The 70,623-nt window shown below is 47.2% G+C and overlaps 1 protein-coding gene across 1 annotated transcript; it reads left to right on the top strand.

The window, feature by feature from the left end:
• The first annotated feature begins 20,415 nt into the window (after positions 1-20,415).
• Positions 20,416-59,596, top strand: CLIP2 (CAP-Gly domain containing linker protein 2). Its single transcript, XM_059829499.1, has 16 exons — positions 20,416-20,419; positions 20,582-21,120; positions 31,798-31,922; positions 36,346-36,559; positions 37,549-37,746; positions 38,906-39,009; positions 41,431-41,491; positions 45,920-46,024; positions 47,617-48,561; positions 51,170-51,227; positions 52,905-52,988; positions 53,422-53,578; positions 54,088-54,247; positions 54,845-55,030; positions 58,475-58,537; positions 59,536-59,596. The coding sequence occupies exons 1-16, from the start codon at positions 20,416-20,418 to the stop codon at positions 59,545-59,547; spliced, it is 3,015 nt and encodes a 1,004-aa protein (XP_059685482.1). The 3' UTR covers positions 59,548-59,596.
• Positions 59,597-70,623: the final 11,027 nt, after the last annotated feature.

Below are 70,623 nucleotides of genomic sequence, written 5' to 3'. Positions count from 1 at the left end.
GTATATTACACTTTTGTTTGAGAATGTCACTGGGTGCTTCTTGAGGTCAACCCCTTGTCCCATAATAATTCAGGCCACTGCCCACACACCTGGTTACTTTGCTATATATTTCAGTCCCAAAGATATATAGAGTTTGGCAGAAGCAAGAAAGCTTTGTACCTGTTAGATGACATTTTCAGTATAGGGGATAATACCGGACAAAATCTGCTTGAGCATGCCATGACAAATTAGTTTGATAATGATACTGCAAAAATGAGGGTTCACCAGACAATGCTATCCCTTGTCAGAGTAATGCAGAAGTGTTAGTTATTTAAATAAAACAAACAAACCCCGCATCTCTGTGAAGTTTCTGTTATGCTGGGGCATGTGTCCTTGTCCCATGAACACCCTCCATTGAGAGGGTGGTTCAGGCACAACCTCTGCACAGGACTTCCACGCAAAGACCCTGCTTGCTGCTGAGCGACCCTGGCTCTGCTCCGTTATTACACATCAGGGGCTCTGCTTTGTTCATGGATTTCTTCAGCTGAGCTTTCTCTTCTTTCAGTGACTGATAGTGTATATATCATCTCACCCACTCTGTAAATTCTTTCCTTGAACAGTATTGTAAAAGCCACAGTTTTAACTTGTTTTTTTGCACATGTGCAAGGTCTAGTTTGAGGGGCCAGCCACTGCATGAGATCATGGGCTGAGTTCCAGATCCTTCGGCGTAATACAGCATTGTAGGGAGTGGAGCAGCTCTGCTCTGCCTCGGTTGAGGACTTGGCCCTAGATGTAGAGATAAATGTTTGAATTGCACTTTGCTGTGTTTGAGTGGGTTTTAATATTAGACTAATTTCTTAATTTAGTATCCAAATCAAAGATACTGAAGTCTCCTTATATCTGTTTGATAGAGGGAAGTGCAAATTGACAAAGGAAACTCTTAGGATAAGGTTTATAGGTTTGGCTGTTTATTTTGAAGTTATGCCCCAGCCCCATTTCTGTATTTCCCCCCTGTTTCTCCTAATGCCTGGCTATGGTTGAGAAATGAACTTGAAGGACTCCAGTGAAGTGACTGTTTAGCTACCAGTTGTGAATCTCTCAAGGTGCTTCATGCTGAGTTTATAATTGCAGTGTGGTGTGGAGTTATTTTCAGTTGTTTTTTATCACTTAAACCCCAAAACAAACTAAAAGGAGGGAAAAGATGGGAGGCCTGTTTTCCCCTCGGAGGCTTTGCACAGAGGCGTCTCGGCAAACACAGTCGGCGTGTCTGTTGCGTTAGTCAGCACCGGGGTCCGATGCAGCCTTTCAGCTGAATGCAGCGCTTGTTTGCTGGAGCTTCTTTGTGCCTTGTTCAGCTATAGCCATCTGTCCCTGTGATAGATGTGCAGCAAAGCCGGCCGAGCGCAGGCAGAACCTGCGCCAAACTGAGTTTGACCTTTGCCTGAGAAGTTCTAAAATGAGTTTTATTCCTGGAAAAATGTGCGTATGGAGACAGGGAGAAGTCTTGGGATGGTGGGTTGGTACTGTGCGACCGCTGTGCTGTGAGCTGCGCTGCTGCTCCGCTGCCTCGGGATGGTGCAGGGGGCTTTCAGGAGTCGCGAAGCTGCCGGAGCAGTCAGAGCACTGAGCCCTTCCTGCCTGGAAGGTGAGAACAGCACAATGGGGCTCTCTACCCAACGTGTGCTCGGTGGATAGCTGCGATAGGGCTCGTAGCATCATCTTTGACGTCATCCCTAGCATCACCTTCTCGCTCTGTCCCCTTTGACGTCATCCCTAGCATCACCTTCTCGCTCTGTCCCCTGCACAAGAGCTACCACCGTGTCTATGCATGGCCTGTATCTGTTCTTCCTCCTGCAAATCTCTCCAAAGGCCTGGCCAGCCCCTCACTGCCTCCAGCTCCTCTCCTTTCCAATGATAATCTGAAGTGCTGAGCAAGGTGTACATCCCAAAATCCTGTCGACTCACCTATGTGCCCCTCTCTGAGAGCAGCAGCATCTGGCTGTGGGGTCCAGCCGCAGCACAGACAGTCATGGGAGTCAGCCTTTGGTGGGGAGAAACTCCAAGAGGAAGTATGCTTTCTTCTGTAAAAGTGGTTTCATTCTATTTCAGAGCCAAGTGTCCACATCACTAAAATCCTAACCACAGCGGGCACTGACGTAAACTTTGAGGATACCTGTGGCCAAAGGATCTGGTGGTAGATGGCCACGGAGGCTGGATTTCATTGCCTTTCCGGGGATTAATCAGGTCTGGGACACAGGAGGATGACGGAGCTTTGCCCCATCCTCACTCTTCAGTCTTGCTGACCCACGTCACTCAACCTCTGGCCTCTAAGTGCGTCACTGCTAATTCATGGCAGTGCTGATAACCCAGCTTTCTCTGGAGGAGGTAACTATATGCCAGCCTGAGGGCTGTTAGATGTGGTAGTGTGCGGTCAGCTCTGAGTGCTTTCCCCAGTGTCACGGCACTGGAACCTTTCTAATGTACAGAGGGACAATGGCGGAGATGGAGAGGCTGAAAACAATTTTCTTTTGTGTGTTTAATGTGACTACGGCAAAGGGATTTTTCTGCTTTTCTTCCCTCTTCTGCCAGTGTCCAGGAAAGTGCCTTCATGTGATATATTGGGTGTCTGCTGGGATGGAAAGATCCTCCAAAGATACCAAGCTTTACATCAGGTCTTAAAAAGCTGCGTGAAGGAGGCTGTACACAAGGCATTTGAGAAGCCCTGCAGAAGCCGTGAGCTCTGCTCTATGCTGTCTTTGAACCTTTGCATGAGCTCTGTGAACTGAGTCTGTGCACTGAGAGTGCTTCTGGGAGACTGTCAGGGTTTGCCTGACTCCAGGGGGGTCTGAGTGTACTGGATTCATCTGAACTCCTGTGTTGCCTCCACGCTTACCTGCCTCTTGCCAGAAATGCCAAAAGAGACTTCTCCATTTTCTTAGGCATTTGGTGAACAACCTGAGCCCTGCAGCTTGATGGAAGAAAACCAGTGTGGTTTGGATTGCAAAATACAGAGCTGCAACATTGATCTCTGTAAATTTGCTACCTTGGGGGAAAACAGAAATCTCAAAAGCTTGAAATGTAGTTGCAAAAGAAAACCATAAATCTAATGAAGTGCAGAATTAAACTGTAACAACGTACAGTCTGTTGGCTCTGAGCTGTGTCTTGGCTCTGGTAGCCTGGGGCTGACTCAGAAAGACCCCACATCTAGGTTATATCTTCCTGATTGACTGTCAAAAGAATGTGCTCGATCTCCAGTTGTACCTGAGAGTTGTCAGAGAGCCATTAGATGGAAATGAATTTTGAAAAGCTTCCTCCTACCTTCCCATAAGCCGATCAGTCTTGTCTGCAAAAGTGCAAGTAGATGTACTTTCCTTTATTCTTAGTCTGTAATACACAAAGATGCTTTGATTTCTTTTTTCTCTTTTCCCCACCTCTCTGTTCATATTCTTTTATAGAAAGTCAAGTGTCTCTCATACATCTCTCATCTCTCTTCCTTTCCCAGGCAGTGGAGCTGTACCCTGTTAAACATGTCCATGTACTCTTGACAGTTCACATCTCATGTACCAGAACAGAGGATTGATGCAGACATAAGATGCGGTGTGTGCGTGTATATATAATTTCACAATTTGTGGCTTAAGGTTTCCATAGAGAACATATATGATGTAGTCATAGTGCGTGTGACAAGCTGGCTCAGTATATCCAAGTTATTTTTCCCGAAAACTTATTCAGACCCCATGTTTCTTACCAGCTTGTGGAGTGTCCTCTTTTTGAACTTTCCTGGAGTGGAGACTTACTTTGTCTCCTACCTGAGCTGGCACTTTCAAAGACCTGTGAGGTATAAGGGCTTTTTGTGGTGGTATTCTGGCTTGTTGTGGCTGGGTTTTTTTTTTGTTTTTTGTGAAGGAGAGCTGAAATGGTCATTTCCACTGAAAGTCATTGGGGACTGGCACCTGACATGGATTCTTGGAAAACATTAGCTTCGATGAGTGGTGTCCATGCAGACTACCCCCCTCCCTTCTTTCCCATAAAGCTGGAACAGTGGAAAAAATAAATTCTGCTGCTTTGTGGTAACTATTTTCCTTAAAACCAGACTGAAAATTCATCTGTAGCTGTCTCAGGAGAGGATTTCCCACGAATGCGTTGGCTGATTTCCCATGCTTCGAGTAAAGAAAGTTACTGCTCTCAACCCCACGTGCAAGAGAGGTTTCTGTACAAAAGGTGTGGGTCACTGGTAAAGGGCTCAATATAATGTTTGGATTTCTTGTTACTTACAAAGCTCATATGTCTTGGTTTCTTTCCCACCCTCCTCCTGGAAAAGCCTGCTTTTGCCTGGAGTTGCACGATGGAGAGGGAATGGAAGCTGTGATGAATGGGTCCACACAGCCCTCCCAGCTGGTGGAACAGGTGAAAGCCGCTGGGAAGGGAAGCGTTCGCATTTCAGAGTGGTTTTTGTCTGCTCAGAGCAGCATTAGAGTAACTTGGTTAGAGGAGGAAGTCTTGCCTTTCATACTGCATTTTGCTGTCAGCTGGCTCTGGCGTTCATTTCCAGTGCTTTTTACGGTTCTTAAATCTCTTCTTCAATTAAAGAAGTCTGGTAAAAGGCAGAGGAAAAAAAGGAAAATTAGTACTTGCAGATGGAGCTGGGCAACACTGGGACTTCAGCGCTGGCGGCAAAAAAGCCCGAACCTCTTACATTTTCTGTGAGACTTGAACTCACCCAGTCTGAATCCAGCCTAGATCTTGAATTTTACAGATGGATCCTGTCTGTCTGCATGGGCAGGTGCAAGTATCTGTGACCTGAATATTGTATTTAGGCATGGCTATGAGTATCAAAACTGTTTTTCAGTGGGTTCCCAGTTTTATTGTCAAAAACTATACTTTGATAGCTAAAGTATACAGCATTGCCAGGAGCCTGGGAACGCCTTCTCATTTTCGTATAAGTGTACGTACATTATTTTTGACAAAAAATAAATGCATGGAACTGTTAATATTTGCTAGCATAATGTCCGCCTTCGCAAACACTGTATGACGCTTTTGGTCACTAAAAATAAAGGCGAAGCGGACTGGAGTGCTCGCAGGGCCATTAAAGAGCACTAGAGGACTGGGTCCATAGGTAATTAAACTAAGTATGTTGAAATGAGGGTTTTATAAGCCTGAGCTGTGCTAGTTATTGGGGTAGTTAGTTGTGCTTCTGGTTGCTAATCGGCCGAGGCCGGTTACATCCCGGGGGATAGTTACTGCTGTGCTGAGGGAATGAGCTTCACATTGCTCAGGCGGCAGCTGGGATGGGTTTGCTGGGTGCAGTCGCTGAGTTTGCGTTAGGTGGCATGCGTGATCGGAGCTGTCACTCCAACCTGAATGTGATCCATCGCTCCTAGCATCGGAGGACAAGGAGAAGGGGCCAACAGAGGATTGGACAGGCTGGACTCCGTGGGTTACATCGCAGGTCCCTCTTTTGCAGTTAAAGGAGGTTTCCTTTGAAAATTGTGTGGCATAATCTTTTTATCAGGGTTGAATCTGGTTTTGAGTCTCTTGCGGGGGAGGGAGGGGGAGTTAACTTTTTCTGATTTGCTTTCTAGAAATGCAGTTATCTTCTGAGGGCTGCTTCTAGTTTCAGAGACTCAGCGATTCTATATGGATAAGTCTCTTTGCATACATCTAGGCCCCATCATGAATGAGCTGTACCTGCACGAATTCTGCTGCAGGAGCCTAAATCTCACCACCGCCTTAGCAGCTCGGTGGGATTAGTGCCTTGCTCTTACCTTCCTCAGGGAAAATCTTCATTCCTTTTTATTTATCTGCAACAGTGTTAACAGCAACGTCTTGGTAAATTAACTTGGAAATCAGTTGTTTGCCCCTCAGGTTTCTCGGGATTTTGTTGGAGTAAATTGGCTGGATGCATAGCAATAAGAAATTTCTGTTGCCTCTAGGATTATTTTGCAGTAAAACAGAGGGAGGGAGGGTGTCCTTGATGAGGAATTCATGCCTCGATAATAAGAGAGAGCTTGGGCAGGTTATTTTCAGGTAATCATTGATGGTTTGGCAGTGTCTTAATACAGGCTTTTTTGTAAAGCTGCAAGAAAGAGTGCTGAGGCTGTCTGATTTTGTGTCAATCTATTAATTCTCATTCCCAAACAAATATGAAAGACACTAAACTACTGTTTTGTCTGAAACAAAAGAAATGGGATTGTAGTGTCCGGAGCAGCTGATTGACTGGCACAGACATAGGGAGCTAATTCTTGTCTATTCAAAGGCTTTGTGACTCTTGATTAATATTAACTTGGGGTGTTGTGCACTGGCGAATTGAGAGAAAAGACCCCACATGGTGGGGCCAGAGGCTGCTATTACTTCTAGCAAACATTTTGGTTTTGCTGTTTTGCTTCAGGCCTCATGGAGCGATCGGTATTGTCAGCTCTCATCTGAGCGCTGTCCTCAACTAAATCCGTGCTGCAAGCGTGAATGGATATTCCTCGAGTCAGATTAGTGATCCTTGCTGGAAATGCGTCATCGGCGCCTGTGAAGTTTGATTAGGTCTTGTGTTATCTTAACGGGTCTGAGTACACAGCATCTTCAGTTCCTAGGGGAATTGGGAGGACGCGGTGCCAACAAGCATGTTTTAAGATCAAATGCCTCTGACAACTACAGTATCAGCAGATTATCTGTCAATTAGTAGTAACAGCTAGGGTATCCACGTACAGACAGGCAGTCCGAGCAGTTATCAGATCTCTGAAAGAAAACAAGAGTGTGTTTTCAAGGGCTGCACAGGAAAAACTGCTAATGAGAGTTGCTGGTTTGCTAATTTAGGGTTGACGTACGGCTCAAAAGGAGAAGTGAGGCTGGGAGAGAACCGTGGTGGCTGAGGTGTAGGAACTGCGACAACCACTGGAGAAGCTTTGCCGAGTGATCATTGGAGCTTGAGCGTGTTCATTCATCGTTACTGTGGGGTGACTGAGGTGCCCTGCGTGTAGGTCACGTCACTCCATGCAAATCCACTCACTCATGGACACTGATGCTCTCATGAGACCCTGCGTATTTGCTTCTAATCCCCATTGCATACCCAGAAGCCAAATGTTTTCTGGCATGGTTGTGGACCAACCGTTTGACTATTTGCATAGGGCTTGTATTCAGCTCACACGTCCCTTTCATGAGCCACTCTGTCTGCCGTCCTGCAGTCTGAAATACGTTTTGTACTGGGGTTTCTAGGGGGTTTTTGGAGGCGGTGGTTCCCCCACCCCTTCTGTTTCCCCTCCTGAAGAGGGAGAGGATCTTTGGCAGCATTCCTCCCCCAAGGAGAAGTGGTTTGATGCATTCCAAACAATATAAAAGAGCATTGAATCACTTGATTTAATCAGCTTTACAGGTGACATCTAGAGACAACTGAGAGTCTGATTTTTAATTGTCTTAATCATTAGATGCTCTTAGAAGGATTTGATACAGTTAATCCTTAATATTCAGCGCACTCACTGTAGAATGAGATGCGAGCACACACTGAAGGCATATGGAGGTCAGATGCCCTCCTGCTCTCTCTGTATGTAGCTCCTCACAGAACAGCAGGGGAAGAAAATCTGCTTCCCACAGATGTTCAGCTTATGGTGGTTTGAATATAATGAACCGAACCCTATTCAGCCGGGCTGGTGTAAGTCTGTAGTAATGTCAGTATGCTTGCAGTTACACCCATCGGAGTAAAGGTGCAGCTGCAGGGTAGAATCTGCTCCTGCATGTTCTGCTTTGAACGATTGAACTAACCCTGCAAGAGCAGATTTATCATTGGAGACCTGAGCCAATATTCATGGAAATCAAAGGAAAGATTTCCTTCGGCATAGATGGATTTGGGATGAGAATCCATAGGATTACAGTGGCGTCAGACTGTTGCTACGTAGTGTTGGCTGTTGGTTGGATTTAACCATCACACACTGACCCTGCATGTGAGCATCCTCCTTGCAAGCAGTTAAATAGGTGAATTGGTCTCCACAAAAGCCTTAAAATATTTAGAACACAGAGATTTCACTCTTTTCATTTTGGGTCCAGTAGGATATTTACTTACTTTTTTTTATAAAGATGCTAGAAAGTAATATCCCCTTAGAAGAAAGAAATTGTTTTTTATGTGGTAATGAGGTCTGTAAGAAAACTCCACGTACCACACTACGCACTATAAAAAGATAAGAGCTGTCAAAATTGGGCTGTCTGTGACTTAAGCAGCTCCATTCAGAACGTGGTTGATGGTGTCTCTGCTACAAAATGTGACTGTTTTGGCAATGCTGTTTCCCAGCACAGTAAATGTGTGTCCTGTGCACTATGTCTGGGTTGTGGATGGCCCAGTGGATACAACAGAGCGCTTTACTGGCATGGTCTTGTTTACAGAATTCTTTGTGAGAAAGGAAATATTTGTGCATGGGGATTTTAAATGATTGCAGAGGAAGGCAGTGATGAACTTTGGCAGGAGTACCTCTTAAAAACCAAACCTACACCGAGAATTCAGGAATTAATTTGTGCGATCTAGCGTGCTGCCAGCGCTGTAACTTGCAGGGCAGCGTTATGCAGGAGTTAACTGCCGCTACAGGAGCGTTCCCGAGCTGCTTTATGCATTCCTACCAAGCAGAAGCTGTAAGTCATTCTCACTTTCTGTAATTATAAGCCTGCTATGCACATAGGAAACCTCTCTGTTCAGACACTCCAGATGCTTCACCACCACCTCTGAATCCTGGGGCAGTATGGTAGGTCAGTATTATCTGTGTGTTACACACAAGACAGCTTAGAGAACGAGGTCTTGCTCCGTGTCACCCTGTGAGTCAGAGGGGAAAGTGGAACAGTTATCCCGGCCAGCAGGTTTTTCTGGCCTTTTGCCCTCCCGGTCCTGGCACCCGGAGCAGCAGCTTCCCTCTCTGACGCTGCTTCCCGAAGTCCTTTTCATTGACTAAAGTGCTGTGTCTGTAAACTTCAGTACGTTTGTAATTTGGCTGTGGGATACGCACATTGAGCAAGTGTCTCAGCCCTGTACTTAAGGTGTGCTTGTCTTACTTCACGCATAAACACGTACAGTTGTTTAGGAGTCACATTCCCTGAAGATGATGAGCCTTTTGTATTGCTGTGTAATTTATTTCACAGAATTGCTTATTGCAGAATGTTGTATTTGGAGGTATTTGTTCAGAAAAACCTGCCAGAAATTAGAAGGGCTTGATGCAGACCTTAGACAAAAAATTTCAAATGAGGAAGATACGATGTTGAGAAAATCCTGACCCCAAAGAAGGGCTTGGTGACTTCACCCTCAGTGACTGACTGCTGCCCTGACCAGGTGTGTTCAGAGGATAAAAGCATAAAACTGATCATCTGATGAAGTTCTGAAGAAGTGGCATAAGAGAAGAGGTATAGTTCACACGTGAGTCTTTCAAACCAGTAAGATGTACTGGGATTGGGAGCATACTGTATGCTCAAGGGTAGTCAGGGTGCCTGGTGGGGCCATGCACTGAGATTTTTGTACAGCTCAACTAGTCAGCTCCTACAGCTTTGTCCGTGATCTCTCACTTCACTTTATGGATTTCACCACCACCACCGCTTCTCACTTTGCCCACCATCACCCCTGGAAAGGGTATAATTTATAATTTCTGGTGATCACTGAGACTTATAGCTGTTGGGTTTGAAACACCTGCTGTGAGTTTCTATGTTCATATCATAGCTCAGTTTTATAGGTTTTTTTTAGATCTGGATTGTGGTCATGTTTTTTCTCAAAAATAAAGAAAAAAGAAAAATTAACATCCGCTGCAAATAGGTGATTTGGATTTTTTGCAAATAGTGCCTGTTCCTGTACAGCTCATTGCCTTTTGAATTCGATACTTAGCTGTTTAAGCCAGATATTTGGAATAAAGTAGATGACTCAGTGTTAATCTGCTCTCAAATATCCTTTTTATTAGGCAAAACAAAAACAGCCCAACAAACTCTGCATTCTGCATAGCGTGGATCTGTGTACAATCAGTCTATTGTGTGACCTTTGCAGGAGATGTATAGTCTGCGCGTTCTGCGCATAGATGTATGGCTGAAAAAATAAATGGCTGATGAAGCAATGAATGAAAGCTGTGTTTCAGCACAGTGCAGCCCTAGGGTCATGGGCAAGTTAGTTTGGCAATTAAGAGATGTTGGTCTTTACCTCTCCTAGAGTTCCCCTGGGATCCTGGGGATGCTGCAGATGGCCCCTAAAGCGTCCCTCTTTCAGGCAAGTCGGATGGGTGATTCAGAGGGATGGTATAATCATATTGCTGTCATGTTTCTATTGAGAAGGGAAGAAGCCTCCATGCAAGATAAAAAGCATGGTGCTTGCCTTTCTGCTGGTACCATCCCAGTGGTTCAATTAACAGTGGCTTAACTCTCTGCTGCCTTCCAGAATAGCTGGTTGCACTGAAAACAAGCCCCTCTTAGCACGCTGATAAGGAGCTAACCGCGTATCCTCCTTTGCTATCACACGTCAGGTGTTAAATTTTTGTACTTTTCCCTCCAGACTAGCTGCAGATAGAGCATGAGAAAGTACCTTTCACGGCTGCGGGCTGTGAGCTCTTGCAAAGAGCAGTCACTGTGAGGATTAGCCCAACTCCTGCCAGAAGGAAGCAGAGCAAAGTAATATCGGAAACTCGGAGAAAAGCTTGTGCTTGTACCTAGGAAATGTTTCTGAGATTCAGCGGGTAGAAATGAGCAGTTGTTATCAGTCAAAAGAGAGAGTAGGGAAGATCTTACTGATGTGGTCTATTGCTACATGTCTAGCCCTTCACATGGGGAAGACCTCCCAGGTGCCAGCAGAGCACTCGCTGCCTGAGCTTGTAATGCCAGCTGTGCAAATGCACCCCTGGCTTGAATTAAAGGATGCTGTAAGCTGGAGGTGGAGGCACGCGGGCCTCCAAAGTGCTGCTGGTCCTGAGCTGATAGTGCAGCAGGAGCACGGGTATGAGTGGCATGGCTCATCGGCTGTCACGCCAGGCACAATGCTGCGCTACAATAGAGCTAATCTGGCTTGAATGGGGTAACCAGATCATCTGAGCGCTGTGAGGATGTAAGAGAGGGTTATAATGCTTGTTATAAAGCTGGAGTAAATATTATGCCCAAAGGCAGTCTATGCCAAAGTCAGAGTCGAACTAGGCTCTCTCCCAGTCATTTAACCTTCCTTTCCCGTGGATTGTTAGAGGTACGGTCACTCTGCTTGCGCGTGGCTGCTCAGGTTATGTCCCATGAGTAAATACCCTGAGTTATGCACACACAGCAACTTTTTCTGCATCACATTCCCTGTACAGGCTGTTGTTCCTGGAGCTGCTGATCCCCTGGCCTGGCTCCAGTCTGATCGTAAAGTAATAATTACTCTCTTGATGGACCAAGCCAGGCTATTTTCTGGTACCGTCTCTTCTACGTTTTATTGGTAGTGAGCTAATTCCATCATTTCTGAGTGAATAAGTCAATGGCCTTTCTGTGTGCACCTGCTTGAGCAATGTACTGCTTGACTGCTCATCTCTTTCAGTTAGTACCGTAGCTGGTTAGAAATGGCACCAGAGTCCATCTGAGTGGGTTTTATGTGGGAATGATGCCTGAGCAAAATCCTGCACTTAAAAAGGCTGTGAAATCTCAAAACCCTGCTGCTTGATCGCTTTTCTGGTGGTGAGAAAGCACAATGCTTTGCTTGGCTGCTCTTTACAATGTTTGGTACTCGAGATAAATTTCTCCAGTTCAGAAGGTGTCCTGAGACTGCTCCTCTCTCTGTGCTAGTGCCAGTGTTCTGCCTGGGAAATCGTTTATAAATGTCTCATTAAAGACCTGTGTCTGCCTCCTTTTCTTTCTTTTTGTCATCGGATCAGCTCACTGAGAGCAGCTGTCTTCACTTCCGTAATAGCAGCCCCGAAACCACGCTTGTGCCTTATAAATTCCCACAGCCTGAGAAACCGTGGACAACTGTGCGCGTATGTATGTGCCGGGGTTTGCAGCCATGGCGGGTTTAGACTGAGCTCGTTCCCAAGCTTTTCCGTGCTTCTTTGAAAAGACTCTAAGAAGTTAGCTTTGTGCTAGATTTATAAAGAAGTCGAACATATGGTGTGACTACAGCTATGCAACCGGAGAGCTGGAGACGCGTGTGAGCGCGTACTGGTGATTCAAGGGGAGGTTGTGTTACGCCGTGCATCGCCTGGGCTGCTGGAAGGAAGCTCACCGTGCAGGCTAGGAGCCGTCCCTGTAAGTGTATCTCTCCCAGTTGGCGTTCTTGTTCTCGGGGCTGTCTCATGGGTTACCACTGTACTGAGCTGCCCCGGGCTGCTTTCTAATGTTACTTTCTGCCCTTAAGTCTTTTAGAAGTTGTAATGGTCTGGGCAAGGCAACCCAGTTTGGATATGGGGCTGGGGGGACAGGACCTAATGAATTTTTACAGCTGAGGGCTTGTTTAAATGGAAAACTGTAACCTCTAGTTAGAATAAGCTATGGTGAATAAAATGAATAATGCTTCCAAGTGGAATATTCTCTAGTTGAAATTATTTTATTATTTATTTAAGGAAGACTAAAGCTTGTATTATTCCATAATACACCAGGGGTTACTTTAGCATAGTCCTAGCTTTTCAAATGAGTCTGTGACTTATTTCTAGAGGTGGGGGGTGGCACAAGCTGTGGAGGAAGGCCTGGGTGCTGCGTTCTGTTTGTCAAACCTGAAACACCCTTAAAATTGTGGGATTTTTGTTTTCATTATTTTCGTTATTCAGGGTGCTGCTCCAGAGGTGTGACAGATGGGCCCTGTTTTCAGACTGGGAAATGTTGAATAGCGAATTGAAACATGACTGTTGAAAGAATATACTTACAGTTTTAAAAAATAATAATTATGTAAAAATTAAGACTGTAATCTTGAGATGAATAGATCCATCCATATGCTGCAAGTTAATTATCCCTCAGTGAAAGAAACCTTGTGCATTTTCTACTAGTTACTTGCCTCCCTAGTGCCCTGTGCTGCCAAAACCTATCTGCTTTGCATATTTTGTTGAATACCATTGTTTATTTGAAAAACTTAAAATCCTCACACATAACAAATATATATCTTTGCTGTTTGCTTCTTTTAAGAATTATACTGGATCTGATCTAGTGTAGCTGGTAAACCCCAGGGTCCTCCATCCCTCCCGTCTCCAGCGGGCACCAACTGCACGTCTCGGCTGTGGCAGAGCAGATTTCGTACCAGTCAGCCTCTTGAATGAGACCTTTATAAGAAAGCCTTTGTTCAGTACGTCTGTTTGAGGTTCAGTGCCCTTCCCAGCTGCCCTTGTGAAGACAAATATCTGCCTCAATGGGCATCTCCTTGCATTCAGTGCAAAGCAACTTTGCAGTGGTTCTCATTCAATTTTGCTTGCTCATTCATAATTCTCGTGCACTTTCTTATTGTCCTCTTTTCCTTCCTCCTCATCGCAGATTTCTTTCCAGGTACATCTCCTCTCTTCAAAGGAGCTAGAGCCAGTGATGCTGAAATTGTATCAGATCTTAATACCCACGCCATGGGGGTTATTCCAGGGAACAGCAGGAGCAATAGATTTCCAGGGTGCCAGATGCAGAGCTCGTCTCCGTGCCAGATTACAGCCCCAACTTTTCAGCTTTGAACTTGCAGGGCTTTCAGTCCTTGTTTCCAAGTCAGCCATAAATCTCTTGGGCTGCTTCTTCCCATAATGTGCTGCCAGGCATTCGGCTATCGCCTGCAAAGCATTGCTTTCTCTCGCAGTCACCTCTTCCCTCCCTATTTCTGCCTTATCCTGCAGCTTGAAAGGGCTGTGATAAATCTTGCAGAAAACAGCTGCTTCGTTGCTGTGCTCGATAATTTGAATTTGGGTATGACGGAGTGGGATGGCTTTCACTTGATTGCCAACAACGTCATGTTTATGTAACCCAGGCTGCTTTGAGAAGCTCCAGTCCCTGTGTGGGAACCTAGAAATTACACGTGGTGAGGCCTCACCGTCACCGAGCACTGTGAAGGCAGCAGGCAGCCAGCCCTTCTCCCGCGGGAGACCCCGTCAGACTGCATGGCCGCTGCTGACGCTGCCGAGTGAAGCCCTGCCTCCCTGCCTGCGCAGGTGGCAGCTCCTGGGGGTGCAGCCAGTTGTACCTCCTTGTCTCTTGCCTGATAGACCAACTGCTGTAGTCAACAGGGACTGAGACTTGAGTCTTTGACAGCAGATGCTCTGGACTGTCCTTCTTCGTTCCCTTCTCTGTAGGGGAAGCTCTAAGCAGCTCTGCTCTCCATCAGGTAGTGAATTTCTGTAGTGTCATGCTTGGAGATGAAATGGTATTGCAGACCCAGAGGAGCTTACAGTAATTGCCGTGTAAAAGCAATGGGTGAAAAACACAGGAGCTGATAGGTACGTGGTTGTAAAGACAGCACAGTGCTATTCTACGCCTCCGGTCATAGTGGAGGGTGTTGTTGAATGGGAAAATATCATCCACCACAAACGTTTGGTGCCCTGAGTACAGGCTGCAGCTTGAACAGGGGCAGTGTCTGACGTCCCAGCTGAGCCCACCTCCCCACATCATCACTGGAGCATTGAACCAAGCAACGAGCCAGGCTGCTGTAATGCCTCTTAGGCTCTTACCTAATCCTTGTGGCAGTAAAACCAGACATTATTCCTTCTAGCTGGCAACGCTGTGGCCAGCAGTGGGGTTTTCCAGCTGACAAAATCTGTCTTGGCTTCAAACAGGCATTACGGTCCTCTGGTCATGGGACTGTCCTGAAGCCCTGCCCAGGCTGGGAGGGAGCAGAGCTGGTACCAAAATTTTTTGACTAGTTAGTTTGCTTGCAGGGCTGTATGTTGAGAGATGCTGACGAGCTGCAAGGCATGCTGCCCTGTCACAGGTCAGTGACATCTATAGCACGGGTCAGTGAGATGAGGATGTAGTGTCTTCAGGTCTTGTGACAGTGATGCTTCTGCCAGGCTGGTACAGCTTTTGTTGCTGGCTAGTGGATGAGAAGCTTATTGATAGTCACGGAGAGGGAATGCTGCCTGGGAGTGGACAGGCAATGCTGTGCTGTATGTCAGGCTGTTGTGTGATGTGGTGGGATTTGAGGGTAAAAACCTCTGAAAATTAAAATGGAGAAGGAAGAAGACCTCTCCTAGGGGCCTTGTAAAGCGCTTCTGTAAATATCATGTGTTTTCTCATTTCTCCCTCCCTTCCTGGCATAAAATGCTACTCTGGTATACCCCCTTTTTTTTTTTCTTTTTTCTTTTTCTTTCTTTTAAAATCTAATGTGCTTCCATTTTATCAATTAACTGCCTGTCTCCTGATTCCCATGGCAACACAACAGGCTGTTGCGTTTCTGATTCCTTTGGCAATTGGGGTGTCTGGCATGTGTCTCAGGAGCAGTAAGATTACAAAAGAGTTCTGCAGGGAGTAGGAAATACATGGGCAACACTCACTATGCACTGCTTCTCATGCTAAACTATTTTTCTCTTCCTCTCCTTCCTCCCCTTTAGAAACAAGTTTCCTTTCCCCTTTGTTTCAATTGCCTGGTGATAAGAAATGAGCAACTGAAGTGCTGTGGGAGGTCAGAAGATGTGGAGAGAGTGGGGGGGATGCATGGTTTCACTGGATGCGGGTGGCACTTAAACATAACATGAGGCTGAGCATCTCATCAGGGACCCTGCAAAGGAGGTTATTCCTGCTGATGCTGCAGAGCAAGTGCCCTGTTCCTCCTGCTTCAACTTTCAGAACTTACTTGAAAGGGGGTTTCTTGCTCCTGTATTGTACGAAGCTGTCTCTTCCCCCCTTTCTACAGCAGAGGTTTCCAAGGGCTGAAGAGTCTGTCCCCTGTTTGCAGAAGTCCTTGTGCTTCCAGGGATTTTGGACACATGGCTTTCATTGACACAGTAATGAGAGCCATGTGAACAGCCTGAAGCTTCAGTTAAAACCTTTAACCTCTCCAGCTCTTGGCTGATAGGAATTTGTTTGGCTACTGAAGTATTGGTGCCCTGTCACTGTGGGCCCCTAAACTGATGGGGTAAGTTTGCAAAAAGGGCCCTAAGCACCAGGTCTGCTGTGGTTATTATTAATGTGTCGTGTGTGGGGGCTTTACGAAAGCTAACGGGAAAATCGAGATTTAGAGTTGGATAAGATGTGCATTTGGCGGATGCTGAGTATGACTTTGATTTATAAGTTGTTGTTCAGCCCTGAAAGCTGTGACCTACAGGAAGACCATTTAAACAGAAAAGAATGAGCCGGTTAATGAACACAATAGGGTTGTAAAGTTGGAAAGCCCAAGTGGAAGAGATCCTGCTTACTGCTTGTTGTGTCTTGGAGCCTGGTCCCAGTGAGAAGGAGGGAGGGAGGAGCTGCTGTCACAGTCCTGTCTAGCAAGCGAGGTTTGTGTTGGACAGAGGAGCAGAGGGAGATCCTCCTGGACCAAGGAGGAAAGAGCTTTCCCCATCGCTGGCTTCCAGGTGAGCTGCTGAGTTAGATGCCTAATCGTGACATCCGAAGAGTTCCTGTGGCTTCTTGATTGGCATCACCAGCTAACGGCAGGGTTGGAGTAGGAAATACTCAGTCTACATTTTGATGGGTTTGTTTTCTCTTGTGTAACTCTGGTCTCAACTCTGTACCTGAGATCTGTACTCTCGCTTTGCTGTTAGCGAGTTTCTTGGAACTTGTTGGTGTTTAACTGGGGAGCCTGACTAGAACAAGATGATTTTTCTTCTCCAGAAACAGCAAATCCAAACAACGCAGGTATGGACCAGTGCTTTAGGTGCCTGTAAGCTGGAGAAAGCTCAGGAATTCTGGCTATTTGGGTGGCTTTCCCCTAAGCAGTAAGATCTGCTTGGAGAGCAGGTAACTGCAGATATCAGGTCTTGGAGAGCAGTGCTGTCAGCTGATGTCTGTTTTGGACTAATGGGATCAAAGACAAGTTGCTCATCACTACCTTTTGCCTTCTGACGGTCTGGTGACTAGTTACCTACTGGGGAGGATCAGAGCTTAGTCTACTCAGACTACTCTGGATGTTGTCTGGCCATCTAGTTAATGGGTCCATCAGACCTGAAGCCAAGAAGAATGTGTTTAGCTTGATCATAGTGACTCTTGGCTTCTCTGAAAACCTAGTGCACAAAAGCCTGTTAGCTGTACTGTACAAAAATTGGTGGCTTAGTTATTATTTTATATGTGGGTAATGAAGGTCATGTAAAATACCAAGTTTCTACAGCATGCAGAAGTTGAACCTTCTGGCAGTTCCTCACTTGTATCCTACCTTTTTGAATCATTCACCTCATGCTAAAGAATAATAATGCTTCTGACTGGACTGCTCTGCTCGGGAGCCTATATTTGGGCTGTTTCCCTGAGATGGTATAATTACTGGAGTTTGGCAGCCCTGCATGTCAGACAGGCACCTAAAATGAACGGAGTGTGTCAAGTCCCACTAAAATTTTGGCTTTGAGGAGCACAATGTTACACCAAGAGTCCAATGAACTTTTCTTTTTCTTCCACTCCAAGTCAGTTTTTGAAGGTGTTTGCTCTTGCAGTGAAATATGGTGAGTCTAGACATGGTTTTAAATCCTGCTGCGTTGTTTGTTCAGCCCGGGGCAGCCTTCCTGCCTTTCTTTGCTTGGGCTTCACTGCTGAAGGGTTTGCTTATCCCAACCATGTTGCAGAGGTCTTTGAGAGCGAATGTAACCTGTCTCTTGATCATTAACTACCAGCCCTAATAAAGACTGCTAGTGTGCTGAAACTCAGGCTCCAGTAGGACTCGAAAACCAGCTTTGATCTTTTGTGGATACAGATGCAAAGCCCCCCCGATTTCTGTGCTTATAGTTCCCTGTACATTAGAGTTGAATTTGGCTATTCTGCCTGGCACATTGCACATATCTGTCGCAAACATGTCAGCGGCACGAGATCTGTGTGTTATGGCACTCTGCCGAGCATGAAACCAGGATGTAAGGCGTGTTTCTAATTTAATTTTTTTCTCATACCCATGAAAGGAGAGAGATGCATATCACAGACATTGTTGGTGATAAACCCCTGTAGTCATCTCTGGTTATTAAACTGAAAGACTCTTTAAGTTGGTTCCTAATCTAACTGCTTTACTGGCTTGTGCTATTAAGCATTGAAATTAAAATGGTGGCCTTATTTTCTGCTTCTGGCTCTCTTTATGGTTCACGTGGATGGAGCCCTGTTCCCCACCCCCCTTTTTACTTAAAGTCTTTTGTAAAGATCAAAAGCTTTAAGCATCCTTACAGTCTTTTGTTTTTAAGTGAAACTGGTTCTTGGATGTAATGCTATACCCCTAATGGAGCTCCTTTTGAGGTACTATGTTTTGTAAGATTGAGAGTAACACAAGCTTGAAAGTCAGGCATTTGCAAAAAAAAAAAAAAAAAAAATAGTTAATGAAGAACATGTGAGGTTGAGGAAGCTTTCAGAGCAGGGACCAAATGCCAAGAGAAGGCAGCTCAGGGACTACGGCGCATCCCTTTCTCCCAGGGAGCTGGCTGAGCTTTGCCGGGGCACTGCGGACTCGGTTGCTGCTAACCTTTTCAGCTGGGAACAGTGTTTATGTTACTGCCCTTTCTGTGCCCATCACAGGAGGGGCCTCTTGAACATGCCCCGTGTGTTGTGCTATGCGTGCCCCCATTCGCTGACTTTCTCCAGAGTTGTTCCAGCTCCAGCCCACCAAGCCTAGTGAGCAGGTTGGAGGCGATTCTGTTCCTAAGAGGAGTTTGTACAATCATGCCTTAACTGCTGCTCTGTCCTAGTTCAGATCAGGTTCAGACCAGGTGGAGGTACTGCTGTCTTCCAGGAGCCACAAACGAACTGGTGCCATTGTGCCACAGAGATTTGTCAAGAGTGTTGACTCTGGAGTCTAATGAGAACCAAAGTGTCAATATTATTACCTCTTAATGCAGCTGGTTTAGCAGAAACTGTAGTTCTTTATACTAGCACTGAAGCACTGGTCCTCTTTTCTTTCCCCTGACATTAGACCTTTAGCAAAGCTTTGAAGTATCTTGCTTTGAGAGCTTTTATGTTCTTCAGGCTTTCTAGGAGCTGAGCCTGATCTGTCAGGCCCATTATTTCTGAAAGAGTTGTAGAAATGGTGCAGGCTGAGCAGTAGTGATGGCCAAGGCTGAACCAGTTTCACAGTTCATTTCAGACAAGCACTCGAGTTTGAATTGTCTTTGCAGCTGCTTAGACCTTCTCTGTCAGCCTTGTCTGGTAGCAAATAAAAACTTCTTCCTGGGTGTGCTTTAGGCTTTTCTGGTTGGTGGCAGCCAGAAATTTCAGCTTAAAGTTTGGCTGGAGAGCCCAGGTAGCTTTCACTGGGCGCGGGATGTGTGGGACCGAGCCTCATGCACACCCCCCCTGCACCAGCCGTGGGGGAGAAGCACACTTGGGACCTCAGTGCTACCCAGACCTGAGGATGGCTGAAGGTCCACGGTGTATGACTTGCTGGATCTTATTTTGCAAGCTTATTTCCTCAATCTCTTGTGTGGTTTCTTTTAGGGCTTTACTTAACCTCCCCCTTTAAGCCTTCAGAGTGTTTTAATGAAATCCGTATGTCCTTTCCGTTTGTTCCCCTGGGGCCTAGGCTGAAAGCCCAAAGTTTGCGATAGCAGAGTTTGACACTGGGGTCAGCAAGAGTGGGGTCACTGCTAACTCCTTTGCTCGGGTTGTCTTTGTTCCCCTTCAGACGCCCGTCACATTTGGCCAGTCCTGGGTATGCTGGAGAGAGTGAGCGGGACAGTGAATTTCAGCATCACCTGCAGTATTCCTTCTCCCCGCACAGCGAAGCATTGCTGGAGGTCTGGCTTCGGCTTGACGGGCTGATGCCGGAATAAGAGCGTTCTCTATTGCAGGTTTTATTGAGTTCAGTGCACGGCGTGTCAGCCCTGGGAAGGCTCTGCGTGCAGGGGTTTGTAGATGCTTCCTGTTTATAGATATGCTGTTTATATGGAACATACCCCAGGTGTCTGCTCCCGGCTGGGTTCTGCTCCAGCAAAGGGCATAGCAGCAGCTGGAAAAACTGAGTAATTTGCAAAGGCAGCTGTGTGGTCCCACAGGAGCTATTGACGCCCTCAGTGGGACTCTCAATGCTTGGACTAACTGTTTGCCTGTATCCAGACACATGGAGTTCTCGCAGCACCAGGTACTAAAACATCAGTACCTCACTCATTTATTTATTTTTTTAATTTTTATTTTTTTGGATGAAAGGATGACTTTGGCGTCTTTCTTCAAAGCAGCAGTTCATTGGTCTCCTTTTGATCCTTAAGCACTTACCACCACTCCTGTCTTTTTGAACTTATTCACGTTAGTGCTGCCACGCAAAATACCTGTCAGTGCTGTGATGGGACTGGGGGTAAGTGGGCATTGTAAAGGGGGAGGAAGACATGGGGTCGGTTCTTTATGCTGTGTGCGAGACCTGAAGAAACTGGGCAGCGTACGGGGATTTCTGTGCAGATTGCTTTCCTGCCGAGGAAGATGTGTAAGTAACGGGGTTGCTCAGGTTTTAACCATCATCTAGTGTAAACCCGTGACCTAAGTCGTGGTCCAAGATGTTTCCTTTTTGTAAATACCCTTTCCTGGTGTTTTGGCTGCCTTTTAGGATTTCTCCTCATACCAAAACCTCTTTTCCCTTGATTCACAGGCTCACCTTTACACAAGCAGGGTACCACCTCCACCACCAGCGCTGAGAAGTCGGGTTCAAAGGTTGCCGAGGTGGGCGATGATTTCCTGGGAGACTTTGTGGTGGGCGAACGTGTCTGGGTAAATGGAGTGAAGCCAGGTGTGATCCAGTATCTTGGGGAGACGCAATTTGCTCCGGGCCAGTGGGCAGGGGTCGTTCTGGATGACCCGGTGGGTAAGAATGACGGCTCTGTCGGTGGAGTACGTTACTTTGAATGCCAGCCGCTGCAGGGGATTTTTACGCGACCGTCCAAGCTGACGCGGCAGCCGGTGGCTGAGGGCTCGGGGAGCGACGCCCCCTCCGTGGACTCCCTGACGGCTCAGAACTTGTCACTGCACTCGGGGACGGCCACGCCACCTCTCTCCACTCGCGTCATCCCCCTGCGGGAGAGCGTCCTGAACAGCGCCATGAAGACGGGCAACGAGTCTGGATCTAACCTCTCGGACAGTGGGTCTGTGAAAAAAGGGGAGAAGGACTTACGGCTTGGAGATCGTGTGCTGGTGAGTTGATCGCGGGGTCCCCGTAGAAAGGCAAAGGACAAGTATTTGTCCCCTCCCTAAGTGTTCCTGGTCAGGATCGGAACAAGACAAAAGGAGGACAGAGTTGGTAGCGAGGTGTGGGACAGAGCGTGGCCTTGGAAGGGGATGCCTGGACCAAGCAGGCATCGAACTTTTGCATTCACTGTTATTTGGGATGCTGTGTCTTCTGGACATGTCTCTCTTTTTCACATTGATGTGAGACAACATATTCCAGAGCGTTTCTTGTATTGGGCAAGTCCTGAGCAGTAGAATGAGGGCAGAAAGAGAGCAACTCAAACATGAGTGGGAAATAGAAGAAAAATGACTGATTATTATTTTCTAATCCAGTGGTACTCTCCATAATGGTGTGTATCGGGGCTTTCCAGGAATTTGCAATGGAGTGTCTTGTTGCATGTGGTTGCACATACTCTGCAAGTATTTGCAAGAATCTCTCCAAGGTCACTCCTCTCCTGGTGCTTCTGTTTTTATATGTTGGATATGACACTAACTCCTTTCCTGTACAGAAAGAAACTTGCAGTTATTTTCATAAAAGGGCAGGACTTTTGGGGGGAGATCACTGTACTGATGGATGGGTTCTCCACATCTGATTTCTGTTGTTGTTTTCATTATCTAGAATAGAGTACTTGATGACTTTAAGTCAAAATGCCACACTTGTGCTAAAAATGGCTTACTGGAAGTTTGCCATCAAGCTTGTCACCATTTGTGTCCTAGCAAAGGAGTATTGCTTTCAGTGGAGGTGGAGAAGGAAAAGAAATATATCAAAACACGGAAAAAACTGACTTTAGTTTTGCATCTCTTTTAAAAGAGTCTTTAGTTTTGTTTAGTATGTATGATACATATGGTGATAGCAAATATTGAACAGCCAAGCTTTTGAGCACAGATCTATTGCAACTGTGTCCCTGGATCTAAAAGATAAAGACGACTCTGACCGACAGCCACGACAGGTTGCAGAGGGTTAGTCTTTGCGCATCCAGGGCAATCTGGCTCCCGTTTAAAGTTAGCTATGTACCTGGTTCCAATACCAATAGTGGTAGTAGGGAAGCGTAGGCAGACTTGCCATCTGGCAGGGGTTTGGTAGAACTTGGCTCCACAGCTGATGTGATTCAGGAGGAGTGTGTGCAGGGGGGTGTCAGAGGCAGTCTCAAATGTCCTTTGTGGTCTTGGAGAGCGGGTTTTTCTGCTGGCGATAGCAGCAACCCTGGGCAGGCTGCGGCTCAAGCTAATGGAGTTGGTTCCTTTTGCTCTCTGCAGCCCCACGGGGACTGTGGGCAGCTGGGCCACGTTCGAGCAGCCCTAGGTGGCTGGGGAGCACCGAGTGGCCGTGACCGGCCACACGTGTCTTCGAGGCAAAACTTCCCGTGGCACAATCTGCTCTGAGGGTTTCAGGATCTGTTGTGTCCAACTGTCAGGCATCTCTGGCATTACAAATACACTTTCAAAAGTAGCAATGCACTTGCACACCGAAACACTGTTGGGTCGTCCAATAGTTTTCATTTTATTTAAAATAGAAACAATTTAAAGTTGGTTCATTTTTGGAGGAGGAACAGTGAAGGTGGGTTCTGCTTGTGCCCACTGGATGTGACACACAGTAAATCTGGTGTGAACATGTGGACTTGTAGATTTAGCTGTAGAGGTGAGAAAGTTTTATATTCTCAAACTTTCCCCCAAATGTGCATTGCATTCTGTATCACAGCAGGAGCTGACAGCTGCTGACGGGTTTGTCGCTTGTCTGTCGTCTTCCTGACTTCACCAGAGTCTGCCTCTCTTCCCTCCCCATCCCTACTGTAGCAGAGCTGCTGCTGCTCCCAGGGGCAGGGGTGGGCAGGGAAGGTGGAACAGACGTTCTCTGTTCACACACACACGCTGATGCTTCGTGTTGGTGTGTTAAAGCAGCCACCCATGGGGAAAAACAAACCTGGGGAATCTGTCCTCCTGTGATCAGTTTGTTTGCTTCCATTTTCTCCTTTACCTGTTGCAGGGAGTGGGGAAAGTGCTCAGGGGAGAACTTCCCATTTTAGGAGCAGCAGTCATAGAAGGTAAACTGTAAAATATAAAATCTATGGTAAACTTGGCTCTGTTCTTTCTGAACCAGCCGGGCGATGGAACAGTGTTCTCCAGACTTAATTGTTTAAGCCCTCTCTTCTCCCGACTGTAAGCTCACCGAGGCAGGGTCTGTCCACTTAATACTCTTCTTACCTCAGTGGGGCCCAGGCAGATTGAGATTTCAGCATACCCATGCAATACAAACTGTTAGCATCTCTCCCCTTGGCTTCTGTTGAGTTGGGTTTTGGGGGTGGTTTTGGTTGGCTTTTTGTTTGTTTTTTAATGAAGGTGCATCCTTAAAAGCCCACCATCCCTGCCTGCTAATTTATCCACCCCAGATGTTACAAGATAAAATCTGTGCTATGATTTGTTAGTGTAATAAATAGCTCCAAAAGAGTGAATCTGGAGTGAGCTCAGCATCTTGCTGGCTCTAGCAGGAATGCTCAGCTTACAGAAACATCAGGAACTGTTTGCTTGCAGTGGTAGAGGTCCAGGAAAAAGAACAGATAATGACAACAAGAAGAAATAATTTGCTGTTATGGTTCGGTAACATGTGCTTGGCTTGGCGGATGGCTTTTTTAGTAATGGAGATGTCAGCTAATCATGTTTCAATGCATAAACAATAATTCTGGCTTAACCTGAGTTGCCTCAAATTCCCTGAGTAAATCTTTGCTCTTGTCCTCGATGGGTTGGTACAGTGTTAGTTGGTTTTATTACTCATAGTCCATGCTTTTCTGAAAGATTATAATTTTCTTTGAGAATGGCTTTTAGGCAGATGGGATCCACCAAAGGCTCTTCGAGTGAGGGAGGACATGTGTTTTCTGTAATTGCCCGGTGGACGGAGCACAAGGTTGCAGGGGACCCTTCCAGGTCTGTAAGACTGATACCTGGCTGCTCTGCGTTCTGGTCGTTTCCTGCTAGTGGTTTTCTTTAACTTCATTAAGTCCATTATAGCTTGAAGACATTTTTGCTTTTCAGTTACTTTGTTCTGAGATTCTTTCTGACTCTTTAGCAGTTGCTAAAAGAGACTTTTAGCTTTCCATTAGAGGCTTTCCATTAGAAGAATTAGATAATGTTTGCCTTTGGCACTTTCTAACTCGGACTTTTTCCCAGAGATGCAAAAATTGCATTAAAGAGATGAAAAACCCACCCTAATATTGTAGAACTAATCTCTTGAAGTCTGGCAAATGAATGTGGAACAATTAACCTTTGCTTTAGTAAGAATGGAGCTTCACAAAGTATGATAATCGCTGGAGTGCTGCTGTTAATGTGCAGCTGGCTTGTTGCCTTCCTCCAGGGAAAGAAGGGATGGAAATAGAGCAATGGAGCAGTTGAGCATTTTCTGCTTGGGAGGAATCTCTGCTGTGTTTTTTGCCTAAGAAAATGTATTTTACATGCTTTGGGGGGGAGGCTTTCTCAGCAGCTGAACTCATTCCACCCGAGATGTGGTTGCTTTCTTAAGAAGGGTGGGAAGGAGGTGGCTGTTCTCTATATGTCAGTCTAAATAAAAATAATTTAAAAAAAAAAAATCCTCTTGATAGAGGTATTCTGCCCTTTGGCCATCCTTCTGTCTGCTAACTGGGATTGCACTCTTCAGTACTGAAATGTAGTAATAAACAAGACTATTTAAGGGCTGGGTTCTATCTCAGTGGCTTATTTGACTCTTTTGCTGTGGGTTGTTGCCCCAGATACCCTTCGGATGGATTCTAGGTTTGTGATTTTGCTAGAACTTGTAGGTGGCCAAAACCAGAGTAGATGCTGGAGTAGCAGAAGCAGCACTAGCAAGGAGATTACGATGGAGCGGCACCTTGGCCGACGGATGGGCAAGACTGCCGTGGCGGGCTGGCTAGGCTGGTGGAAATAGATTCTGGGGTCCCCTCTGAGCAAACGTGTGATTTTAATAATTTTCTTCTCTGTATGCTGCAAAGTGTTTTTGCCTGCCATGTGTTGCAACCTCTGGCTCCTGGCAAATGACAGAAAACTCTCATGAATAAACTAGTCATGTCCTTTTCTCTATCATCCCCCCATACATTCCCACCCCAGCCTGAAGCTGCAGAAAGCCTTTAACCACCTGAGTGAAAAATCATTTCCATTAGAAGCTCTCCGTGAGGACAATTGCAGCCTAAGCCCTTCTCCTTGGGCAGAGACAACCACTCGCTCTGCTGCTGCCAGCTTGCTTTGAGCTATTTCAGTGCCTGAGACTGAAGCCTTGCTGCTGCAAAGGCACATAGAGGTGTAACAAAGGAAGGATTCATACTCTTTATTTTCCTGGTTAACCGTCAGAGCTCTCCCAGCTTGCTGGAGTCTTAGAGGTGCAGCAATGCTCCTGTATGGGCTTTACAGACAAAACAATCACAAAACTTATTTCCTTATTGCAAACCAGGCAGTAAAGAAAGAAGGATCCTATTCTGTAGTTCTACCAAGGCAGTATTTTCAGGGAAGGATGTTTTCAGTATTTCATTGCCTGCTTTCAGCTCGGTCCATAAGGAGACAAGCAATTGCTGTGTCATGACTGGAGAGCATAGCAGTACGGCAGAGCCCAAGACCTTGCACAGAAGCATGGAAATGATGGATCTCCATCCCTGTGGAGGTTTGTGACGGGCAGTGGGAAGTGTAGTCTTTTGGTTGGTTGCAGGATTCAAGAGGCAGGAAAACATCTAGGTCTTCTAGTCCAAGCTCTTTCCTCACCATATAAGATTGTTGGCCCTGCGTGGTGTGACATATGGTGTGACTGCTTTTGTCACAGGAGCAAGTGTTCCCTGTCTCTGCAATGGAACTAAGAGGAAATAAGTAGCCCAAAGCAACTGCCCTGCCCTGTTGCCACATTAACCCTTTGAGGCTTTTTGTGCATGCACACACCCTCCTAACCATTCATTTGGGCTGATGCATTGGCCAGTCCTTGTCTTCTGTGTGCAATATCTCTCATTAAATAGGAGTTGTAAGTGGCCTGTGGTGGAGCAAACTGTATTATTAACGTGGGTGGACTCTATAGCAGAGACAGCCTCAGGAGGGGATGCTGTAATTCTAGGTTTTCCTCTTACACCACATCCCTATGACAAGATTTTCTCACTGGTGCCTGAAAGATAAATGTGCACAAGTGTCTTGCATCAGCAGTGCTGTCAGACTCATCCCTGTGCAACGCTGGCTTGTGCTGTGGGGATGGGAAGGCACAAAGATAAGTGGTTGGTTTAAAAGAAACTATAAAAATTCCTGTAACTTCACACAGGGAGGACTGTCCTGTAATTCCTGGCTGTCTCTTTCTCCCCTCACTCTAAAAGCCAGTTCTGGCATTCACAGGTGACATAGTGAGGATCTGACCAGGTGAAGCTGCTGATGGTCGGATGCCACCTGAGGTAAGTTGTATTTAAAGACAAACCTGACCACAAGCCAGATCTCCACCTTACCACTAGTTTGCTGAACGCTGTCCCTGGCTGTCAGCTGGGACACAGCACTAGTAAGTGATGGCATGCATTTCCCGTAGATATACGCGTATACCCCCTTGTACTTACAGATCATTATTTCATGTGATCTGTAATGGCTGGACCCACCCCCCCATGCTGCTGCGAAAAGCACCCTCTGTAAATCAAGTCTTGTATGATAATCTTCTGCCATCAATGGTTGGAGGAGCTAAATTACGTGTGGTGGGAAAACACAGCTTCTACCTCTCTCGGCTTGGGTGGAAATAGGCTTCTTGTCTGGGTGGATGAGTGTAGCGGGGAAAAAACCCACCTTTTTTCCCCAAGGGAAAGCGTGGCTGCTTCAGTTTACAGGCAGGATACAGCCTGCAGCTACAGCTCAAACCGGAGCAAGCAGCACTTGTCCAATAAAGGCGAGCTCCAATTTCTTGTTAGTATCATCCAATAACAGTGTAGAGTAAGCTTATGTGCTGCATGTTAAAAGTAGTTGAAAGTCCTCAGAGTAAAGAAAGTGTCCTGTGTCTGCCCTTTCCCCACTGTCCCCTTCCTTTCTCTTCCCACAGGTGAGCAGTAGGAGAGTTTCCCGGCTCCTCCAGGACCCGGCATGAGACCCGGGAACCCTGCAGAGGAGGCACGGCAGTGTGCTGTACTTGGGCACTTACTGTTCCCACCTTGACCCTCTGGTCAGCAGCACTGTCTTGTGGAAATGCTTTGGAAAGCAGCTGAGAAAATAAATTTACATGGGTAAAACAGAGTTTTAAGCAGACAGCACAGCATCATCTCCGTGGTTTCTGCCTGGGGATATGCTCAAGGAGGTGTCTACAGCCATTGCTGATCCCTGAACCGTGCATGACATGGTGGGGAACAGTACCTGTTGACCTGAATGACACCTACAATTTTATTTTTCTTTTCTCCCTGAGCGGTGTCGAAGTGTATTGCAAGCAGTGCATTGCCCACAGGCCCTGGGTTGAGGACAGCTGTTAAGAGGTTCTTGCTGAGAGCAAGAAACTGCTGTGGAGCGAGCAGGGAGGACATAAGGGGAAAAGAGCAAACGTGGGCTGGAGGGAGTCTGACTTGCAGCAGGCAGGTTGAGATATGGCCTGGTGCTAATTTGGTAAATTGTTTAAATGATATATTAGCAGCTCTGATGAAGACAGTGTCTGGAAGGATTAGCATCATTGTCTTTTCAGCCCTGGGATACTGGTCTGGATCCAATTTTGTCATTTTGATGAGAAAACTATAGTAAAAGATGATGTCAGTGATACTACAGTTAGTGCACAGTATGAGTGCACGTTGCTTTTCTGACTCACCAGTTAGGACACAGACCTGTTTAATATTCCTGGCTTCGTTTTGTTGTGAAGGTCAAGCCCAAGACTGTCTCTTGACACTATTGGAGATCTTTCATTGAGGAAAGGCCAGGTCAGAAAGATGGCTTCAGTCAAAGGCGTGAAAAAGGCATCAGAGCTGAGGCAGAGAGCTTCAGTCGAGCTGAACCTTCCAAGAGATCTGAGGCATGTGGCTCTGAGGCTGCTTGAATCCAGCTGGAGAGGGTGGACTGCCATGAGCTTGTTTAAAGTTAATAAGTGTTTTTACGTGAAGCAGAGAAAATTGGAATGTTGATGCTGGTCAAAATACCCTCCAAAACAAAAAAATCCTGTATCGCTATGTCAATATTGTTTCCATTTTTTGCAGCTGCTTTTTGGGTTTTTTCAAAAACAACTATGACTAAAAACAATAGCTCTTTACATTTGGTAAATCCCATTCTCTTGGACATGAATAATCTCCGTAATAGTTTTGGTAAGGTAACTATTAAAGGCTTCTCAGAAAAGCTTTGGGAGTTTTGCTCATTTTTGAACGAAACTTGTCAACTAGAAAAGCTGTGGCATGTCTGAACTGCTGGGGTGTAGCTGAGCTCGCTGGCAGCCTTGTTAACTCCGTGCTGTCTCGTGCTTTAGCAAAGAGCCGGGTTGCCCTGGCTACTTTGTCTTTGCCTCACTCCAGACACTCGGCAAGTTGAAGGTGTGGTTGTGGCTCTGATTAACGTGCCAGGCTGAGAGATGCAGACAAGTTTTCCTTAGAGAAACTCGTGACTCAGGGTGGCACTGATGCTAACGGCAGGCTGAGGTGTCGATGGGATGGAAATCCCCTGGTCTCTAGCGCGATGATGGCAGTCATGTTAGCGCAGTAGGAGCCATCCGCGCTCGGCTGTCTTCTGTGCCCAGATTGTGGAGCATGGTATCGAAGCTAGGCATGGGCAGAAGGGATGGCTGTGAGCTACCATGCATTATGCTATGCAGTTGCTAACCTCCCTGGCTTTCACAAGCTGCCTTTATCCTCCTTCCAAAGTGATACCTCTGATTTATTGAAGGGTCTGATAGAAACAATCACTTCTGTTTCGATGAGGCTGTTTCATGCGCTGATAAGAAATGCGCAGACTGGATATTAGGAAAAATGTCTTTCCTGAGAGAGTGGTGAAGCATTGGAAGAGGCTGCCCAGGGAGGTGGTAGAGTCACCATCCTTGGAGGGGTTCAAGGAACATGTGGACGTGGCACTGCAGGACATGGTTTAATGGGCATGGTGGGGTTGGGGTGATGGTTGGACTTGATGATCTTACAGGTCTTTTCCAACCTTAGTGATTCTGTGATAAGACTTGCCAGCTAGCTTTTTCCAAAATGCATTATTTATTTTAGCAGCATTAGCAGATTATCAGGGCTGAATAAAATCTGCGTGTCCGAGTCGGATGAATTTTCTAGACTCTCCATCCATACAAGTTTCTGTGTGCCTGCCAAAAGACGGAAAGCTCAACAAGAGGGTTGAGCGCTGGTGTGTGACCGATACTGGCTTCTGACGGTACTGCCAGCCCTGTCAGGACGTGGGGAGCCCAGGCTGCCAGGGAGCAGATGTGTCCGTTCTGGCTTGGGGGAGAAGATAATGCTGTATGACGAGGGTGTATTTTATGGAAAAGATGGCAGAATAATTAATGCTTGAAAGAGAAACAAAAGACATTGCTTTGGAAGCAGAGAATCACATTGCCATTTGGGGGAGTGTTAAATCTGATCTACGCTTAGCATCTTCACTGACATATGGCTTTCGGGTAGGAATGTGGCCTGCTCTCTTACTGCACAGTTTTGGTATTGGCATAATTAGATAATGTGTGTATTAAGTCAGTAGGGCTAGTTATTTTCTCTCCTGTTTGGAAACAGGACGCAACTGAGCGGTCCTGTTGTTCGTGTGGATGGAGGAGCCTGGCCCTCTGGTAGATGCCACAGAATAGCATGGTAAGAGTCACGCTGACGGAGGGAGCTCATGAGGTTTTTAAGGTGTGTTTATAGGAGGCTCTGTGGGGTCAGGATCATGTGGCTTGGTAAAGGAAATGTGGCTCAATATCTGTAATTAAAACTCAGTAAAAATAAAATTGAGGGAGCTTGCCAGCAATGCTAAGTTCCTATAAATGACATTAAGATGAATTACACCTATACTGAGTTCAACTCGCAGCTAAAGAAATGTATTAGAATGGCATTAAATCATTGCATTAATATTAAGAGGCTAGTTCTGTATAAACTCAAATAAATCAAAAAGGGGACTGCCGTTTGACTGTGAGTGATAGGTAAAGAATTTTACTGCAATTGTTCACATCTGTAACTTGCCAAGTACCCAATACTGAAATTGAATCATCTTTTTACTCCTGGATGCAGTGTAGGACCAGAAAGCTTTCTTGTGGTACTTTTCCTGCTGGCAAATATTTTCCTCCTTCCTATAGCAAAGAGAACATCATCAGCAAAGGTTTTTCCATAAGCAGCACTTTGAATTCCTAGCGAGAGAAATCGCAGAAGACTAACCCAAGCTGCATGCTGCAGCACAGCCTGCTGGGACTTGAGGTAGGACCCAGACTTCAGAGCTGTGTTCTCTAGTCCATTTAGGTGCATTTATTTTTAGGCTAGGAAAACTCTTCCTCCATTGCATAAGCAATTTGCAGAAATTTTAGGGATTCCGAATTGGTAAATCTGTAACATTGCTATCCCAGAATACACAAAACTGGAGATTTCTGCATTCAACTATCACTGTTTTCCGTAGGAGAATATTACTCTGTTGATACCCGTTTATATAAGATTTAACATTAAGAAAATTAGTAGCTGCAAGTCATTCAAGATAAAGCTGCAAATTTAATTTTAAACTTATTTTTTTAAGCTTTCTTCCTTGAACCTAGGCTTTAGCAGAGATAGGCTAAAAAAGGTTTAAATCATACACTGATTTACTTGAAGTATGAGCCTGTAGAACCACCCTCCTACTTTCCCGTCTTTCTTTTCTCAGCACAAGTATTTAAGTAGGAGCTTCTAGTGCAAAGGCAGATGCAGCTGCTGCTCAGTGAAAGGTGCTCTCATGGCAATGATCAGAACGCAGCTTCATATATTCCTGACTTATGCTCTCCTAGAACCTACTCAGCATGCTGAAAGCTTTAAGTGTATGTACGGGAGCAAAAGGTTTGAATTTTTTTTTTTTTTCATATTTCTCCATGAAGGGAAAAAATCTGTGCTAGTGGAAGCCTAGCAGTGAGATGAGACCCTTTCAATTCATGCTAGCGCCGTGAATTGATGTAGGATGTGTAGGTAAAAGCAGAGGGTTTTTTCTGTACAAAACACCTCTATTTTGAGAGGTTTGCCAGGAGGGCTGTTTGCTACATCCTAGCAAACCCTGCATGGGGACAAGCTGAAGAGTGATGAGTGCCTTCCTGGCTCAGCTTGTCCCTTTGTCCTGTCCCGGTATTGCTCAGAACTGCCGGCTGAAAGAGCGCAGGACTGGAACCCTGTTAGTGGAGATGTTGATTCCTTACAGAAGGCGGGTGTAAGCTGCACTTGGAGGGCTTAAACTCCTTCATGGCCTCACAAGTAACTTTGTGCAATTAGTTGACACCTTGAAATATCTTTTCATTGTATTTGTTCTGACATCTTCCAGGCAGGCAGGTCCAAAAGTGGGAGTTTGTCAACTGCTTGTAGTTGTTGGAGAGACATCTTTTACTACTGTTAGTTTTCATACCAAGTTCTCCTATCTGTTCTGTTTTCATTAGATCTGAAACAGAAAATATTGATGTCTTCCCTCCCCAAAGCTGCGACAGCTATGAGTCCCTTGTGGCAGTGCCAGTGCTGCCATCTCTAACCCTCGGCGTCTTATCTCCAACAGGTTGGTGGGACAAAGACAGGAGTTGTGCGCTACGTGGGAGAGACGGATTTTGCCAAAGGAGAGTGGTGTGGCGTGGAGCTGGATGAACCCCTAGGGAAGAACGACGGGGCGGTTGCTGGTACAAGGTACTGTACGCTCTCAAACCCAGCCTGGGGCTTGTAGGGTCCTGCACACCTCCTGGGGTGGCTGGGGGCCACATGGACCTGGGAGGAGGACTCAGGGCTGTGTGCGGCTGTGTTTGGTTGGACATGGTGGGTTGGGAGGAAGAGTCCAGTTTTGGGTCTTTTAGGCTTTGGGATAGCTTTGAAGGGAGATCAATAGAAACCTCATCACTGGAGCATTTTTAAGCAGGATCAGATAACATCTGTGAAGAAGTAACCTGAGTGGCTTCAGGAAATAGGAGAGAGTAGGGAGAGAAAATAACTTGTAGTGGGATTAAGTTTTTGCGAGAAACTGATTCTGTGATTGTATTACCTCTGCTTTCTACCACACATTCCCTTCATAAACTTGCTTCTTGCGCTATATCTATAATTCACCCTGTCAGAACTATAGAAGATAAAGATTTGACTCTCTTTTTTCCTTAGCTTAATGTTATTTGTTCTGTTCTTTCTGGGGACAAATTTCCAGAAATCTGAAAGAACAATTGGTGATCATTGTCTGTCCTTGTACCAATTCTGTAGTGTGACAGCTGTCTGCTGATTGCTCTTACCATCTCTGACTCCATAGGCACCTCCACTATTTTCTTTTCAAAAAAAGACCTTGTCAGTCTCTATAAAACTAGGCAGGGACGTCTCACAGGCTTGCTGGGAAGCTGTTTCTGCTCACATGGAAGTTAGGTAAGGGAATGACCCCCAGCCTCAGATTTTGAGCTTGGGGATGTCCAAATCTGAGTTATACAGCAGCACTTTGACCCTGCTTCAAGTACAGGTAGAACTGATTCCTTGTCCTTCACAAGTTCCTTTAGTGGGAAATACTGTTGATTTCTTGGAGCTTCTTAAGGGAATCTTGCATTAGAGGTGAGATTTAGCTTTGAAACTGAAGAGCTGAGAGTTCCTCCTTTGTTAGATCTCAGGTTCTGTAACAAAGGTTTCTTGTGTTGGGTCAGCCTCGTTTTGTCCAGCAGCCATGTGTTTTCATTTAAAATAAGAGAAACACTGCCTTGTTCAATGTGAGGAGAAGAAAGCAGTAAATGATTGGCAGCAGATGGCTGAGTTCCAGCCTATTCTCAAAAGAAAAGAACCAGGATGGTAGAGAATAAGTCATGGAGTGAATCCAAATCCCTGCTTTCTTTATCATGCACTACAAATTATCTCTAAGCTTGATCTTCGGAGTGCTCAGAAATGATTTATTGTCTCTGTGCGTGTGGAAGGTGTGGAAGGCAGATGTGAGTGTAAGGGTGCTCTCTCTGCCTCTCGTCCTCACACCTCTGCTGCTGTGTTTTGAAAATCCGGCTTTTGGAAGTCATCTGTCTTCTGAAACTGCTGTGTCTTGGCTAAGGTTCTTATGGTATGTGCCCTGTCTGCAATGCTTCTCTCTTGTTTCATGCTTTATCAAGAGCAGCAAATATTGAGCTCCACAGAAGGGATCGGGGAGCAGGAGTGAATTAAGAGGTTTGGATTAAACAGGGGAGATTGAGGGAAGTCTATAAGGTATTCCTGCCCCTTGCATCCAGGGTGATTTTGGAGATCTTCTAGCAATAACGGATACTAGCCGATACAGCAGTGGTACACGTGGGCTCTCTGTCCACCAAGGATCTGGCTGCAGGTTTGCAGCATTGTCCCTGTTAGTCCTTTGAGCCTTCATCCAACCTTCTGATTTTCTTACAGCATGTGCCGATTTCACCAGCAGGGTTTTGGAGGGGAAGCCAACGCAGTAAAACCAACTCCCTTGGTGCATGCAGACCCCCCTCAGTCTTCCATGTTTGCCATGACCGCACGGGATTCCTGATACTGCCCTGAGCTTGTCCTGCCAGAATCAGCCTGGCAGAGACTGCCCAGGCCCCTGGAGTCTCTGCTTCGGCGGTTGTTGCCATCTAGTGAGCATCCTTGGCCTGGCTGCCCGAGACCAGCGCTCGCTGCCACGCTCACGTCTGCTGCAGCAGGAGAGTCAGGTCCAAAGAAGCTACTCCAGACAGTGGAGGCTGGTGGAAGTAGGAGAGCAAACGGGTGGGCAAATGAGCGAGCAAAGGACTCTGTCACCATCTTTTGCTGCCGTGGGTTCTCCAGTTGAGGCGGTGGTGAATCACCTGAAATTTGAGGAGAGTCGCTGTGATTCTCCTGTGGATTCAGGAAGGGGCTTCAGGTCTGGATGTGCATCAAGGGAAGGATGGAGGGTCAGGGTTTCCCAAGCAGCTTATGGCACTCTTGTGAGGCTGCCTGCAGGCTGTGGTTCAGCAGCAGTGCCCGATAGAAGGATATCACTGTGGTGAGCCCCTCTCCGTACATCAGGTGGGTGCTGCTGAGACACACTGGGATTTGCTGCATCTGCTTTCCTGTCTCCACAGGAGGCTAGAGGTGCTGGTGTGGTTTTTTGTGGTTTCTTATCCACAAAGCTAAGGAAGTTCCACTTACTCAGCTCTAGTATATCAACCTTCACCTGCTTATTTTACTGCTGTTCCTTCTCTGTCTCTGTTCCTATGGGAGTCTTTGCCCGCTAAATTGCTCGTGCCTTTGCTTTCGCATAGTCTGAAACATGTCAGCTACAGGTCTTGGACACTGAAGATTTTTTTTATTAATTTAAAAATTCCCTGTGCTGTTTCCCACCTGCAGTTTGTATTGCCATCACAACACCACTTTTCTTCCCTGTTTCTTTTCTGTAATGTGGGTATAGAGCTCCTTAGCACTCAGTGAGAGCAGCTCTCGGTTTTTGAGCAGATTTTTCATTTTTCTTTTTTTGCTGCCAAGTGTTCTGGACCCAGTTCCTGCTTCTGAACTATAAAAGTTAAATTACAACCGCTTCCAGTCTGGACTAAAAGAAAATGAGCAGACATAGAGTGGTGCAAGTTTGGACTTGCTAAGAGCTGTCAGGGGGCTTTTGAGGGACTTAGCCTTTGGCGTTGTTGTACAGCCACAAGTACCAGTCTCTGCTTAGACCTGTGGAAGGGGCTGTGCTGTGCTGTTGGTCTGCCTGTGCCTACTGCAGTTTGGGAATATGATGCTGAGCAGGATTTTGGCTGGTTTGCAAGAGGTCAGACTGATTTTCTTCCTTGGGTCTCTGTTCTGCAGCAAGGTCAGCCTGCGGTATGGCTGGTTTTCCAAACCCAAGAGCCTGTGTTGGCAGCAAGCAGAGGGGGCTGAGTGATTTTGGGTTGTAGAGGGTTGGTTTTGGTATTTTTACTTTTTTTTTTAAAGATTGTTATAGAAAAAAAATCAGGCTTGAGCAGATGTTTGAAAATGAATCACTTTCTCATCTGGCTGGAGATCAGGCTGCTTTCTGGCCTCCCAAGCACACAGAGGTCTGCCTGTGACACAGCCGTGTGGCTGCCAGCACTTAAAAATAAAAGGGAATTGGGGAAGCAGCTGCTCACATCTGGAGAGAGAGGACTTGTGCTAGCAAAGCTAGATTTGTGTCATTTGTTCATCAGGACCTGTATTTTATGTTAACATAAGACAGACTATTATATGGCCCAGTATTTTCCCCTAACCTTGCTACCAAGCCTTTGAGAAGAACTCTAACTGGAGACAGTTTTCTATGTTGACTACTCTCTTGAAACAAGGGGATGTGACACCTGGAGATGATCTGGTTTTACTTGCTGCAGTGCAGCTGGCCAGCAACAGATAAACCCTGGCTTCAGCCTGTCAGCCCAAGCTCTGAAGGGGATTCCAAGATTTGACACTGGGGGTTTTGGCTCATTTCTATTCTGAAAGAGAGCTCCAGAGAGGCATAATCATTGGGCTTGCTGCAGTTGCGGAAAAGAGCTTGCACCGTAATTATCTGATCCTCCCTTTTTTATGTTTCTTTCTAAGTTTGTTTGCATGGGAACCAGTTTCTCTTTCTCTGCCACCCAGAGGAGATGGCACACACTGGAGTTTGCTGTAATGGTATTTTTAGCTTGAAAGTTAGGAGCTGCCATTTTCCCCCTCTGTTTTGTGAAGAACCAGAGCTGTGTGATTCAGAGCTTTTTATTCGACACGCTTTGCTATGTGGCTTTTTTGCAAAGCAGGGTAGAGAACACAGGCGGGTCTTGGGAGCGTTGGTTTGTTGCGGTAAGGAAGGAGTGCCTGTGTTCTTGCTGTGTTTATGTACTGGGATCTTTGTGCTATCTGGGCTACCAGATGGGTCTTTCCTGGCATCTCATCAAAGTGTGCAGCAACGAGTGTGTGGCAATTATCTTGGGTTTCCCTGCTTAAGCACCACAAGCGAAAACATGGAGATTGCCACTACTCTAAGTGGCAGGAAAGGAGAATAATCCGACTGCTTGCACACAGAAAACAGTGTCACAGCAAAATGAGGGCCAGGGTTACGTATCGCTTAGCAATGCCATTCTGCGAGGCTTGGGTGAGATGGATGCTCTACCACTTCTGACTTGGTTCATCTCCTGTATTACAGGTATTTTCAGTGCCCTCCCAAGTTTGGCCTCTTTGCTCCCATCCACAAGGTGATCCGGATCGGGTTCCCGTCAACCAGCCCTGCCAAGGCAAAGAAGAGCAAACGAATGGCCATGGGAGTGTCTGCCTTAACCCACAGCCCCAGCAGCTCCTCCATCAGCTCCGTCAGCTCGGTGGCATCATCTGTTGGGGGCCGGCCCAGCCGCAGCGGGTTGGTAAGTGGCTGTCTTCAGAGACTGTGCAGCCTTGATCCACTTCTTCTGTGACCCGGCTCTACAGAGTGGGAGGGTTGGGGTTTTGTTTCAGCAGCTGCGCTGGAGCAGCTGCTCCTTCACCATCAATGAGATGAGGGGAGTGGAGTGTGGGGTACTGTTACCCACCTTACAAATAGGACTCCCTCCATGGACATGAGAGTCGTAACAAACATAAAGCGATTGTGACCATTAAAGAGCCTGAACTGCTATTTGCAATGGGGTGAAGCTCAGCTCCATTGTCAAGAGCAGGTTTGATATAGGATCCCTGCAGAAAAATGCCATTGCTTCTTGTCCCACGTGGTTGAGTAGCAGTGTGTGGCTGATTTGAACAGCTATGTGAAAGCTCCTGCAATCACTGCATTTTATTGTGGAGGGGTGACACTGTCCTGGATCACATGCCGCATGCTTTGGAAGGTACTCGAGAAGGCAGGCACCAGAGCAGGCAGCAATATTACTAAAAGCTCTGAATCTGCCGTAATGTGTGTTGCATAGCACCTGCAGTCATCTTGGCTGGGGAAGAGGGTGCAGTATCCATTACTGGGAGTGGATCCAACTAGCCCGTACCAGTCTCCAGCTGAGATAAGTCCTCCCAGCTGAACTCACTGTTTGGGACTGCACCCCGTGCAGGTCATCAATAAAATATATTTAAGAAGGCAGATGATATAATACGTGATAATCTTTCCTGACCCAGTTCCCACCCCACATCCTGTCCTTTGGAAAACGGTCCTTTCATTGCAGCGTAGCAGAGCTATTGAGCTTGCAAGCAGTGTCCAGATGTTTTGCAGACTTGTTAACCCCACCTGTAGGGTCCAGACCTGGAACTACAGCTCTGTACATCCTAATAAATGGTCAGTAAGTGAGCTGCATTCCAGATTTAACAGGAGGCTTCAAGCTATTCTAGACTGGGAAGGACATAGCTTTACCCTGGTCTCTCTTTAACTCTTTTCCAGCTGACAGAGACCTCTTCTCGATATGCCCGAAAAATCTCTGGCACCACAGCTCTCCAGGAGGCACTGAAGGAGAAGCAGCAGCACATCGAACAGCTACTGGCAGAGCGTGACCTGGAGCGGGCGGAGGTTGCCAAAGCCACCAGCCACATCTGTGAGGTGGAGAAAGAGATTGCCATCATGAAGGCCCAGCACGAGCAGGTAGGAGGTGATGTGGCTTTATGGCTAGCACGCAAATATCTGGCACCCTCTGAAAGCTTCAGATCGTGATAACATTACCTGTGTGTAGCTTCCTGCTGTGAAACCTGGGCTCTGAATTTCTCTTTCATGTGGAGACAGCTTCCTGCATGGTGGGTTAAGCTGAGGTTCTTTCTTTCTCCACTCCTGCCAGTGGAACATGTGCTGTCTCCACCCCAAGGCAGGAGCAGAAGAAGGACGGTAGATAGTTTGTGTCTCGTGGATCAATACATTCAAATCCTGAAACGCAAGTGGAGGGCAAACTTGTTGGCCTTAGCTGCCCAATCTGGCCTTGACTGTGACTGCATTGCAGTGGTTTTTTGATGCTATCGGACACTGCTGAGAACATCAGCTCAGTTTATATGTCACTGCTTTCCTGCCAGCGAGGATATTTTTATCACATTAATAAAGTCAAGAGATCTGTAAGGAAAACAGGCTGATCACATTAGCTTTTTTTTTGCACAAACGTTTGTACAAATTGTATTTTATGCACTTGAATGCTTAAAGAGAGGAGTTGTGTTTGTGCTATTCATCAATATATGGCTTTTCAATGGCTGCTGTTGCCCTACATTTCTTGCTCACGTTTATAAACCCCAGTCAGCTACTAGGGAGCAGGGATGGCACTGTATATCTCTGTGTGGTGGGCCACACCTGCCTGTCAGAAATGCAGGGCAGGAGAAATTGGCAAATCAGCTGCAAGCTGACATCTTCCTTGTGTATAGTATTTTCCAGTAATTACCAGTAACAAATGAATTAATGCAAGTCTGAAATGTCTCTCTTGCTTCCTGACCAGGGCTGAGTTGCACCTGGTAGTCCCAGACCAGATTTTCAAAAGTGTTCAGGCTTCAAGTGCTTAACTCTGAATCAGAGCTGGATTCTCCAAAGGGTTTAAGTCAGAGAGGCACTGAAGCATGGATCAAACTTATAGCTGCTGGAGATTGAGCAATTTTTTTTCTTCTTGATACCTACGTACTGGACTCTTCGGAAAATCTACCTTCTTACCATAGCATCCTCTGAAACAGATCATCAAAACCTTCTGTTCCCTTGTTCTGATCCTTTTTTAAACAACTCTGTACTTCAAACATTGTTAACTTTTGTGTCTCGGGCTCTTTTTTCACTGCAGTACGTCACAGAGGCAGAAGGAAACCTCCAGCGAGTACGAGCCCTGGTGGATGGGATGCAGAAGGAGAAGATTGAGCTGTTGAACCAGCTGGAAGAGGAGAAGAGGTAAAGCGGGAGTGGATGGGTGTGGAGGAGGTGAAGTCATGGGGGAGGTGAGGCTCTTACCCAAGAACATCGTTCACTGGATCTAAGGAGAAGAAAGAGATGGGGAAAGTCATCTTTGGATGTCTTCCAGTGCTTCAAATATGTTCCCCTCTCCTGGCCACTGTGGTCTGCCTACATGTAGGGAAGGGCTGTGCTGCTTCAGTTAACAGGAAGTTTAGAACAATTTTTCTGCAGTTGCACGTTTGATGTGACTCTTGTCTAGGGTTGGGCATCCAGTACTGTGACTGCCCCTGTTTGCCGACAAACTGCTGCTAATCACAACTGAACAGCGAAGTATTTCCAATTAGTCTTGTACGTTCCTATGTCTTATGGCTCTTAAAGGAGACTCGATGCTGTATCATTCAGTGGGGTTTCAGTGAGCTAACTTCTGTGATGTGAGCAGTCTCAGGTTTTTTGAATATGCTCAGCTGAACCTGCCCCCTTGTTGCAATGCAATTGAAAGGCAGAAGACAAACAGCCAGCGTAGCTCATACTTGGGGTAGGGGCAGCTCTGTTTTGTTGCCAAAATGAGTTTCATGATTTGACACACTTTCTTGCCAAATGAGTGTAGCACTTTTTAAGAAAAAAAAGACACCATCAGCTTCTATTCCTGATTAGGACTCTAAGTGCTGGCACTCGTGTGTTGACCCTGATAAATACTTGACAGGCTGCTTGCATGTCCAAAAGCATTTGACCGTGGCAAATGTTGCAGTGACAATACAATGGTGGCCAACCATTGACCTACCAAGGCCAAATAGTCTTGGTCTCCTCCTGGGCAGTGGAGTTATTGAGGATTTCCAGCTCTCTTCCCCGTTGTTTGGTTCCCGACACAAAGCAAGGAGAAGCAGCATTATTTGCCTGAAGGAACGAAGGGCCCCAGTAATATCAGTTACTCTGAGATTTGATACCCTGACCAAACTCAGCCGTGTCACTGTGTAAACTGGAATTACTCAGTAAAGGTGGGATTAACTCATGGCAAGGGTGTGGACAGTGACAAAGCCTTGCCTTCAGATATTCTTGGCTAAGGATACAGTATAAAACAATGCTGGATAATAAACAGAACTGTGCAGGTTGGGCCATCCCAGACCCCTAACCTTTCTGTACAACCTGGCTTTGCAGAAGACCATTTCTTTCCCCTCTATTTGTGATGTGACGACCTTAAGAACATTCCTTCTGAGGAAGGGAAGTCAAACTGGAGTATAGCCTTACTGTAGTGTTGATTCATCATCTCCCCACATCCCAGGGGCCCCATCCATGTATATATGATGATGCATACATTTCCTCTCTGGATAAGAGTGAAGATCTGCTTGTCGCTCTTGGAGTCCAACTGCTCCATATATGTAATTAAACTCTTCAGTGGGAATAGAAAGACATTTCTGTGTATTAAATAACTGAAAACAGTGTTGATTTCAATTGAATTATGCCCCTCCTGAGGACGAATTGTTCTTTTGTGCATAAGTCTCCCTGTTCTCCTGGTAGGCAGCTCACTTTCCCAGCTCCAGGAGGCCTTTAACCCAAGACAGCTGAGTTCTTTCCTAAATATCAACAGATGCCTCCTCTAATTAGAGGAGGTTTAGACAAGGAAGCTTGTTTATGAACTTAGATATGTACACTCATAGCTATTTTTATCTGTAATGGAATCAAAGTCCTTACATCTGGCTACCAGCTCAACATCCTCATTACTGCCTTTTTTAAATCAGTAAAGAGAACAAAGAGGACTGAATTTAGCAGAAGATTGAATTATTTTTTTTTATCGTTACTGGATTTTCTCATCAGACTTTGCAAAAGAGTTCTAGGCATGTCTGCATTTGTGCATATGTTTTTTATGTGCATTTATGCATGACTAGCATATACAATCCCTGGTGAAGGCTTTTCTGCTAAGGTAGCTCACCATTTCCATGTTGTGGAAACGTTAAGCATTGCCCACCCTCTGCCAAGAAGGCAGAGGCTCTGATTCCCCTGGAATATTTTGTATGGACCCTGTGCATTTGGCACAGGAATTGCCCAGTACTTGGCTGTGGGATAGCAAGGTCTAAGAAAACCAGTGGAACCTGGTTGTGGTTTTCATGTTTTCAGGATCCCAGTGTTGGTGAAGAGCAGTTGTGCTTGCTGAGAGGCGGCGCAGTAGAAACAGCATGTCTGTGAGCGTGCACCTTGCAAGAAGGCAAATGTTTCCTATGTGGAAAGCTTGCTTGTTAACTGTCTTGCTCCGTGTGTCTTGCTGTTTAGCTTCTGCTGAGCTGTTTGTGTACAAAGTTTGCCTGTATCCTTCTCCTCTCAGCCGTTGTTTGTGCAGGGGAGGCCCATGTGCAATGGCTGCTTAGAAATGGGATGTTGATCTGGGTGTTACTGATTGCTCTTTGTGTCTTTTCCCCTCCTCAGGAAAGTGGAGGACTTGCAGTTCCGTGTGGAGGAAGAATCCATCACGAAGGGGGATCTGGAGGTAATTCCTAACACCCGTATCAAAATGTGGAGTCAAAACCTGAATCTGCATGTGGGGCCTCGCTTGAGTAATTTCTGCCACCTTTTGCTCAACTCTAAACAATACTTTATCTTTATTGATGGCTTTGGACCTGCTGCGAACACCGTTATATAAACTGTGAAGATTGTTCTTTGGTATGTTGCCCAATGACTAATAATGCTAGGAGCTGCCTAGAATTAATCACACGCAGCCAGCCTGGCTTTAAATGTTGCCATGAGTTGCCAAGCCATGTTAAAATCTGAGTGTATCTGAATGCATTTCAACATCTGTTGTTCCACTGTAGAAATGATTTGACTGCTCAGTCACTGTCCTTGCAGTGTCCTGTTATTAGCAGCTAATTGGCACACACAATCTTCTGGTCAGATGCTATTCTATTCCGGCCGAAATGCCGTGTATCGTTTGACCTGCAGTACCCTCGTGTGGAGTCCTCTGCCCACGAGCGTGGGGTTTGACACTAGGATACCCTTTCATTTGGAAGGGCTGTTGCTCAGAGCGATGCTGTTGCAATGAATAGTGTGCAAACTGGAAGTGGTGCTGGGAGCTTGCCCTTGAGTGGGAGGCTTTTCTGTGGGGGGAAAAAGGGAAAAGAAAATATTTCTGTGAAAGCAAGGCTCTGCTCTACATGTGTAAATCAGGACTTTCCCTATCTTTAGCTAGAGTGCTAGGTTACTGTCAGCCAGAAATGGCAAGGGACCTGCTCCTGTGCTTCTCTGTCGGTCATGTCAATAAAAGTCCAGGAAAATGGGAAGACTAGGCAATGGAGTATGTTGCTATGGCTTTGACCCTCCTGGCATAAATCTCTCCTCTTTATCCAGAAGCTGAAGCAGAGTAATGTATTTGACAGGGTATCAATCAGCAATGCACTGATAGCAGACCTTTGCTAAAGGACAGCAAGTGCCCTTTCTGCCTAGCGTGTAGGTGCAAAATCAAGTTTGTGTTGATTCCTGAGCTTAGATGACAGGTTTCCCCAGTGTTTTAGAGAAGGGTGATTTGATCCATCGCTCCCTTTGAGAGCAGGGAATTGTCCCTGTGTAAGCTTTTTAAGTGTTTAAGCCTGACTGTGGAGTAATGGTAATGGGACCAGGATTAGCTAGCAGGTACATTTACATATATTTAAAAAAAAAAAAAACAAACCAAACCACGATGTGTTAGCAAGGTGGTAAGCTGCTGGGACATAAGTGCTCCTATAACTGCAGGGCCCAAACTGAGGCTAGATCAGATTTTCATTTGGGCTGGGAAAGAGTTGCTTTGCAACGGGGATGTGGCCAAGCTTCTTGCAGGCTGCCAGAGTCCTGTCCCCACTTCCAGGTTCATCTGTACAGAAGAACAAATAACTTAGGGAAGAGTCATGGAGCAGCTTGGTTTCCTGCGATCCAGAGAACTGGGAGATTCCCTCATGGATCCAACACCAGTGACAGCACAAACACTGTCAGAGGGCTTTGCTGTGGTCTGTTTTTACATGCTGTCCTGTATAATTTGGATGCTCAGACTGAATGATTGACCCACTGGCATTAATTCTCACCTTCCTGCTTTGTTGTGGAGACAGTTAGGGTTTCCAGAAGCAAATAATTCACTTGAAGAAAAAAAATCTCTCACCGGAAATCAGGGGGATAAGTGCTCCTTCATGTTGCATTAAGTTTCCTGGGAAATGGTTGTCCCTGATACTCTTCGTGTAAAATCACAGCGAAAACGAAGTCAACCAGTGGCTGCTAGCACAGCCCTTCGCATCCCTAGCTAGAGCTGAACTAACCACCCAAATACCAAAAGCAAAACCCGGTGACGGTTGTCTCCCCTCCTCTGGTCTTGTAGTCCTTTTACACCAACAGCCCTCTTCTGAGTACTCGGAGGAGAATGTTTCTCTTGCACGTAACAGCCAGTAATAGACATAATAGTAATAAAAGACTATCTCCTCTGTGGTCCCTGGATCTAGGGTTTCTGCTGAAGGCTAGGCTAAATCCCATGGTATTTCTCATAATATCATGTAGTTTTTGAACAAAGCTGGGACTCTCGGGTGTTGAGCATGGCAAGCAGCATCCCTAGAAGCTCTTTGGCCAAAGGAATCAATGTGTCTGAAGCCTGGAGATACGGGTCCAATTTTTGGACCTCTGATAAAGAAGGAGGAGCTGCGGATTTAGCCTTGAAATGTAGTTGTGAATTCAACCCATTTTTGATCCAGATCAGCAATGCTGATGTTATAGTGCTTTGGAAGGTGAAAAGCAATTGTAGGAAAACAAAACCTTTTAAGAAAGGCTTTTCATTGTGGAAGACTGTGTTGTTATAGGAAATATTAACTTCTTCAAGGAACTATCTCACACTCATCTCCTGGAACCTACCTCATACCCCGAACACCAGTGGGAAGTCAGTTTGTAATTTGTGAATAGTAATTTAAGGCTAAGAGCAAGAAGGAAGTCTAAAATTCAGATTTGAACTTCCTCAAAGTGCAGAAAAACTTTGGATTTGAGGGTCTGAGTCATACTGGCTAGGCAAACCAATTGGCATAAAATAAGAAATAACACAGGACTTGATGTGAATCTGAAGTGAAGCTATATTTAAGGACTGTAAAACAGTTGATCTAACTTCCTTCCCTGATTGTTTTTCTCCTCTATTTTCATGTGTTTTTCCAGACTTGGAAAATAGCAGGATTGGTAGATACTGAGCAAGCTTGGCTGGGAACTTGAGTTTCAACCTCAGGAGACTTGAGAGAGTTTCTTTGGGAGATTCAGAGATTAGTTTTGTAATAGGTCAGCATCTTCAGGTAGCCAATATCTGACGTGCTGCTACCAGTTAAGGTAATTTCAAAAGTTTGTGTTGCTGAAGTTTCACTTGGAGGTTTTAAGCTAGTGTAAATTGAGGAAAATTCATTGGTATCAATGGAATAATTGTAAATAAATTGTAAATGAAATCAAGCCTGAAGCCCCATCCATCTTGAGATGTGGATCTTTAAGCATTCAAGCCAACTTCTGTGCTTCAGTGATATTATTTGGGGGTGTTGATAATGTTTGGGTTTTTGAGACCTCATCTTTTTTACCTCCTTCAGGGGTCAGATAGAGCACATAAGATATGGACGAGTCTGAATATACCTGGCAGTTGAGGTCTTTACCATCTATGAATACATGTGTAATGATACCTCTCAAGCCATAAGAGAAAACATGGATTTTTACAAACTTCAGTTTCCATCATTTGTACACAACTAACCAAAACTTGCTTTGTTGTAGGAAAGGGCTGAAAATCTCTAAAACTGGTTCCAGTAGAAAGAGGGGGAAGCAAATAAATATATGGAAAATGAAGGGCTGAAAATGGGAGTTAAAAAAAAAAAAATATGATTCTGATCAGTTTTGTTTGGTTTTTGGTAGGTCCAGTTTAATTCAAAGGAAAATGTTGGTTTTGTAAGCTAAAAAAATGCGAAGGCCAGAGTCTGCATGCATTTTCCCATGTCTCCTCTCCTCTTTTATTTATGGGAAATTTTACATGATATTACAGTGGTCGTTGTGGAGTCCTGAGGTTTGCCACCAAGTGCAGCTATATGGTGCTTCTGCTTTAAAAGTGAAGGGCACCAAAGCAATGCCCTGAGTCAATGCTCCTGGATTTGGCAGGTTACATAAACTTCTTGTGCTTAGTTTACTCATCTGTTTAAAAAACAAAAAAGCAAAACCAAAACAAAATGATAGTTCTGTTTTGTGTACAAGGCTGTTAGAGTCTAAGTGTGCAAAAATCAGTTGGAAATTCATAGCAGCCCTATTCAAACCTAAAGCACTGCTTTATCTAACAGTTTGGTATCTAAATTTCTTTGATTTGCTTTCAGTGCAGTATATTTTTGGTTTTAGCAATATGCTAAAAGTACAGTACAGTGTACAGTATGACCTGCTTTTATTTTTCCCCACGTAGTGCAGGGTTCAAGCTGTCTCCGGAGCAAAAAGGGGATGGGAACTTCCAAGTCTTTTCAGTCTACCTTGTGATTCTTCTTGAGGAGAGATGCAGAGAATCATTGCAAAGTCTTTGCATTCTCTTATGTGGTGCAAGGGTCTTGTACTGGTGGTCTGCAGCAGTGGGAGCTTTGCTTTTCAGGAAATGTCTTCAGTATAGTCTTGATGCAGGAAAACACTGAAGCAGCTTTCTAATGCAGAGGGATGTTTTCCCATCACAGATTCCATTTTCTCGTGAATAGCCACTATGACTACCATGTAAAATCCCACAGTGACCATTTTCTGTTTGGTTGGATTTTTCCTGCTTGTTTGGATCTTTTATTCTCCTGCTGTTGTGAACTGCCTTTCCTTGTCTTGTACACTGAAGATGATGTTGCAGCCTTCTCTCTCCCTCTCTTTCTCTCTCTCTCTCTCCCCCTTCCCCTTTTCCCATCTCCACTGTTCTTTTTTCCCTATGTGTGACCAGACTCAGACGCAGTTGGAGCATGCCCGAATACGGGAGCTCGAGCAGAGCCTGCTGTTTGAGAAGGCACAGGCTGAAAAACTCCTCAGAGAATTAGAGGACACCAGGGTAATCGACCCCCACTTGCCCTGCCTGCAGAACAGCGTGCTTGCCCTCTGCGTTGGTGCTCATGACGCCTTGCTTTGGGTTTCTTTTTGTTTTGGTTTGTGGGCTTGATTGGTTTTGGCTTGAATTTAGGCTTTCCTGATTTTTATGTTTGGTTTTTTCCTTTGCTCTCTCTCCTGGAAATGATAGAACGATGTAATTTCTAGCTTTGCTTCTTGTGTGGGGACTTGTTTCTCAGATTGAGTTTGCTTCTCTGCCCCATGCCACCATTTGACACATGAGCTCTTCACAATTCATCTTTCAATTAACATGCCCAAATAATATCTGCACCCTGCACAACTCATTCTGCCTCGAGGCTCCCCCAGGCTGTAATAGAAAATAACATTGCAATCAGCATTCCCTTTGTCCTCCCTCCAGCTGTGGGAGCTGCCATCTGAAATGGAAGATACTGGTGAGTGCAGGAGGAGCGGCTCTGACCCTTGGCTATGCCTGCAACAGGACAGGCTGCCCAGGTGAACAACACACCCGATCCTAAAAGCAGCCAGATGTGGAAAGGGCTTTTTCATGCCGGTGTGGTGTGGGAAGCGGTGAACTTGCCTCTAGTGAGCTTGCGCCTCACCAATGGATTTGTTAGAGCTGTAGAAAACACAAACGTGAGGTTCTCCAAAAGGGCTAAATGGTTTGAATGCCCCTGTGCCCATCTAAAATAAAAAATACCCAGCCTCCTGGGCTGATGGTTAGTGGGGAAAATGGCAATTGAAATGAAATGGAAATGATCGCTTGTGTTTCGGCACTGGAAGATCCGCTTGGTTTCCTTGTTTCTTCTGCCTTTTTCTAACATTTCAGCTAGTCAAATCTCTTCTTCTCCATCCATAGCTGCAGCACCCTGAACTCCCTGTGACTAGCAGGTAGTTCAGCCCTGTTAGGTTACATGCAGATCGTAAGACATTGATCCGTAGCCCTTATGCTCAGTGTTCACCATGGCCAGATTTATTGTCTTGCATCCTCTAGCCTTCTACGTTATTTTCACTTTGCTGATAAACTCTAACAAGTACTCATGCGTAAAAATCCCTTTTCCTTTTTACACCAGGGTAAACAAGTTACGATGCAGAAGAGAGGTCTGTAGGCTGAGGATTGCTGAGCAATAAAGGAAACATGATATGCTTAATGCTGGTTTCAATGCTTGTGATATTCCTGCATGCGCAGTCACATTTCCTCTGTGCATCATCTGGCAAGACGCCTAGTCTGGAAATATAATGCCCTTTCGGGACATTATTTTTCATAAACCACTGTTGCTCTCTAGTGCATTTCAAGGGTTGTTTCAAAGATGTGTGTTTCTCTGTGGAAAATGAGAGGTTCATATTAGAAAAAATCAAATTGCAATTGGCACAAAGACGTAACTGTTAGAGTTATTGATGATGGTTACCCTGGTGCAAAACTGTACTCAAACTGGAGGGTGTTGGGTATTCTTTTCCTGTTTATTTGAACTTTGACTAATGTACTTTGGATTTACTTCCACTGGAGCGCACTTACTAAAAGGAAGGATGCAGCAATGAGAGGTGGGGACTGACTTTATCTTCTCTGTCGTATTGCAGCTAACCACGGTAGCAGAGAAGTCCCGAATCCTGCAGCTGGAGGAGGAGCTGAGCCTCAGGCGCAGCGAGGTGGATGAGCTTCGGCAGTGCCTCAGGAGCTCTCACCAAGCAGAGACCCCTGAGCATAACCTTGGCTTGCAGTCAGAGGCTCTTCGTCTGCGAGATCAATTGCTGTCTGCCAACAAGGAGCACCAGAAGGAGAGCAGCCAGCTAAAGGAGAAGTATGAGAAGACATTAAAGAAGTACCAGCAGGAGATGGAGAAGTTGAAAGCTGTCAATGAGAAATATTCACAGGAAATCGTTGACCTAAAGCATAAAGTTCAGCAAGCCACTAATGAGAACATGGGGCTTATGGACAACTGGAAGTCCAAGTTGGACACGTTGGCTTCTGACCACCAGAAATCTCTGGAGGACCTCAAAGCCACACTGAACACAGGCCCCGACACCCAGCACAAGGAGATCGTGGAGCTGAAGGCAGTGGTGGAGAGTATAAAGATGGAGCACCAGCTTGAGTTGGAGAACCTGAAAGCAAAGCATGACATTGAGACAGCCGTTCATATAAAGGAGAAAGAGAGCCTCAAACTGAAGTTGCAGGAAGCTGTGGATGAAGTGGAAAAAAGCAACAGCAACTGGAAAATGCAACTGGAAACCAAAAGCAATCAGCACCTTCTTGAGCTCCAAGATGTGAAGGACAAGTATCGAGACGCTGAGCTGAGGGTGCATGAACTGGAGAAACTTCATGGTGAATATAAAGATCAGACACAAGCAATAGCTTTCTTGAAAGAGCAGATTTCTTTGGCTGAGAAGAAGATGTTGGACTATGAAACACTGCAGAAAACAGAAGCCCAGAGCAAACAGGAGATCCACAGATTGCAGGAAAAAGTGCTTGTCTTAGAGAACAAGCTGCAGTCCGCGGAGGCCCTGCATCCTTCTCACCATGCAAACGTATGACTTCTGGGTCATTCTGCTTGTTTGTCATCACTGTTAGTAACCCTTCCTAGGAGCAGCCCTCAGCTGTTGCCTTGTGCAATTTTCTGAGGCTTCTATACCTCAAAGTATCTGGATGTTTTTACCTTCCACTGATAGTGCTTTTTCTGCACTGCGTCTCCATGCTGAAGCTGTCTTCCTGCTCTTGAAAGCCAGTACAGTGGCACAATTAGAAGAAATAAGAGTCAAGAGCAGCAAGTGGGCCATATCTGGGCTTGAAGGCACATGAGTGCTGTGGCAGCAGAATAGGGCTATCGTGGTTTGCCAGGGGTGGGCTCTCATCCTGAGCAAGCACTGTTCTTAACTGAAAAAGCATCATTTCTACAATACAGCTGTTGTCCTCCAAGGAGCTGCAGCAGCCTTAGTGTATTATTGAGCAAGGCCTTTGAGGGGTAGGTGGAGGACAGGGTGGAAGAAGAGTCGTTGCCTATGCTGAGGTAGAGCACCTAGCTTGCTCAGCACGTGGAGCGTGGTTTGAAAGCCTCAGTTTAGGGGGCTGAGCTGATGGGATGGGGTGGGAGGTGCGTGCCGGCAATGTGACAGAGGCAGTGAGCAGGCTTCGCAGCATATACGGGAGACACAGGGAAATGCTGCCTTTAAGGATTATAGTGGAAGAGCTGCTAGCAAGGGTCAGGGTGGCACCAGGCTGGGGAAATAAAATGCCTGATCGAGTACGAGTCCTGAGCCTCCCAGGCAAGGCTAGAATAAGAGCAGTAATAATATGAAGAGGTCAATTTTCTGTGGCCTTTGTGTGTTTTTAAGTCATCCTCATTTTTTTTACTCTTTGTCACAGGATGCCATCCTGCCTTTGTGCATGGCACAGGGACACATGGCTGGCTTTGCACTAGAGTGAGGCGGGGAGATTGCTACTCATGGCTCTAGGCTGGACCCCTGTTTGTGTTTGGATTTTGCATGAGAAATGAGCAAAACCCCACCTTACAGCTTGTCCCTGTGGGGATGCAGAAAATGAAAATAAGCCATGAAATGTGCACGTTTTAAGAATAGTCATTTGAAATCTATCGCTGACGATGTAGTCACTGTTCCAGACTGAGGTGCCAATGAAGTGAATACAGTGCCTGTTCAATTTTCCAACGTGAACAGCCCCATTGAAATCAGTTGCACCTCTAGGCAGCAAAGCCAAGCCCGTGAATTACCGTTGGCCAAGTCAGAGCTTCATGCCTCCAAAAAGGCACACTGAACTGGCCAGGAGAGGCAAAAGCCCAAGGAGGAATCAACAGCGTTAATGGTGTTTCAAGGGTTGCTCGACATGTTTCATCTAGTAAAGGCAGTTGTGAACAATAAGTACGGCCAGGGCCCTGGGAAAAGTGGGTTGTTATTACATGTCACATATTATAGCCAATATTCAAACAGGAATGAATGTAAAAGAAGCTGGAGGCTTGTTCCAGAGCCCTTTAGATAAATGAGAGGGCTCTGGGGAATATTGATATTGGATTAGAACCAGGGAGTCTTAAAGTAATTATTTTTAACTATGTCTTGATTAAAATCAGGAAAATGTGGGAAGAAATGCATGGGTGAAAGCCTTTGAGTATCACAGGGTAAATTCTATTTTTAAATGTCGTAGCTAATTTAATGTGACTGCAGTATTAACTATCCAAATATTTTAAACAAACAAATGTGTCTCGTGAACATCTTTCCTAGAGCTTCAAGTGAGAACCGCAGCTGTGCTTCCAAAGAGCAGTTAAATAGTTTTTCCGTACTGAAAGTCCATCAGGCGGTGTATTTCCCCTTTGGGTGTGCTCCTGCTTCTGTTAAGACATATCCTGCAGCCCACTCAAGCTCTCGGGGCCTGACCTCGGGGCTTTCAGCGGTGGTGGGCACGGCAACTGCTTGATCTGGGGCATGTGCTGAGGTCCCACTGAAGGCTGCTGGAGGTGAAGAGGCTTGAAGGGCTGAATTGTGGCCTCTGCAATGGAAAGCTTGGCCGTGAGCTCTGCGGTCTCTGGCTTTCATTGTGGTATAGACAAAAGAGGATGGGGAAAAGGCAGAATCCTCTATGTGGACCATCATTTGCTTTTTATTGATGTATTCGTTCTCTAATAATTATTATTTTAGCAATGTTTTATTACTGTTTTTATAACTTTGGACACAGTTAGAGTCTTCAGAAGTTGAGGAAGTTGTCTGAGAGGTCTCAAGCTGAATGCTAAAGAGCATTTGCACCTGAATATTTGTCGTGATTAACCACAGGAGGCTGGTCCGAAGAAGAGCAGCTCTTCCATCGCTCTGCACAAACTGAGTGTGTGAAAGCTGGAACCAGACCTTGCAGGGAAAGCCTGATCTCTTTTCCCTCCGGGCTGAATCTCGCTGTTGTGCTCAGCTGCCTGTTGTGTGGGGGTACTCTCAGATGGTACTGGTTAGCCTTCAGTAGTACCCAGCTGTAGAAGTGACTCCTCAAAAGCCTTTGTTTCCCTCCCAGGAAGGATGTAAAACATCATAACTTGGGTACCGGATACACTTCTGCTTTGGCTGGGGCTTTGTGGTTCTTAACTTTACTTTGAATCTTTAGGTAAAGGGCTGTTTTACATCTCATACTTTACATTTATTTCAGATGATTGAAACTAATGATATTTCAGAAGAGAAGATAAAGATGAAGCAGACTATGGAAGGTATGAAACTTTATTGTTTTTTCTTGGAACACCCTGTTCTAATGACTCGTGTACCTTCCCTTCCTCTAACTTTCTGCTCTTGCAGGGACAGCTGTGTGGAAGGGGCTTAGGAAGCTGTTTCATTGCTCAGATTTTGCTGGATGGCATTTGTTGTCTGGCTTTTTTTTTTTTTTCTTCTAATCTGGCTGAGCGTATGCAGGGGTGGATGTTTTTACTTGTGTTACACACTCACCATGCAGATGGTGCAGGTTGGAGACAGATCTGGGGAAATGGGGGCATTTTCATCCCATCACTGATTTTTACAGCAGGTAAAATCCAGACATTAAATGTAAGCTGCTTATAGGAGAGGACTGCTAATGGTAAATATTAATGTGACTGGCTTAAAATAACGGGGGTTACTTTCTTCATTAAGCTTACTATAAATCAAATCCATCCTTTTAACAAAACGTAGAATTTCTGCACTCAGAAAATTTGTATAAAGTAGCTTTGAAAGTGAATTGCACTCAGCCTCCCTGGCAAGATTAGAGCTGGATAGCCCAGATAGTCTCTCTTAGGAGCGATGTCCTACCACATCGCTGTGCCTGGCATACACTTTTGGGTGTCTGTGAAGGATTCAGGGCTATTCCAAGACACGTAAGGTGCTTCTGGATCATGTTTTCCCTTACTCATTCCCAGGAGACTCATATTTCTTCATTCTTCCTTAGAGTTATTTTTTTTAGCAGAAAACATTTCCAGTGTAGATCAGAGGTAATCACTAAAGAACTAACTTGTCACTTCTTTTTTTAAATGGCATTTGGCTTAGGGTGGCATAGCTTTTTCCTCAACTATTCACCTCTAAGGAGTCTGTTCTCTGCAAAGCCCTTGTTAAAGTCCTGCTGAGGATGTAGCAATGTAAATGGAGGTTACTGGGGACTTTTACTCGCTTAAACTTCACTTAATAGAAACTTTGTTTAGTTTGAGTGTCCTTCCAGCTGTTTGTGGATCCAGACAGAGGTGTTTTGCCCTATTTCTGGCCCTCAATGCCAGCTAGGCATTGTCAGTCAGCTTCATCACTGTCTTTGCAGGTACAGGATTACATATATGCTATACCAAACTGTATGCTGGTTGACAGGTAATTCCTGCCTAGTGAGGGCAGAGCATAACTAGGTCCAGCAGCCACTGCTCTTAAAATAGCCACTCAGTCCATGTGCATGTTGTTTCCACACTGAATAAGCCGTATATAGATGTACTAAAAACAATCTGTTCAGGCTTGAGCCGCAAAATCGTCATGCTTCAGATCTACAGCTCTGAGTGTGGAAATGCATCAGTTCCAGAAAACACGTCTCTTAAAACTGTCTCTGCCTTCCAGTGTAGGAGGTAACACAAAGAAATATGCTGAAAGTTCCTTTCTGTGTTTTTTATTAATGTTTTATTCCCTTTTTCCCCCCCCTTGTGGTTGCTTTCTTAAGCCTGTCCGATACGGCTTCCCAACTGTGTATCCTGCATCCCAGTGCCTGGATGGTGGTGAGATGCAGTGAGAAACACCCGTTATCTGCCTCCTGCTGCCTCTTTGCCGATGGAGGGTACCACCACCATGCCCCTGTCGCACCCCGACCTGTGCCGTACACTCAATACCTTCCTGACCTGCACAAAGCATTTTCCAAGCTTCTGATCTTGGTCTTGTCTTTTTCCCCACAGACCTCCAAGACAAGCTGAGTAAAAGAGACAAAGAGGTGTCATCGCTGGTGTCCCAGACTGAAACTCTAAGGGCCCAAGTAAGTGGTAAGTTTCCCTAATCCAGTGCTGGTGGGGACTAGGTGTTTCCTTGCTCGTCCTCTGTACTGGTGTTAAACAAGGGCCCAGGTGCTGAAATGGGCTGGTGTAAAACATGACATTGCCTGTCTTTTAATGGATATCGTTGGTAAAAATTCATTCAGGAGTCTCAGTCTCTTTTCAGGAGGTGAATACAAACACTGCAGAAGATATTTGTATCCTGTGAGGGAGGGTTTGAGCTCATTGAATGTCAAAAGCTGAAAGAGGCACAAGTAAATGGAGCTGGGTGTGTTGTTTCCAAGATCTCCCCTTAAATCGGGCCAGATCCAGAGCTAACCAGGTCTATGCTGTTAGGAGTGGGAACTGGGAAAAGGCAAAAAGCAGGAATGTAAGTAAAGGGCTAAGTGACCTTTCTTCACCCTGTATGCTCTGCGTCTCGTAGCTTTGGAAAATAAATGCAAAACGGCAGAAAAGAAGGCCGATTCAGTGTTAAAAGAAAAGAAGCGGCTGGAAGGTGAACTGGAAGCTTTGACCAAGAAAACACACGATGCTTCAGGGCAACTGGTCCTCATCAGCCAGGAGCTGCTCAAGAAGGAAAGGTCAGTCTGTAGGTCTGAAGGACAGAGCCTGGAGACAGGGATCTGTGTGTGTGTTTGTTCAGAGTGCTGTAATTTATCACCAAAAGAAGTCTACAGGTTGAATTATTGAAGTCCAGCCCTTAGCTTTCCTGTTCTTTAGAGATGCTTATGCAGGAGCTTGGTTAAAATCAGAGACTATGGATTATTGAAGGGACTGTCCTTTCACTGCTCGCCAGGAGCCGCAACACAGCTCAGTGCCCATGTAGGTGCTGAATGAAGTCATCTACAAGCCAACTAAACTGGTTGCTGCCCTGCTCTGAAATACAGTGCCCTGTATGGGTCCCAGTCTCTTTAAATCCGGCACAGTGGGGAGGACAGGAGATCTGAAGCCCCTGAAGTGGTGGGAGTAGGGTCAGGTTTGCTCGCTGGCCTTCCGTTGGATCTGTAGAAAGGTGGGAGGGAGCGCAGCAGGACTCCAGTGCTGTGTGGGCTCTGTAAATGCCTTCACCTTTTCATGCTGCTTCTTCCAGGAGCCTGAACGAGCTGAGAGCATTGTTACTGGAGGCGAACCGGCACTCGCCTGGGCCAGAGCGGGACCTAAGCCGGGAAGTGCACAAAGCGGAGTGGCGGCTGAAGGAACAGAAGCTCAAAGATGACATCAAGGGGCTGCGAGAGAAACTGGTTGTGCTGGTGAGGGCACCGAAACCCCTCTTGGCCTTGGCCTGGGGGCTGGAGGGCTCTGTGCTGCTCCTTGGGGGGTCCTAGCCCTTCACCCTTGCTCCAAGTCTTCATGCTTTCTTTTGTGCTACTGAGCATCTGATGGGAACTTCCTTGACAGCGCCTGTGAGCTGTGGCCTGGCTTAGTAGCACCTCATTAAGCAGCAAAAATGTCCGTATGTCCTTCTCCAGTGTTTTTCTGTTCCCACAGGCTTTAGATCCATGGCTAAATAGGGCTAAAATTTGTGGGAGAAACTGAAGGTCGGTCAGCTGCTCCACGTTCTTTTACACATTCTCTGATCTAGGAATAAGCAATGTCCTCCAATTCCTGTGTACTTCAGTGTCCTCCAGTGGTTGAAATGTGAATAATTTATTTGAACTCTGCTGGGAACAAATTGGAGCTGCTGCTGGTTGCACTTGATACAATTGCCTTCAGAGTTGTGCTCTGACCCCATCTACCGTTGAAATCAAACCACGGTTATATGAGTTACCATGGATTTCTGCTTTGCTTAGTTTCTGTAGTTACTGATTTTAATCTAACATGCTCTTATTTTCCCTTTGCTGTATAAGGACAAGGAAAAATCGGTAACGGATCAGCGGCGATACTCCCTGATCGACCCCTCGTCAGAGTCGGAAGTGATCCGGCTGCAGCACCGGCTCGTCAGCACGGAGGATGTGCTGCGCAACGCGCTGGAGCAGGGCCACCAGATGGAGAAGCTTATGGAAGCGATGAGGCTCTCCTCCGAGAAAACGCAGGTAGAGCATCAGCAATCATTTCCCAGGTCTCCCAGCCCTCGGCGGTCATTTCTCTTGAGCAATCTCCTGGCACCTTGCCCTGTGCTGTGGGGGGTGATGCAGTCAGCTGGGTTCCTTTCTCTGCTGGAAGCAGCCTGGCAAGACATTGTTCTGTCAGATGTAGTTCAGAACTAAGAAAAGCCTTGCTATTTGGTAATTACAGATCCTTTTCTGCTCTGCAAGAATGGTTGCTAAAAGTGGTGTTTTGGGGGAAGGTTGCAGTGTGAGTAACTTCTTTATGTGTACAGTGATGCGTGGCCGCATATCCTTGTGGTACAGACACTTTATAATAGGAAAGCTGAGGGTTTCTGCCATCCCTATTCCTTGAGAGGTTTATTTCCTTGCAGTCCATAAACAAAAACTTTGGAGGTGACAGGGAAAATGTTTTCCCTTTCTCTAACCAGTTCCTGGAGGCATCTCTGTATCTGATCTGGGTTTGCTGATGGACAATGTTCACATTCCAGTTGCTATCTTCTCTTCTCAACTTCCTCTGGTCTCCCTTTGTTTCTTCTGACAAAAGCAAAACTGCTTCTGTTGTTTGTCTTACATCCTTCTTTGTGAAGTTGAAGGCTGCAAATAACTTGACTCTCCACATTTGGCTTTTTTCATCTCATATCTGTGGTGTCTAAGCCCTGACTGATTTCCTCCTGTGAAGTGACCTGCCCCTTGTGCTAAGCTTTGTGCTTCATGTCCTTTACTGCTCTTCTAGCTGTATTTTCTCTTGCGTCTGCAACCAGGTCATGGCTTTCAGAGCCCAAATGTACCAGTGCTGCTCTTGTGCTTGCTCATTTAAATTCTTAGTTGAAAATGTCTTTCTCTTGCAGTAATGAGCTACAATTCACATTCATGCAGATACCTTAGGATAGTACAGAACAAGCCACTAGACACGGAGAATGGGCAGAGAGCTTGTTTTCCTTGATGCAGGTGCAGATATGTTGTGGTAGGTAATCTGGGGCTATCAGATCTCCTCCTCCCATGACACTTTCTTCTGCACAGTTTGCAGGTAGGCCAAACGGCGGCTTGCATTGCAGTAGTACTTGCAGGGAGGCAGTCAGGAGGAGGGTGCACGGTAAAAATTGCAGCCCCGAAAGCTCTGCTGCCTCAGCTGAGCATCTGTGTGCTGCAGATAGTCTCTTTATATCCCGCAGTGCAGCGGCAGCAACCGTCTGCCAGCACCAGACAGGACAGCTGTAGTCGTGATGACAAGTTTGTGGCAGTCCAAGACGTACTATAATCCTGTCAGTACCTCCAGAGTGACTTTAGCTTCTGCTGTAATTGCTATGTGTCAAATGAAAATGCATCATGACAACCTCATCTGTTGGAAGCTGTGGGGAGGGGTGGGGAAAGTTATTCTCTGTTTGCTTTAATGCTAAGTCCCTTGCAAAAGGGAAGACTTCCATTTCTCATTCCTGTCTCCAGAGGTGGTGCAGGTGGTAATTATTTCTTTCCCCAACTGTTAGAAAATAACTAAGCTTACATGAAGTGAGTTGGAATGGACCTTATGAGGTCAGCTAATCTATCCCTGGTATTACTTTGATACTTTCATGCTTAAGAAATCTTGGAGATACGACAAGATAGTATTATGCCTTCAACTACAAATCGTCGTACTAAGAGACAGACGGAGGATTATTGCGGGAAGCTAGGCTTCAAACTTCTATTGATGTCAGATTTTTAAAGTGCCTAGTTACAAGGAAGTCTGGATCAAAGCTTCCTAGTTTCGGTATGATATCTGTTCATCCTTCCCCTTATGACGGGGAGTTGTTAACCACGGGCTTTCAGGCTGAGCCTGAGGACGTTGCTGGCCTAAAGAGATCCTGGTGCAATAGTCAGGGAATTGATGTTTCTTCCCCAGAAACCACATTTCCGCTGTAACCCATTCTGCACTGCCTTCTGACCTCCTGTCTCCTCTCTGACAGCAGCAGCTGTTGCCCAGGGATCTGCCTTGGCATCGCTCTCCCTTTTGTCTGCAAAGCCTTCGCTTCGCAGCACGCTCAAGAAGGAAATCTCTAATTACCACAAGCTGCTGCTGCTCTCCCTTTGCAGGCTTAGTCGGCCGCCGCGCTCCGCAGTCCTTGATGTGCGTGGCTGGCCTTGCTGTTAGATGAGGAGGTGCAGGAGCTGGGGGAGCGTAATGGCACCGTGTCTTCATCTCATTGTCGAGTAATTGCTGCCTTGCTGTTTCCATGCCTGCAGCTGCAAAGTATTTGTCCTGTAATAGAGGAAGAGGATCTTTGCCTTCTCCATGCCTTGGGAGATCCTGACCTCGCAGCTTTCCAGGAAATGACCAGGATTTGGCCCTCAGGCCTTTTCTTGGAGAATTTGCAGTGATTGCTCTAGGAGCTTTTTCATTTAATTTCAAGCAAATTGCACCACTTTGTTCATTATCGTGACCATGTGCTGAGAGCAAACTTCAAACCTAATTCCTGGTATCTGATAGCTGCTTAGTGCACAGATCAGGTGTGTTGCAGGTAGGATATATTGCCTTGTGCAGGGCCTGAATCACCTGTGGTCGTGGGTGCAGACCCAAAGGCGAGTCACTACAGCGGCGCTATTCTGGCCATCCGTCCAGGTAGGATTCACTGCCTGGCAAAGAGTTCAGGCTCTCAAAGCAGAGCTCGGTTTGAATCTCTGCCTGTTTTTCCTGCCCAAACTAAACCTCTGTCCCGTAGCGTTGATTATGCACCTTCATGGTCATGGTAAGAATGGAAGCTGGGTAGCTGGGACTCCTCTAATGATAGGGTTTAAACCTTGCAGTCTTGTCTTGTCTCCCCATAATGTCTGGGGAGACATCAGCATTTCACCACCAACTGTGAATCTGATTACCAAGACCCAAGCAACTGACATCTGGCATGCTGTGACTTCAGGCTGTGGCTTTCTGCTCTTGTTTGTGCTGGTTGTACTGTCATTTTGAAGCTGAAGGGCTCCATATTATCCCTGCTGCAGAAACATTATAAATGTTTAAAAGTTCTTGTGCTTTATAAAGATAGAACAGCCTGTTCTGGCTGTCAGACTTGTCCCCAGAGATGGGAATGGGGAATGGCAAATGCCCTTTTCACTGCTGGGATGTTCACTGTGCCATGTTTTGCAGCTAACGCGGCCCTTGGCTGAGGGTTTGTTTATCAGGATTTAAGAGTCAGAAGTGAAGAGTGGGTCTGTGTCCGTGAGGAACTCGGGGGATGGTTTGTAGCTGGGAAGGCTGCAATCTGGCGTGTGGGGATTGGGCCAGCGTGCAGAGGGCAGGAAGCTTCTTGCCAAAATCGGAGTGGGATTTTTGCATTCTCCTTTCCTTGTGTGGAGTGGGCTGCTAAGGAAGGACATGGCAGTCTTGCTGGATCTCAGCGCTTGCAGGCAAAACCACTAGGCTGTGTGTCCGTCTTAGTAAGTACTGTCCATTCTCCATTGCAGACTGTTGGAAATTCTGGGTCTGCTAACGGGATTCACCAGCAGGATAAATCCCACAAGCAAGAGGTAAGTCATAAGGACAATGCTGTTTAAAACAGTGACTGCTTCATGTGATTTCTTGCCTGCTGTGCTGGGGACAGCTCTTGGATGGAGGCAGTTCTGCCAGCAAAACTTGACGGTGTCATTCCCACAGCGACAGCAAGGGGCTTTGCACAACTCCAGTTCCCAAGTATGGTGCGAATCTCACCTTACCATTAAAACCACTTGAAGCCATCAGGAAAGCGCTAGTGAGATGCACACTGAGGTGCAATGGGTGCTTGTTCTGGGAGAAGCAGTGGGCAGGAAGTTTCCCCTCAGTCTCCTGGGTGTCAGTGCCTGTATGACTCTTCTGGCAGCCTGAGCTAGAACCTGCTTGGTCTCAGATCTTTGCCATCCCCTTTACATGGGTAGCATTTGTGGGACATGCTGTCCTGGTGTCATGATGTAGGGCAAGATCTTTTTACAAGGGCATGTAGTGACAGGACAAGGGGTAATGGCTTTAAACTGAAAGAGGGTAGATTTAGATTAGATAGAAGGAAGAAATTCTTTACCATGAGGGTGCTGAGGCACTGGAACAGGTTGCCCAGAGAAGTTGTGGATGCCCCAACCCTGGAAGTGTTTGAGCCCAGGTTGGACGGGGCTTTGAGCAACCTGGTCTAGTGGAAGGTGTCCCTGCCCGTGGCAGGGGGCTTGGAACTAGGTGATCTTGGGCCAACCTCTGCAGTACTCTTTTTGATGAAACAGGAGACTTTATTTATGTTTGTATGGCACTTAGGGATATGGTTTAGTGGGCGACTTGGCAGTGTTAGGTTTATGGTTGGACTTGATGATCTTAAAGGTCTTTTCCAACCTAGATGATTCTATGATCTTTAAGGTCTCTTCCAACCCAAACAGTTCAACTACTGGGCAGAGCAGTGTGTCAGGACATGGCAGGCCTGGTGGCATCCCACTCCATGCCTCAGTTTCCTCTTCTGTAAAAAGACCTGCGTGCCTCATTTTGCCTAACAAGGTCTCTTTTCTTCCAGGAGAAGCTCTGATAGAGAAGAGGTGAAGAGGATCTTCACACCAGTATCAGCTCCTGAGCAGTGTCAGGAAAAACGATACCCCATCTGGCTTTAGCACCTCCAAAAGACTAGACACAGTATTTTCACTTTAAAGCAGGACAATGTTTATAATATACTAACTGACGTAATCAGGACAATCCTGGAGTCCAGTTTTCCAAGACAGCCATTGTTCCAGGAGGGAGCAGAAAGATCTCTCTGGGTTTGGTTTCTTACCTGTTTTGGTTTTGACTATGGAATTTGTATTGCTTGAGCTGCCCTTGTCCCACCAGCTGACGTGGTCTGGATGACAGCCGCCCCAAACGGCAGCTGAAGTGTCAGTGAGTCCCAGTGACCCCACAGGAACTGCAAAGGGATTTGCTTGTAGTGTTCAACTCCAAAGTGCGTGCCCAGAGGCTGCACGCTTCCCACGTGGTCTGTCCCTTCCCTTCCGCCCACCCCGGTGTCTTGACGACCTGCACAAGCGAGTGAAACCTGCTGGGCTGACTGTTCAAGCTGGCATGCGTAGGGTGAGGATGATGGGGTGTGGGGACGTGTTTCCCTCCTCGACTTGTAGAAGACATCGCTGTTCTAGAGCATCGATGCTCACTTAGTACTTGTATCGTAGCATGTCGTGGGAAATAATCTGATTTCAGAGGGATATTTATTTCATTTCTCACCCACTGCTGTTTAGGGAAGGAGCTGTGGTGGCTCCAAGTTTGGGGACAGGCACACCTCGCTCAGGTGTGGTTGACCTTTCTTCCTGCAGAGAGATTGCTGAGCAGGCCTCCGATGCCCCGGGCCACAGCCAGGCTGCCCAGCCTGGTTCCCCTCACTTGTATGCATTTTCTTGGGTCTTTTTTGAGCACAGGACTCCACAGACAGCAGATCTCAGCATCGTCGGCCTGAGGGCTCCATGCTGGCTGCAGTTAGTGTGGGACAGATGCCTTGAGGAGATGGTTCCCTCCTTGTCTGTTTAATTTAACAGCTAATTGGGGATTGCCTGGCCATTCTCCAGAGCTGCCCTTGGCTCTTCAGTATGATGCCCATCCCCTTCTACTGGGAATGGAGGAGGCTAAGGTGCTGCTGTTGAGCGTTCATGCACTAGTGGCTGTCTGTATTTGGTGGGTACAGCAATCCTCTGTGCATGACCTGAGTACGAGCATTTGGAGCAGAAGGAACCCAAGACTGGAGCCCACACAGCCCTTATGTCTGTACACAGCAGTGCAGGCCCAGGCAAGGGTCTTGTTCCTTCTTCTGAAGGCTTAACTCTTCTCTCTAACTTTGTACCACAGCTCCCAAGGGACATTAGGGTGGAGGAAGGGGACAATGCACTCTTAAAGGTGTGAGAGAGTCCAGTTCAGATTCACTGTTTGGTACCACAGGGAAGAGTCACAGCAATATTTTATCAGGCTTCCCCCAGTTGTGCGCAACTCCTCCAGTCTTGAGAAGCTCTTGTGTAATGATGGGTCATCTGCGAAAGAGGACAAGACAGAAGAGACCACTGAGAGAGGAGATCTGAGCCGGACCACAGGCCAGATGAACATCACAGCATGTCAGCTTCATTGCTTTTTGCCCTGATTTCCTACAAAGTTGTGTTACTTTTTCTTCGTGGGTTGCCAGGCTCTTTCTTCCTTGAAGGATGGGCAGCCAGAAGCAACCTGGGAAAGACCTGGGCTTCATGGCTGCAATTCTGCCATGAGAAGGACGTTGCTGAATCTGGGCTATGATACAACACTGGACCCTGCTCACTTAATGCAGGATTGGTGATCTCCCTCTACTCAAAGGGAGGATGAGAGAGGAAGGTGTCTTCAGGGGAGTAAAGCAGGTCAGAAAACACAGCTTAAATCTGGCGCACAGCAAGGAGGGGCAGAGCTTGGGGTGTAATTGGCGGAAATAATTCAAGTGGGATCCTATCCTGCCTTGTAGAAGTGTTTCATCAGCTCTTACTAATCACCAGGAAGATTGCCACATCTCTGCCTAGCTCTGGGACTGTCCCAAGGGATCATAGAGGTCGTCTCCAAAATCCTCCTGGTTGATATATTCGTCTCCTAAGCGTTTTAGGAAATTCCCAGAGGGGATGTTCGTTGTTACAGCCTGCGACAGTGAATACCTCACTGGGAGCTGCTGTTTCTAGGAATTTAGGGTTGGTGTTTCCCAAGGTGCTCCCGTTGGCTGGATGGTCTCTGAAGTCACGTCTGCAGCTCTCGCTCGCTTGAGTGGAGCTAAGAGAGTGCTGCTTGCAGTGCCGCCTGTCTCCAAGCCCAGGGCTTCCCGGGCACCCACAGGTGGGAGAGCCCATTCTGGTTTGTAACTTATTTTCCCTGATAGGTTTTCTAGTGACTTCTGACCAGCTGCCTTCATCTACAGAGAAAAGGTACCTGCATTTTCCACCTCCCTTGGTGAACCTTTGGCTCCGCACAGGGCGGGATCCCCCAGGCGTGGTTATGGGGACCATGTATTTGGTTCCATTAATCAGATCCAAACTTGTCAGGGTGGCAGTGGTTCAGGCTGGAGGAGTCTCTGGCTCCTGCCTCCTCCCAGGGACCATCCCCTGTGAGCGGCCCAGACCTGTGGCTCTTCCCGGTCGGCTCAGGTGACAATGCAGACCAGCAGCAGGCGAGTCAGAGCAGGTTTAAAGTTAGTGCTGATGGTCTTCTCTGGCTGTAAATAGCTGTGTTGGTCCCTAAGGATCAGCCAGGAGCTGATGGCTTTTCTTGGCTTTCTGCGGAGGCTGCGTGGTCCTTGTGTTGCAGGGCTGTACCGAAACGGGCAGCGGGGTGAAGCCATGTCCCCTGCGTCCCCACCCGCCTGGGGGTGCAGGTCCACGGGAGCTGCTCCCCGAACAGGACCGACTACAGTGTCAACAGGACATGCTATCATGCGCGTCGTCTGGGTTTCAGCTCAACCCTGTATAAAGTGGCCAGGAGGGTGTTTGGGCACCAGCTGCGTCTTCCCTCTCCAAAATTGGCACAGGCTTCCCAAGGGCACCTGCCTCTGGCTGCCCTTCTGAGGTTGTAAGAGACCAAACTAGGGACAAACTTGGAAAGGACAAGGAGGAGATTCCCCGGCCCCTCTATTTATTTGTAAGTTTAATTGCTATTTTTGCCTATGTGGTGGTGTATAAAGTATTTCACAATATTTGGTCTTACTGGCTTGGTTCTTTGGGGGAGATTTTCAAGGGCATTAGAGCAGTGATGCACCCATCTCCTGTTGTCGGTCAGGGACTGGTTCCTGTTTGTGCTGTCTCTCCCCCTTCGGTGTCAGCCTTGCTCTTATCTTGATCTCCAAGAGCTGGTACGGGGGAGCCGTGTTCTCCCCAACTGCTCTCCCAGTTTGCACGTGCCATGCTGGTTTTGCATCTGGAGCTGGGTCCGGAGCATCGTGCCTCAGAGCACCAGTGCAGGGTGGGGAGCAGGAGGTAGCGCACTGCTGAAGCCCTCGGTACCAGGGGAGGGACCGGCACCCCGGATGTGAGAGCAGCCCTCATGGCCAGCTGCATTACCCCAACGGTTAGTGATGCTTTTCTGCTGAAAGCTGAGATGTTACCCGGCGAAAAAAGTCTTTGAAATGGCGACTACTCCATGTTTAGTGGCTTCTTCTCTAACCCTCTAGACCAAAGGGAAAAGAATCGGTCTTGGTTGGTGATTTTCAGCTTTATCCCTCCTACAGCATCCAGAGCTGGAGCAAGGGGCAGCACCGCGCCGGTGCCGTACGGAACGACGGGTGCCAAGCTGCCAGCCAAGTCTTCACAGCTCTTGCCTAGCCCCAGCCATCAGCGGTTCCTCTGGCTTGCAGTAGAGATGCATGAGGGTTTCATTAAAACAAAACGATGCAAATGACACTGTAAAAGTCTTAACAAAAATTCCAGTACTCTGTTGTTCGGCAGCTTTAGCAGCTCAATGCTATCTTGTAGGGAATTATTAATACACTAAGATCCTATAGGCCTCATGTAAGTTACCAGAATAAAGACAATACTAGATGTATAAATGGATGATAACCTTTTACCCGTACAGTATGTATTACAATTTTGTAGCTTAGTCATTTTTTGGCTATCAGATTTTGTTAGTATGATATAAAAAAAAAAAAGACAAAAAAAAAGAAAGGTTTGACTGCTAATGTCTATTTTGTTATTTGATTCATTTTATTTCTTCCTCTGTACAAAAGCTGTACAAATATCAGTCTGTGTAACTACTACAGATATGTATTCATGTACCATCAACCCTGTCCTGGCTTGCTGGTGTGGTGAGCTCGTTACTAAACAATAAAATCTGTGGCTGAAGTCGGGCACCCCGGGGCTGCTGGGGGTGTGTTAAGGGTGTTTTGCAGTGCGTGAGCCACGCTGAGATGGAAATGGCTGTGGGCAAGGGGGGGCTTTCCCTTCGCAGCTCAAATGTGGGGCTTTGGCAAGTCCCTCTTGCCCTGAGCCTAAGCAGGGACCTGGAGCCGTCAGCATTCGGGCCCTGCGAGAGCAGGGTTTGCAAACAAGAGCAGGGCTTGCAAACGGCCGAGGGGCTGCGGACCTGTCCTGGGGGGTGAGATGCGCAGGGAGCCGACACGCTGCATTTGCTCTCCTGCAGCCTGTGCCTGGAGGTGAGGACAACCGGCTCCTTCCCTGGGTGACTCCTGGCCCGCTGCTGTCAGGTATCTCCCGAGCCGCGGGGTGATGGTGCTATTTATTAATCCATGATTGTTTTCCCTCTCCCAGTCCCTCCCTGATGCATCCACAACACCCCGAGGTGAGGAGTGTCGCAGTGTGCTGTGCTAGACCCACCTCGAGACTGGCACCGACTCGTTTGAGCGGTGCCACCTTGATTTTGCAGGGGCAGAGATGATTGTTGAGTCACCCTCATCCCTTCCAGCTCAGTTACTGCAGCCCTTCAGAGCGCGGGGAAACGGAGATTGCTGTGGATCGGTCCTCGGGGGAGCTGCGGTTGCTGGCGGGGTCGGGGTAAGCCACGCTGCACCCCAGCCCAGCCTCCTGCCCCTCTTCCCCCGTGTTCCCACCACGTGCCCATATGGACGCTCTGAGCATCATGGGGTTCCGCTGTCCCCCATGGGGCAGGACCGGCGGAATTTACTGCAGCGCTTGGTGCTTTTTTCATGGTACAGCACCTCTTAGTTGGGAATTTCCGTGACTGCCCATGGCCTGTGCCCCAGCTCCGCAGCACCCCATACGGCAATGAAACATCCATCTCCTGCTGTGTTTTCCTGCACCAGTGGGCTGTCGATCCTTTACAGAAAGGCAGGGGTTCCCCAGTACTGCCAGCTGCCTTAAGATGTAGAGAAAAAAGTGGGATGCTTTTTTCCTTGCTTCCTGGTTTCTTCTTTTCCTGGATTTAAAATTCTCCACTACCAGGATTACCTAAGTTTTAAACTCTTTCTGAATAGCTGGTGAGGTTTGCAGGTGATGGGTTGATTCCAGAGCGAGGCCCCAAGAAAATTACAGGTGACTGACAATAGCACCATGAAAATGGGCCATGCAGCCTTATTGCAGAGCTGTAATGTCGTCTGTACAGTGCGGTCTGTGATAGCCCGCTGTTTTATTTTTCAAGGTATGTAAGAGGTGCTGTCAAAAACAAATAACTTCAGACTTTCTGTTTCTTCACCAGCTCCCTGGCCCTGTGCAGTGCAGGGTCTCGGGATCTCCTAAAGAGCCGGGCAAGAACGGCGGGTCCCTGGGTCACCTCGTTACTTATTTCTAGAGCGGGTGCTGATGGCATCCGCTGCTGCCCTGTTCTTCACTGTCCTCCAGCGGCTGGAAGGAGAATAATTTATTTGAAATTTGCTTGGGAGAAATCTCTGGACACAGGATGGTCCATCTGGGCTCAGCCGAGCATCGGTGCTGGGCAGGGCGGTGATGAAGTCGTTATTTTCCCTGCTCTTTGCTTTCAAAGGCTGCTGCTGCTCCTCAGGTCCTAAGATGCTGCGGCTGGGCAGTGCTGGAGGGGGGTGGGATCCTCTCCCAGCCGAGCAGCTCCGGCGTGGGGAGCTGGGCAGTGATTCCTGTGTGTGATCCCACTGTCATGGCTCGGCCCCAAATAGCTGCTTTGAGGTTTGTGACCCCCTGCCCCATCGGTCCCCTCTTCCCTGCCGAGGCTGCCAGCGAGGGGGAGGACCGCTCCAGCGGCGGCTGTCGAGCTGTCCCCACGCTGGCCGTGGGGTCACCAAGCAAGTCCCCTTTTGCAGCCAGCACTCCTGGAGGGAGGTGCACCCGGGAAGGACAGCTTTTGGGGACAGGAGGCTTTATCCAGTACAGCCAGCAGAAACCAGTGAGTTTTCCATCAAGCCGGCCCTTCCCTGGGCTGTGGGCAGGGGCTGCGCTGCCCGGGGCAGGAGGCAAAGGCCGTGAGCACCATGTCCCTGCGTGGGGCAGGTGACTCCAGCTCCATCTTTTATGTAGTTCCGCTGTATAATCCATTAATGTGCATATTTACAATCAAGTGCCCAAGCCCCGGTATCTCCTAGAGATAACACTGTAGCACATGCCTTTGTTTGCAGACATCACATTTCGGTGCTGTTAATCGTACAGTGAGGATTAATAAAACATGAAGTTTAAAGATGCCTAAATCACAGTGGGGGAGCTCGTAATCTCTGCCAACAATAATATTTGCACTTTATTTTCATCCTAGCATCCAGCCAAGGAGCAGAGCCTGGGCCGGAGAGCGGTACCGCTGCATGAAAATGGAAGGGGTGAAGATGGTGCGGGGATCCTGACCGGCTCCTTGGGCATCACGGGTGGCTCAGAAGAGGCGATGGGTGGGACGTCCTTCCTCATCCACGTTAGGGACCTCATCCCCCTGGGGTGCTGTGCTCGTGCCCACAGCTGGACGGGTGCTTCGGGGCTGGGTTTAATCCAGGGGTGAGGTGGGGATGAGACATGAAGTGGCCTCTCTGCGTGGGGACGCGTGCAGAGGGGACACCTCTGCGTGGATGTGGCCACCCGTGGTCCATGCTCCCCCAGGACCTGCCACCCAAGGGCATGTCCCTTTGGCATGTCCCCTTTGGAGGAGGTGGATGTACGGGGTCTCTGCTTGGTGCTGGGAGACCTGTGGGCCACCAAAGGTGCAATTCTGCTTTTGGAGGGGATGCCGGTGTCACCTCCCCGCTGCAGCCCCAACACCAGCGAGCCCAGCAGCCCCAGGGCTGAAATCAGGGCCAGGAACGTGCTGCTTCCCTGGCAAGGGTGTTTCCTCCCCATCTCTTTGCTGCCTAACAAGCATCCTTGTCAAAATAGCTAATTTCCTTCCAGAACAAAAAGTCACCTGAATACATTTGGAAGCTGTATTGCACTATCAGGGTAATCAGAATTTAATTTGATGCAGTCAAGGCGCTAAAAAGATGTTATCAAGGGGAACATCAAAGCTGGATTCCTGCGCTTGGAAATGCAACTGGAATGCTTAGTCCAGATTTCTCATTTTATCGGAGACTTTCAAAATATCAGTCTAAATAACAAAAAATGAATATTAAGAGTATTTGCAAATTAATGTCTTTTGTAGCTGAACAAAGGCCACTGTCTAACCTACTTCTTTTGCATGTCTGGGACAGTCTCTTATTAAATCCTAATTATACAATTTTGTTGTGTCTAATCATTTCTGTACTTGCAGGAATTAAAACTGAAGCTCGTTTCCCTGTTTGTTGCACCACACAGGGTCCCAATCCTGCAAAGTGAGGCTGCTCCCACTCAAGACAGGGGGACCCCGGGGGGAGAGAGATGGGGGGAAGGTGGGAGGGGAACCTGGGCTTGTTCTTTCTCTCCTGTGTGTTATATCCTCAGGGCTTTGCATTGTTCCCAGCTCTCGGGACGGCTGAGGAAAAGCTCCAGCTCTTACTAGTCAATGTGATTGTGTGACAATTTCAGTTTTTATTTTTAAAGTACAATTTCAGAAGGAAGAAAGGAGGCTCTAGGCCATTTGGGTGCCAAGAAGTTTGAAAAGGTGACCAAAATGCCCCCTGGAGCTGGGGTGCTCCTTTTGGGGGAGGTTTTGTTCCGCCTGGGGGGCCGTGGCTGTGTTACACCAGGGGCAAGGGATGGCGGAGCAGTGGCCTTGACCATATTCACTTCAACCACCACGATTTCTGTGCCAAGCTCAGGCTCTTTTGCTGCCCGGCACGTGCCGAGCTGGCCGGGGCGGTGGGTGATGGCTCGGCAGCCCCTGCCCAGCGTCTCAGCCACCGACCCCCTCTCCTCCCTTAGCTCCCATTCCCGCAGAGTCCAAGCCCAAATGCCGTCATCCCCCCGCGCAGGGGACACGGGGGACAGGCCCGTCCCTGGCTTTAGCCCTCGGAAACGTGGCGGGGGAGCTTTGGGGGAAAGGAGGTTCAGTCAACTTCGTTAGGGAAATAGCACGGATCTTGTGTTCAAACCTTTGAAGTGTTAATTAAAAAGAATTATGCAAAGGAGCGAGGATTTGAAACATTCATTTGAATCTCAATAAGGCATCTGTATTAAAAATAGCAGCGGGATCAACGAAAGATACAGCAGTTTTGGAGCGAAATGGTCCCCATGTCCCCGGCGCTGTCGGGCAGTGGGTTTCTGCCCGCTCCCCGCCCCAAACGGGCGCTGCGGAGCGTGGCACAGCCAGAGCCTGCGAAAACACTTCTTCCCTAATATTTAAAGATCTTGAAAGCATCTTGTTTAAAAAAAGACCCAGTGGGGGCTGGCGTGGCTCTCAGCTGTAGCGCATTGGGAGGGGGAGCGGGGCACGCGGGCTGGTGAGGTGAGTGCAGGGCTGGGACCACCCCAGGGCACCCAACGTGAGGCGTAAGGCACCCCATGCAGACCGCAGCCTCCCGGACCCCACGCCACCCCCCAGCACAGCCCCTTCCAGGGGAAACTGGGGGGATGCGCCTCTCCAGCACGGCCCTTCATTAAAACCCCCAGCATGTCCCGGCCCTCACTCATTCCAATAAAAAGCATCCAGGGTATTAATTACCAGATCAGTGGATAACGTCGTTAAGTTTACTTTTGCACGGCGCAGACCCAATGGGAATGTCAATGCCTCCTGCCCTTGGCGTCGGCGCTGCAAGGGCGTGAGCGGGTGGGCTGCAGCACCGTGGGGGCACTGGCACTGAGACCCCACACCTGCAGAGAACCGATGCTCTCGGTTCATCCCCAGCGTGGGAGCGGGTGGACTGCGAGGGCGTGGGTCCTCTGGTGGGGACGGCTTTGCCGGGCAGCGAGTCGGGGGGTTGCACTCAGGGGCCAAAAGCAGCCTGGGCAGGGGATGGGGGGCAAGGAGCTTTGCTGGGGCTGCAGCCCGGCGGGGAAGATGCTGACAGGCAAAGCTGGAGCCTCACTGCGAAATCATGCGGCGATTTCAAAGGCTGGGGCTGTAACCTTAGCTGCGGGTTTAATTAAAAATGTATGAATATCAGCCCGACCTTGGGCAGGGCTCGGGGCCAGGGCTCCCCCAGCAGCCCCTCGTCCCCTGCCATCCGACACGCAGCGTAGGGATAACCCCGCTGCCTGCCTTCCCGCACCAGGGAGTGGGATTTCCACGGATGGGGCCTCCCCGGTCCCGTTCGGATGCCTGAAGTCTACGGAGGGGACCCCGGGACCAAGGGTTGGGCTGTCGGAACCTCCCAGGGATGCTGCCGGTACCTGCGGCAGCCCTCCTGCCCGCGCGGGTGCGCGAAGGGTTCCCCGTCCCTTGTGCTGATGAGCCAAAACCAACCCCGGTGACAATGTCAGCTTAGGACAGGACCTTTCCTCCCGCCAGGTGACGTGGAGCTGGGAAGGACGGGGAGGGTCAGAAAATGGAAATCACCCTGCTCTGCTCCCCAGGATGCTGTCCGGAGGCTCCGGTTCAGGAGCACCTCGCCGGGCTCACATTAGCATGGAAATAATTCATGGGACGCGCACAAGACAGCTGGAAAAGCATTTTATCTGTTGCGCCGGAGCAAACTCTTTTTGCAGCGTGGCGTTCGAAGGACGGCACAACTGCAGGCAGCTGGCACCGCAGAGAGATATGTGAAATGCAGATAGGCAGAGTAAATATTCACTATAAGCCATCGCTATGCCCCAGCAGGCAGGGAATGGAGGGAGGGAGGTGTTTTTTGATCTTTCTACAAATATGTTTGGGACCAATAGATATCAGTTCGGGTTTTGCAGTTTTACTCAATAGCATTTATCTTGCAAAAGAATTAATAATACTTCTGGCTGCCTCGGTGCACAGCTCTCCCCGTCGTGGCTGTTTTCGGTGCTGGATGGACTCGCTGCAAATACAGCCCAAAAAACAGTGGTTAATCACAGAATCACAGAATCACAGAGTCACTAAGGTTGGAAAAGACCTGTAAGATCGTCAAGTCCAACCATCACCCCAACCCCACCATGCCCATTAAACCATGTCCCGCAGTGCCACGTCCACATGTTCCTGGAACCCCTCCAGGGATGGTGACTCCACCACCTCCCTGGGCAGCCTCTTCCAGTGCTTCACCACTCTCTCAGCAAAGACATTTTTCCTAATATCCAGCGTGAACCTCCCCTGGTGCAACTTGAGGCCATTTCCTCTTGTCCTATCCCTTGTCACTTGGGAGAAGAGACCAACACCCACCTCACCACAACCCCCTTTCAGGCAGTTGTAGAGAGCGAATAATAATTTGCTGCATACAAAGCGCGTATGAATCCAAGAGCAGGATTGAAAAGCTCTTTTCTCCCCCCTAACCCTCAAAGCTTCCCACCCAGAGCCGCAGACCCCCGTACTTTCTCCTCTGGGCTTTTCCTCGCCTGGTTTTTTGCTGTGGATTTGGTGCCTCCCAGCCCTGCTCCAGGTGATGCCGGTGCCGGCAGCGCGCAGGGCGGCACTGCCAGCTCCCCGCGAGATGTGCCCGGCGGCAATGAGTTGTGGGGGGCTTCCAGAAACGTCCCGCTCTTTGATCTATAATTTAAAAACCATTTTGTTTTGCCTTGGTCGTTTTAACCAGCAATTTGCTCTAGCAAAAGAACACAATACCCCGTTAGGAAAGAAGAAATAAACTCATTCTTTCAATTAAATTTCTCCTGACCTTACTAAAACTTTTTCCCCATTCCCTCTTCTAAAGAAGCAGCTTTTCTTTTTTTTATTTTTGTGA

Source organism: Gavia stellata, chromosome 25 (genome assembly GCF_030936135.1).
Source record: "Gavia stellata isolate bGavSte3 chromosome 25, bGavSte3.hap2, whole genome shotgun sequence".
Classification (NCBI taxonomy): Eukaryota; Metazoa; Chordata; class Aves; order Gaviiformes; family Gaviidae; genus Gavia; species Gavia stellata.
Note: the sequence above shows the minus strand (reverse complement) of the source record. Positions and strands in the feature narration are given on the sequence as shown.

Excerpts from the sequence above, each read along its gene's own strand:
- CLIP2 (XM_059829499.1), top strand. Across the intron at positions 51,228-52,904 it reads GATGAAGCAGACTATGGAAG|ACCTCCAAGACAAGCTGAGT; the intron begins GTATGAAACTTT and ends TTTTCCCCACAG. Across the intron at positions 55,031-58,474 it reads TCTCCTCCGAGAAAACGCAG|ACTGTTGGAAATTCTGGGTC; the intron begins GTAGAGCATCAG and ends TCTCCATTGCAG.